At 40.8% G+C, this 71401-nt stretch overlaps 3 protein-coding genes across 13 annotated transcripts in view; 1 reads left to right on the top strand and 2 right to left on the bottom strand.

The window, feature by feature from the left end:
• PARN (poly(A)-specific ribonuclease) overlaps positions 1-19111 on the bottom strand; it is a 144442-nt gene extending 125331 nt beyond the window's left edge. For all 6 annotated transcript variants that reach the window (XR_004002260.1, XM_030577215.1, XM_030577216.1 and 3 more), the window contains exons 1-12: positions 19007-19111; positions 18240-18317; positions 17314-17393; positions 13648-13715; positions 13481-13562; positions 11940-12000; positions 10766-10931; positions 10037-10102; positions 8562-8600; positions 7104-7146; positions 6265-6345; positions 1327-1383 (exon numbers count right to left, since the gene is read on the bottom strand). Coding sequence is in view for 5 of the 6 variants with exons in the window: in XM_030577215.1 (XP_030433075.1) it covers positions 1327-1383; positions 6265-6345; positions 7104-7146; positions 8562-8600; positions 10037-10102; positions 10766-10931; positions 11940-12000; positions 13481-13562; positions 13648-13715; positions 17314-17393; positions 18240-18317; positions 19007-19025 (840 nt within the window). In the remaining variant the exon portion in view is untranslated. The remainder of the gene's footprint in view (positions 1-1326; positions 1384-6264; positions 6346-7103; positions 7147-8561; positions 8601-10036; positions 10103-10765; positions 10932-11939; positions 12001-13480; positions 13563-13647; positions 13716-17313; positions 17394-18239; positions 18318-19006) is intronic.
• A 9051-nt stretch (positions 19112-28162) lies between these two features.
• On the top strand, positions 28163-41210 carry BFAR (bifunctional apoptosis regulator). 6 transcript variants are annotated; one of them, XM_030577794.1, is made up of 9 exons: positions 28163-28229; positions 29544-29879; positions 30724-30925; positions 31284-31447; positions 33647-33791; positions 34250-34420; positions 35988-36023; positions 38654-38856; positions 39940-41210. In XM_030577794.1, the coding sequence occupies exons 2-9, from the start codon at positions 29599-29601 to the stop codon at positions 40130-40132; spliced, it is 1395 nt and encodes a 464-aa protein (XP_030433654.1). In that variant the 5' UTR covers positions 28163-28229; positions 29544-29598; the 3' UTR covers positions 40133-41210. The 6 variants fall into 6 exon arrangements, with proteins under 6 accessions (XP_030433654.1, XP_030433657.1, XP_030433659.1 ...); XM_030577795.1 differs by lacking the exon at positions 28163-28229 and adding an exon at positions 28240-28484; XM_030577796.1 differs by lacking the exon at positions 28163-28229 and adding an exon at positions 28515-28715.
• On the bottom strand, positions 40884-70691 carry LOC115658601 (phospholipase A2-like). Its single transcript, XM_030577800.1, has 4 exons — positions 70375-70691; positions 64287-64452; positions 46855-46961; positions 40884-42722 (listed from the first exon to the last, which is right to left on the bottom strand). The coding sequence occupies exons 1-4, from the start codon at positions 70577-70579 to the stop codon at positions 42577-42579; spliced, it is 624 nt and encodes a 207-aa protein (XP_030433660.1). The 5' UTR covers positions 70580-70691; the 3' UTR covers positions 40884-42576.
• Positions 70692-71401: the final 710 nt, after the last annotated feature.

Here is a 71401-nt window from a genome sequence, read left to right as displayed (position 1 = left end):
CTTGTGGTTACAGCCAAAACAAGAGCTATATCCTTTTGGAAAAAAGGAAATGGCTCAGAATCTTGTTAACTCCTATAAGAAATTGGTATTATTCACTTTTAAAAAGATCTAATGAATAGGTGTAGTGAAATCTCATATTACTAAAGACTTTTTAAAAAGGATACACTACATCTATTTTATATCAAAGCATTGCCATAACCAAAAATCTTAATTAAAGTCAGAGTCCTGCACAGATACAAAATTTATATCCACGGATGTGGATATCCATAGAGCTGCAGGGCTCTACCAGGAACTGCAGCAGCGAAAGCAACAGCATGTAGGGCCACCGCTCACAGCAGCCAGCACCCCACCCAGAGAGCGCCTCTGGCATGGAGGTACCATCCCCAGCCCTGGCCAGGGGACTGGCACCAGGCTCACTGGCAGCTGCCCTGGTCACACTAGTGTGTGTGAGCAGCTTGCATACTCCCATAAAGCAGCCCCACGTGCTGTGCTATCACTGTTGTGGTTCCCGATACTGCACAGCAGGTCTGCATATATGCACTTCAGATCCAAGGATATAAATTTTGTATCCGTGCAGGGCTCTGAAGTTACATACATTTGAGTCATACTTCATTAGTATTGCTTATTTGTACAATTTAGTAGTAATGGACCTCATACTCTATGTGAATTATCAACTTTTTACTGTTAAGTACGCTGGGACTCCCTGAGACCTTTTCCATTCGGCTTATCCAGAACACTTCATTCAGTTCTCTGGGTCTAAAAAACTCCGTTCGACTCCAGATTTCATCACGAAGGTTCCTTTATTTTCCATATAGCAAAACTACACTGAGCTTATCAAACAAAAACAGGGAGGTGGATGCAGGGCATATCACACCGCCAAATGTACACAGAAACCCTCTCCCTTCATATACATTTACACATCTCATTGCATTTACTACACATGACTTCACATTTTTGTATTGGCTTGATTACTTTGCAAAAAACAATCCCTGTGCAGCATGCTGTGTCTATAAATTGTTGATGCTTGACCTCTTCTCTGCATTCCTAATTAATCTTGTCCATTGCTAGTAAATGGTTCCCTGCATGTTCTCCCTCTTACCTTAGCTGGCTCAGACATTGTTTTTTTAGGCTACTGACCTATTTACTTATTTTATTTATCACAAAAGTTCTGCTTTCAGCCTGATGATCTGCTTACCTCTCTAATCCTATCCTCCAAGTAATGAGGCCTCCCTCCAGGTGTTACTTACTCATGTCAGGCCTCAGCTGAAAACTAAAGGTATATATGGGGGGAAAAAACAAAAACAAAAAACGTGTTGGTTAACTTACAGAATTAGCAATGGCATGAATGACTCGGGAAAATCCCACTGCATCACTGAGTTCTTCCTGCAAAATTTCAAGTATCATTAAGTGAAGTATAAATGCAAATAACTGACAGCAATGTCTGTATATTGTGACAATAAGACAATATCCCTGCAACTCCATCTCAAATTAAGGTCCCCCCATTCTGTATACTTCATAAAATGATAATCAATATTTGCCTAGGGAACGCAAATATTGTGGAAGTATTATTGTGGTCAGAATTGGGCACTGTTATCAGCCATCTCTCTAATGGTGTAAATAAAGACAACTCAACTTGTGCCACAGATCCCCCATCTATAAAATAGGCATAAGCTGGCCTGAAAACTATTGGGAATGTCTAAGTCAGATACTATAAACGTTTACATAGTATTGCAAACAATGGGGCTAAATGTAAAACTGCTCAATAGTATCAAATGTTTTTATTCATTTCCATTTCACAAACTTTGCTTTTGCTATTAGAGCACGAGTGAAAAAAACTTCTGCCACCTAATTTTAATGCCTACATTGTCAAGGAAAAACACAAGCAGTGAGGTTTTTTTTTGGTTTGTTTTGTTTTTTTTAAATAATTCACTATTGCTTTTAATTCTACTCTCACTGAAGTCAATGAGACTTATAATTGACTTCAGTGCTGGCAGAGTTAAGCCTCCATCAAATGCTTTTCAAAATCTTCCTTTAGCAATAAAAGTTGCAAGACAGCAAGCAGAGTTGGCAGGGGGTTAAAGAAGTCACACTGAAAGTGTGTTTGGCTGAGTCGGAAAGGGGTCTTCAATATCAAGCCAAAGAGGACTTCCACTTATGAGCAAATAATGCATGCTCAAAACAGGTTGAATTTTTATCCTGAAACATGCATTTAATAAAGCGTGCCTGGCATTTTTCTGCTCAGGACTCAGGACTTTTGTCAGGCTCTAGAGACAGAGACATTTCACGACTCAACCATTTGATATTTTAGAGATTTGTCTTGATTTCAGACCTCAATCTGTAAGGTATTTGGAAGTACTGCTAACCTATACACCATTAGTTCAAAATACTGATCTGTGAGTTGCATGCTGTATACAACAAACTACTACATTATTCTATAATGTAATCAGCAAAACTGAATGAGGTGTGTTTTTGGGCTGGAGGAAAGGAGGATAGGACTCCATTAGGTGTCCCTGCTGCATCTGGATTACAAGGGAGGGGAAAAAGGGGGACAGACTTACCTGAGCAGAGCCAAGGTGGGAAAAGTGGCCAGACCAGATGGAGGCTGACTGACCACGTGCACCAGAGAAGGGAGGTATTTATACCCCATGCATACCAGAAGGAATGTGAACTCTCAGTCACTGATCAGCAGCACCCATCTTCCCACCCATGGGATCAAAGTAAGACAGGATTTTATGATCTGCTGTGGGCTTGTGCTGCTGGTTGCTTTTTTCATTTGGAGCTGGAAAGCAATTTTTCACCATCACCTTCCCATGGCAGGTGACAGACCAACAGATATTGCAAGAGATTAGGTCAAGTTGTTGCAACTTAGGTAACACGCAAGAGGTGTCCAGTGCAGGTGCTCATTGCAGGGGATACAGTTCGCTGATAAACAGGAGTTGAAAATAGATTTAGGGGAAGGAATCCCCTAAGAACGCCGGAAGAGAGGGGCTGGGGCTCCAAACATCAGGTACAGCTCTCTTTTTTCCAAGCCCACTTTAGTCCCCATACAAGGAAATGGTGATAGGGTCCCAACAATGGGCTGGGACCAACTTGAAAAGGGGGAGGGCTGATGACAGCCCTCAGAAATGAGAACGATTAAGGAAAGAATGAATCTGCACTGTGTGACTCATCACCAGATATGGTAAGTGAATGAAGCTGCAGTCTAAATGAGTCACATTAATTGCATTTTGTCTTTCTTCCTTTTCCTTCTTCCTTTCTGCGGACAGAACCAAGGTAGTAGCCCTCTGATTGCTCTTAGAACAATGCATTTTTATTGGGATAGTTTACAGTAAGGAATATTTTTACTTCAACATGCTACAGTACAAGTGGGGTGCACAACTTCATCTTAGAAGCATCACACAACTTCCATTTAAGTATAAGTACTCAGTCATTGTAAGTAACGCATTTAAGGCTTAAATGTTTCATACATGTAGAACCTGCAGATCTGGTAGAATAGATTCACATAAGGATATAGAGCAAGTGCAAGGGAAGATGTTTGAGCACTGGAAGCCCACTCTTTATGCTCATTCTAACTGTAAGAGGACAATACTAAAAATGCTCTGATCTTCCTACTTTATCCCTTATTAATCCACCTTATGAGCTACTAAGAACACTTTTTTAACATTTATGGGGAATCTTAGTCTCTGCGGTTATGGCTGGATAAGTTCTACTGCGACTAGTCAATTAATTCTTAGCACAGAAGCATTTGATGTCCCAAAGAAAAGAATCACAAGCACTAAAAATCCATTAAAGCAGGCAATTCAGTACCGCAAGCCATACATCTGGAATTGTATATGCCCAGTTTCAGGACTATCCTGGAAAGACTTGAAATGGACAGCTATTAAAGTTTTCTCTAATTTTAATTAAAAAGAATAACTGAGGTACTTAATGTTATGAGGGGTACAGTAAAAAAATACTCAGGCATTCCTTTTGACACCAAGTCAAAGAAAGAAAATAAGAATCATAGAATTATAGAATATCAGGGTTGGAAGGGACATCAGGAGGTCATCTAGTCTAACTCCCTGCTCAAAGCAGGACCAATACTCAACTAAATCATCCCAGCCAGGGCTGTGTTAAGCTTGACCTTAAAAACCTCTAATGAAGGAGATTCCACCACCTCCCTAGCTAACCCATTCCAGTGCTTCACCACCCTTTAAAGAAATTTTTTTTTCCCCACAATATCCAACCTAAACCTCCCCCACTGCAACTTGAGATCATCACTCCTTGTTTTGTCATCTGCTAACACCTAGAACAGTCTAGGTCCATCCTCTTTGGAACCCCCTTTCAGGTAGTTGAAAGCAGCTATCAAATCTTCCCTCATTCTTCTCTTCTGCAGACCAAATAATCTGTTCCCTCAGCCTCTCCTCATAAGTCATGTGCTCCAGTCCCCTAATCATTTTTGTTACCCTCCGCTGGATTCTTTCCAACTTTTCCACATCCTTCTTGTAGCGTGGGGCCCAAAACTGGACACAATACTCCAGATGAGGCCTCCCTAATGCCGAATAGAGGGGAATGATCACATCCCTCGATCTGCTGGCAATGTTCATACTTATACAGCCCAAAATGCCATTAGCCTTCTTGGCAACACTGTTGACTCATATCCAGCTTCTTGTCAACTGTAACCCCTAGGTCCTTTTCTGGAGAACTACTGCCTAGCCATTCGGTCCCTAGTCTGTAAGGTGCCACAGCATTCTTTGCCGCTTTTACAGATCCAGACTAACACGGCTACCCATCTGATACTAGTCTGTAACAGTTTATGGGATTCTTCCTTCCTAAGTGCAGGACTCTGCACTTGTCCTTGTTGAACCGCATCAGATTTCTTTTGGCTCAATCCTCTAATTTATCTAGGTCCCTCTGTATCCTATCTCTACCCTCCAGCACATCTACCACTCCTCCCAGCTTACTGTCAACTGCAAACTTGCCAAGGATGCATCCATGCCATCCTCCAGATCATTAATGAAGATATTGAACAAAATTGGCCAGAGCCAACCCTTGGGGCACTCCACCTGATACCAGCTGCCAACAGGACATGGACCCATTGACTGCTACCTGTTGAGACCAATGATCTAGCTAGCTTTCTATCCACTTTACCGTCCATTCATCCAGGCCACACTACTTTAACTTGCTGGCAAGAATACTGTGGAAGACCATATCAAAAGCTTTGCTAAAGTCAAGGAATAACACATCCACTGCTTTTCCCTCATCCACAGAGCCAGTTACCTCATCACAGAAGGCAATTAGGCTAGTCATGCATGACTGGCCCTTGGTGAATCCATGCTGACTTTCCTCTCCTCTAAGTACTTCAGAATTGATTCCTTGGGGACCTGCTCCATGATTTTTCCAGGGACTGAAGTGAGAATGACTGGCCTGTAGTTCCCCAGATGGGCACTACATTAGCCTTTTTCCCGTCATCTGGGACCTCTCCAATCACCATGAGTTTCCAAAGATAATGGCCAATGGCTCTGCAATCACATTCACCAACTCCTTTAGCACCCTCGGATACAGTGCATCCAGCCCCATGGACTTGTGCTTGTCCAGCTTATCTAAATAGTCCTGAAAGACTTCTTTCTCCACAGAGGGCCCAGTGCAGTAGTCTGGGAGCTGACCTTGTTCATGAAGACGGGGGGCGGAGGGGGAGCATTGAGTACATCAGCTTTTTCCACATCCTCTGTCACTACGGTTGCCTCACCCATGCAGTAAGGGGACCACACTTTCCTTGACCACCTTCTTGTTGTAACATACCAGTAGAAATTCTTGTTACTCTTAACATCCCCTGCTAGCTCCAAGGTGTTACTTTAGTTTGAAAATAGCACAGGAAACACTTTTCAGAATGCAGTTAGTTATTACTGAACGTTTTCAAATACTGTAGCAAGATTTTAAGAGACGAGTCATGATAAACATCTTCTAGCTATTCTGGCTAAGATAAGGTAACTGAATATGCTCCATGACATCAGCAGAGAGCCACAGTGAGCAGGTACAAATATTATCCCTCCTCCACTTCCATCATGCACAGCATTGCTTACTTAGTCAAGCATATCCCTGATTTTTCCTTCCTCTGAAGGATCAGATATCACCAGTGCAAGAGGCAGGATACTGGAGTTGAGAGGTGGGGAAATTTCAGAGTCATAAGCATGTGGAATTCAAGTCAGTCAGGTCTTTTCCAGTTCCAACATTTCAATTAAAACAAATAGCATTAAGAAAGAACAAGGACACTAAAAATTTTACCTGTTCTTTTGCTTGTTTCTGCTGTTCTCTTCTTTTGCGCTCTTCTTCATCTACCTTGCTAATAACAATGTATCTTTCCTTCTGAAAGCAGTAATGACATAAGTAAATTATTCCAGAAATAGCTTGACAAAAAAAAGGGAGAAACTAAAACAGAATCCCAGTGATAATACATGAACCAATCACAATTTGTGATCTAAATTTCTACTGCAAACCAAGCTAAATTGCATCTGTTATACTCGGAGTTTAGCTGCAACAGTTTACCTATTACAGTGTTTCTTTTATAAACTACTTTTTTCTAGGGACTTATAATTTTAACAACGCTATCTGAGTTGAACCTACTCACATAATGAAGCCTAAGGGAAATATGCTTTTTGGTTGGAATGAAAACATCAATCATACTAAATTTCCCTATAACTTTAGGTTTTAGTGTGGTTTTCTAATCCAGTATTTTCAGGTGATTTGGGGTTCATATTGTTGACCTAGCTCGTTGGGAAACAGTTAATGCTTAATATCTGCTGCAATTATTGTTCTGTTTTCAAACCACTCAGCTGACCAAGCTTTCTCAATGTACTGAATGTTAAATAGCCATTATAGTTTCCACTCACACACTTTTAATATAAATATACAAGTCATATATTTGTATTTATACCTCAGGATTTTAAAGTCAGTCCAAAAGGTTATTCAAAAGTATTTTATCATAGTTTAATGAAAGTTTAAAAGTTTGCATAACAAAGCTTCAGCAGACATATTCAGAGGTCAAGTAGCATGAAATTTCATTAGGACTAACATTTCGCTTACACAGAACAAGCATCTAAGACAGTATGTTGTTAGTCAATTACCTTCTCGGTCTCCAGAGTTTCAACGTGGATACCTTTTGGATACCTACAGTAAACAGTGAAAAGTAAACTATAGTTTTTGACTAATTTGGCAGGTAGTATACTGAAGATCCATCTTCAGCTAGGCTAATTTTTATAGCTACACAACTTGTAGTAAGGTTACAGACAGGCTTAATATTAAATGCAAAAACTAGTAAGGCAGCTTTTAACCAAAATGAAGTCAGCAAATTCAAAGTACCAAAGTATTCAATAATTTGGCCTTCTTGTGTATCTCAAGAATTTCAACAATTAGTGTTAGTTTCTTAATATACTATGCAGATAGATGAACTGTTGCTGAGAGAACTCTAAGTCAATTTCTTGACTTGAGTGCAATTAAACCAATCTGTGTAATTTGATGTGCATTTTGTCAGAAACAGAAAAACTTATTCAAAAAAGCAGTTACTAAGTTACCCATTCAGGAATGCACATACACTCAAATTCCACAGGTTTCAGAGTGGTAGCTGTGTTAGTCTGTATCAGCAAAAAGAATGAAGAGTATTTGTGGCACCTTAGAGACTAGCAAACTTATTTGGGCATAAGCTTTCATGGGCTAAAACCTACTTCATCAAAAAGCTTATGCCCAAACAAATTTGTTAGTCTCTAAGGTACCCTAAGTATTTCAAATTCCACAGTTAGCCGTCATCTTGCAGGGAGAGTGTAGGCAAAGCTGTTAAAAAATACATAAATCTGCCACAATGATAAAAAAAATGCAAAACATCATTATGTCAATGTGCAGATATCCAAACAAGTATTTTAGAGTAACTTCCTCATGTTCAACAAAAATGGTAAGGAAAACATGGAAATATATTTGTTAAGTAGCTTAAAGACCTCATCACATCTCCATTACTCAAACGGCTTCTTCAACAGCTTTTTTAATACAATTTACTTCTAAGATGAGAATCAGCACAAAACAATTTTTGCTAAGAACAACCTCTAAAGACAGGATTTTAAGAACTACTGCCAACTTGAAACAATCTCCCACAATATCACCCATAAATATAACATAACACCTTATAGAATTAGTTATCGTTCAAATTAATCCCACTATCTATACAGTAATACATTCCCGCTCTACAGTTGTTTACAATAACTGCACACTGTACATTAAGAGTCACATGTTATTACATAATCACTCTAATCTGCTACATTGTACCGTTCAATTTACAACTATTTTAATAATTATAAGTGGTAGACTAGAAATATGCTCAATTAAAAAAGGATTCTAATGAACCCCTAAGAACTCCACGCTTGTAAGCATTAGTTCAGTTTAGCCCTATTACAAGACTGCTTAAGAAGAGAAACAATTTAAATATAATGGATATGAGATTAAGCATAGATCAGCTTTTTATCCCGATTTATTTCATGTTAAAAACAGCACAGATATACAGTAGGTAAGGTAAGAGGTTAACACTAGTAACTTACTTCCAGCTCAAGGTCTGATAAATTAGTTTCCTCTGAAATCTTTAAAAGCAGAAAAGAGTAATGGTATTAATGGTTCTCGTATATAAATATTTCAAAGTCAAATAAAGACAAATTTATGTTAAAAATTCATGCAGTGAACATAAAACAGCTCATGGTGTTATCACATAGTATTTTAAAGGGCACTTAAAAGGCGAAACACTAGTCTAATTTTCCAATGAGAAATTGATTTACATCTTATTGCACACATATCTGCCTTTCTGATGAGAATGACTAGACAAAAATTAATAGTTCACAGAACAAAAACAAACATTTTTCTAAGTATTATTCACTCAAGTCTATTTAGATGGAATAACTACACCGCTATCCTGATATAACACGGTCGTGGAGAGCCAAAAATCCCTACCGCATTATAAGTGAAACGCCGTTATATCTGGGTAGTGGTGGCAGGGCTGCAGAGGTGATTTAAAGAGCCTAGGGCTCTGGCTGCTGCGGGAAGCCCGGTCCCTTTAAATTGCCAGCCCAGCCCCACTGCCGCATTCCTGGGATAGCAGCAGCAGCAGGACTCTGGCGGTGACTTAAAGGCCCGGGTCTCCTCGCAGCAGCCAGAGCCCCAGACCCTTTAAAGCGCGGCCTGAGCCCCGCTGCCAGAGCCTGGGGGTAGCGGTGGTAGGGCTCCAGCGGTGATTTAAAGGGCCCTGGGCTCCCTGCAGCAGCCAGAGCCCTGGACCCTTTAAAGTGCTGCTGGAGCCTCGCTTCTACTGCGCTATATGCGAACCCATGCTATATCAGGTCGCGTTATAGCAGGGTAGCAGTGTACTTCCTTTTTCATTATGGTTAGTTAAGAAATAACTATACATCCAATGATAGTGGGCCTCGTAATACAATATCCCAATTTGTATAATATTTCACATGCACAAGAGCCACCTCGTATTACCAGGAGCAGATTCAAAAAATATGCAGACTCATGAAGTATATTGACTAAAAAGGAAAAAGGAGTTTTAAAAAGTCATCTTGATAATCAATAGAAAAGGCACTAGAGGAAATTTGATACTTCACCTAAATTCCAATTAAAGTATTATTTATGAAGAGCACCTCTTCGACTTATAACAGTGTTTCAGGATAGACGACTGTAAAATGTATGTATATTCAAATAATGCCATGTGCATACTATATATCACCCTTAGTATGTTGCCACCACTGCATTACTTTAGGATGAACATCTGCAAATTTAGACCTTTTAAGCAATGAAAAATACCAAAGCTCCATGACGGCAAGTCTTTACCTTCAGTGCTAAGTCAAACAGTTTTTGCTAGGACTAAGAAGGGATAAATTTGTTGACATCTGCAGACCTGCCGTAAGACGCTTCCAGTTGCCCCCCACATAGCTGGCTAGTAGGTCAGACCTGATTTCTTATACAGAGACAGTTCGGAGTTCTCTGTTTACCAGAGAATTAGTGTTTATTTTCAGAAACTGACCCTGTGCATGGCTCCAACTGCAAACTCTTGTTTTCTTCATTCTGTAACAAATCTTCTATTTGCTCCCTGGAGGAAAACAGAAAGAACAGATTATTTTTTGCTTTTACTATACTAATACAACACTATTGGCAAAAAAGCATTTAGTGATATATGCCAAAAGGCAAGGCAAATCTTTATAAGAAAGAGTAATGAAATATATTTAAGACATTTTATAAATATTATATCATTTATATGTGTGTGTGTATATTTTCATTTTTAGAGACATTAGTATAGTGATAAATATGAAATCTTGCATGATTAAGAAATCTAAAACAGAAATCAAGTGTAGACTTAAATGCCTTCATATTTGAGGGCCAGAACATACATGGCCATTATTTTCCATCCAAGATCACAAACTAAGAATTGGATTAAACTTTAGCAGAGGTTTTGGAAAACTAATAATACCATCAAGAGTCAAAAATATAACTAACAACTCAAGTAGCCTTGATGTAGCTGAAGACAGATTACTGAAAGTTGCAGATAAGCAGCAAAAAAGCCCGATTAAAAGAAATAGAAGTTTCCCAGGCAAACCCTCTCATTCAAAGGAATATTTTGTTAAGACTGACAAATTTAGAATCAGAACACTGGCAATTTCAAGTTTTTAGGCAACTTCGGAATGGGAGACTACCACATAAAGAACAGTATGCACACATTAGGATAACATGATTTCATTTTTATATTTCCACTTACACCACTCTCTCAATGAATTTTTTCTGATCCTCAGGAATAGTCACAGGACACTTTGTGGCATTAGGGGAAATGTACGATAGGGTCCCTGCACCATTTGCCTGAGAACGTTTTTCATCATACTGCTCCCGTAATTGTCTTTCCTCTTCCTGATTTAAATATGGGATTCCTAAGGAAAACATTGTACAGGTTTTATCATTAAAAGCAAGCAAATACTGCACAGCTCAGAGAGGCTTAGTCACTACCCTGGTCATGTTACACCCTATAAATTCGGAGGTGTGGGGGAGAGAAATCTGTATCCCTCAAATCTTTCTTTTAAGTTTTCCTTTCTGTATCTCTAGTTGCAATGGATTTCTTTTGAGAGAGCCAAAGCAGCTGGCACCTTCAAGTCTAAATGAGTCACAAGCACTTTAGGCCCTGCTCCTGCAATCTGATCCTCACAGGCAGACCCCTATTTCTGTACAGAACCTCACTGAATTTGATGGGCCTTCAAATTGTTGATACATGACCGGGGCTTCTAAGTGCTACCACAAAGCAAATAAATAAGGAATAGGGATCTACCCACATGGATACAGTTTAGCATCAGGGCCACAGATTGCTATAGATGTCAAGGAGCTTTGAAGTACTTGCTATGTATCTCACAGAAAAGATTTGCAAAATATCAGAGCCCTGCAGGTACTAATTACCTTAAGAAACCTGCTGAAATAGGGAAGTGTTAAGCAGAAGAGCGGCATTATATAGGTTCCTAAATTGAGGAACAAGTCAAATGACTCTGGCACTGTCATATTAAGTATCACAATTATCTAGTCCTTAATTTTACAGTGACAAGCTAGAAAATGCCATTGTTCCAGCAGTAAAACCTACAGGAAAGTTCTTTTGGAAAGATTACAATTTTGGTTTATGTTTGACCACTGAAAAACAATCATCACTAAACTATGCTTAAACAAGTAGGCATTCAGCTGTTTCTAAGAAAATGTAGATGGACCTAGTCACTTTCCCTTCTCGCCCAACAAACACTGTATAGAACTTCATTTGCATTATTAAAACACCAAATAAGCTATAACCTTAGCAACTTTACCAAAAGGTCAAAATGTACATGTTTTGCCTTTTCTTTTAAACAGGAAATGGAGGAAAAGAAAGTCTATAAAAACAGGCTGTAAAATGAAAGAAAGCTTACCATTGCGAAAAACTTTATTAAAATCAAAACCTTGGTTTGCTAAAAAGTCTATACTTGAACTCTGCAAAAAAAAAGAACAAAAAAACAGCTTTGTGACTGGTTGTACACCACTGAAATTTCCAAGGTCAATTAAAGAACAACCCAGGTACTTTCCTCAAATATATTTGTTTTAAAAAAACCTATACTAACTTTTTTCTTTGTCAAAGTATTAGGTTAGTGAACTCAAGAAAGTTAGGCTGTGCAATGAAATAGTTTATTAAAAGATGAAGTTTAATAGAGTAGAACAAGTCATTCATAATTAAATCTCTCCATCAGTATTTTGTCGCGTACTTGTTCCTAACTTGCGCACTATGAACAAGAATACATCCCAAAACCTTAACATCAAACCCACCATAATACCAATTAATATGTAGTACACTGTTTAAATTATACTAAAAAAGCCACTTTGAAGCGATGTACCATTTTGATTTTAGTTAGAAGCTACAGAGTCATGATTTTAGTTTGCCCAGAGAGCCAAGTGAAGCTCAGGATTGTTTAAAGTGTACCCTTCCAACCAAAAACCTTATAAATGCATCTATAGGAGCCATTTTGGCAATGAGACTCATGATATCCAGGACAACATGGAAACCAGCAAGGCAGTAGTTTCTGCCATAGGCAAAGCACAATATAATGGTAATAAGGATGGAAAGAAGCGTAAAGCTTTCTACGTATCTATCTATTACTATGTAGATTTTTTTTTAAAATACATAATCAACTTTCTGTCATAAGAAGAGAAGTGCATTCTGGGCTCTACCAAGCTACACATGACTTGTATCACTCTTTGTTCTGGCACAAAGGTTCAACAACTGTTAGAAAAAAGAGTCAGGTGGATAAAACATGAGGCTATACACTGATGATGTCTGCTGCCTTTCCTTTAGAGCTTAGCACTGGCTATGAATCCCAATATTTGGTATACTGATTATATTTTTAATGAGGTATGGATGAGAGACAGGAGAAAAATAAAGACATAGGAGAGAAAGAATTGTGAGGGAGGGACCAGAGGTGGAGGGGGAATAGGAATCAAGTGAAGGAACTGGTGTGGCAAAATCCCATGAATCCAGAAATTCTCACAACAGCTTTGGGAAGCAATGAGAGAGAGAGGGAGAATAAGAATGGATAAGAAGATAAATCAATAAAAAAGCTGGATAAGAAAATACTTTATAAATGTCATAAATCTGATTGTCAGCTTCAGACAGTCACCTGTCACCAGAAAAAACTAAGACCTGTATTAAGCAGCAGGAGTTTAAAAAGGGGCATAACCTTTACTTCATTTTTCACCCTAGTTTTCTTCATTTATAGAATATGGTCCCACTAAGACTTTTTTTAGCGAAACTTGCTTCCTTCTCTATGCACTGGGGAAAAAAATTCATGAAGAGGGAATTACACATAGGCAAAAATGCTTGAGGGACTAACCAAAACTGACACCACTACAGAAGTTCCCCAAAAACCATTTTGAAAAGTTTTCCAATAGCAATACATATAAACCTGTTTTTTCCACTAACCTGACAGACAAACTTGACATCTGGTGAACTTCTATTGAAGGGTTTTGGAAAAATATAGAAGTTAAATGATTTCATTATATATCTGTGAAAGGTAAGAGTTACAAGTCAAAATAGAGCTTATCAATATTACCTAGTATAAAAAAAAGTTAGTCAAGAAAACAACATACTTAGCTTCTGTGTGGTCAGATTTAAAAGTACAAAGGCCAAACTGAAAAAGCAAGAAATCCATGGAATGCTGAAAAGGAAAAATAAGTGAGAATAATGGTTACAATACATTTTGAAATGCAACTAAGAGGCACTCTGGGAAAAAATTGTCTGAACCTCAGATATCTGTACCTTACTGATAAATATCGGCACTACTAGGTTACCTCAAGTGAAAATGCCTTGGCATAATACCTTAGTTTAAAAATGACCTTTGGCTACGTAAGTCTCATATTTAAAAAGAAAATTATTCTTACCAATAACATTCTAGTTTTCTTCTGAAGTTTAGCATTTCATTTTTACCTTTTCTTCATTATTGCAATTTTTTTCTGCACTTCACTCAGCTTCGACAGTGAATGGACTAAATTTTCACTTTGTTTCTCATGCAGTAGGGCAATATTGTTTCAGCTTCCATTATTGCAAAGGTATGAACTAAAACCAACATTTTAGAAACAAGTTATTTTCTATTTATATTAAAGGGACACCACCAACTTGATCTGTTCAACTTCAAACTAGGTTCTCAGGATGTACATGCCTCAACTACCTCCTGACAGCTTTTCCAATGTTACAGCTACCTTTCCAAAAGTTGTGTGTATAGCAATGGAGAAGGGAAATAACCCACAAGAGGTGAGCCTGATAGACTATTCAGGCGGAGACAGCAGAACTGTACACAAAGAGCTAAAAAATCCAGAAAGTAAACAAAATGCAAAATAGAACTATTCTTCTAATATCTTGAATTCTAATCATCCTAACTGTAACCTCTAACAATAGCAGATAAAATATACAGATATACGATTTAAGTTTGGTAAATTCTTGCTTTAAAAATGTAGTGTTGGGGCCAACAGTCTCTTTAAAGGGATAAATGTAGTAGCTTTTATAGCTAACAGCAAATATGCATGCTGATAAGCTTAACAAGTATTTTACAAGAAAAGGGCTCCTTCCTTTATGAGATATAATCTTAATTTTAAATAGTACTGAAAGCTTCTGGCATTTTCCTTCTCATGACTGACAGTCAACTTAACCCCAAGATCTGAGAAGTAATTTAAGCACTTCCAGTAGAAGATAGTAGTATTTTGGGAGGGGGCGGGGGGAAAGATACCTATTAACAACTTTGACTACTGAAGCTGTAAGTGCAAGGTGTTGCCACAACACCCTTTCTAAAGTCACGTCTATATGGTAGGTTAGTGCACAGCAAGTGGGGGTATAAATCTACAGCACTTCAGCATGCCAAGCAGTGACAGTCTGCGTGGACCCTGCTGCTGCACACTAAAAGTTCTCTGGTGCACTTGGTGTTATTGTGCAGCAGTAAGTACACATGGACAGTAAGTGCGTCGCATGCTGGAGCACTGTAGATTTATACCCCAGCTTGCTGAATCTTAACTGTTCATCTAAACAAGCCCTAGCACCAAGTTGCAATTCTCTCTTTTCCCCATTTCATCTGGCAGCTGCTCAAAGGGTTCTTGTTTGGTGGTGTGTGGTTTCTTCCTCTCTCCCTTTGTAGAACTGATAAATGAAATTGTTTTTAATTGTTCACTTTATTAATATAACTTCTGTTCACCATTCACTACACTTGCCTACACTGTAACTTCTGTTCCATATTGTAATTCAAACCCCATTTTAAAACACTCACTCCATTTTGTAAAAGCTTCCTCCAACCTTCATTTTTGCAACCCTGCTGTAATCTTATTAGTTTAGTTTAGATGTGTGAATGAGGTATGTATGAATGATGGAATCAACCTCCAGCCCCAGCCTGTCCTAATGACATAAAGTTCAAATACCAACGGCTGAAGACCTAGACAACAGCCCTAAACAAAGTAAGAAGCATCCACCTTAAAAAGAAAATGACAACAGAAGGAAGATCAAAGCCAGGTTCAAGGCTGAAAGTCACGCTTGCAATTGATGAGTGATCAATCTAAACCCAGAGGCAGCGTGACACAGCAAGACCTATAGACTTTGAATCCAAACTAAAAGCCTATAAAAAAGAAGGGTGAGATGAGAGACTCTGGGTAACATTCTGCTGCCAACATGGAAGGACATCAGTGCCTGCCCAACAGAGAGCCAGCTTGTCCTTGTGCCTGGCTCTCCTGGCCAGTTAGCCGCCACAAGCTACGAACCCAAGCTACAAAATCAAGTTATGAACTTAAGCTATCTTCAGGACTGGTAACTATGCAGCAGCTGCAGAACATCTGATGGATGTGTGTGTGTGTATGAATGTGTGTATGTGTGTGTATGTATAGGTATTAGGTATAATGTGTGTGTATAAGAATTAAGATATTAGTTATTAGTCATAAATCAAATTGTTATCATAATAAATGTGGCATCTTTGTCTTGTCCCCTTTAATAAGATCCTGCTGGTTTTTACTGGTCTAATATAATTGGTATAACACCTTTTTACACACACAGGCAATCTGGCCTTGTGTACAATGTCAGATATCAGATTCCCACCTTCCACTATTTGTCTAGCATGAGAGTTCTCAAGCTTATTTGATTGAGTCCTCCTTCTTTGTGTCTGTAGTAATTTACATAAACACAAACACACACACCCACACAGCTCTGAAGGCAGAGTGGAGAACACTGGCTGCTGGCTGGGCGCCCAGCTCTAAAGGCAGCAGTATGCCAGCAGCAGCACAGAAGTAAGGATGACAATGTGAAAAGTGATATTCATCACTATCACTTCACAGCAGATTTAGCACCCCATTGCCACCCTTACTAAAGCTGATGCCATCTCACGACTGTCAACCAGAGCCCTGCCACCTCCAGATGAGGGATTAGGGGGCAAGGGAAGGAAAGCCAGAGTTGCCTCCTGGTGAGAGGTAGGAGAGCCTCCTGTCATGGCCCTTCTGCACAAGCCCCAGCCACCCAGGGCTGACAGCCAGAACTCTCAAAAAAAGGCACTCAGCTCATGCTTCTCCTTAACGTATTCGTACACCGCTGTTGGGAGGACCACCTCATAGTTTGAGAATCGCTGGCCTAGCGTCAATGACACTTACATTGGCAAAAGAACTAGTGTAGACTGAACACAGGCGCTTGACCCCGTGACATCTGGCACCTGCCCACTATTAGACCAGTGTTAGACCAATGCTGGAGGCTCTCAAGACAGTTAGCACAGACATTGCCAGACTCCTGCTTAACATGATAAGCATGGCCTTACTGAAACACTCACCAATTGCTGTAGACCAGTGGTTCTCAACCTATTGACCACTGTGAGCCAGGTATATGGCCCACAATACATTATGTGGCCTCTGGAACACAGGTTGAGAACCACTGCTGTAGACTAAATAGATCAAAAGTATTGTTTTTAATCAATAACTATTTTAACCTAATGTAAATTTAAAATCCTACTTGTCTCCACTGTTTCCCTGCCAACATCCTGTCAGCAGCCAAATATTAGACTACAGGCAAAGTTAAACATTTAGCCTATTTTTACTGCTGGAATTCAAGTTTTTAATCTATGAGTACTATTTAGAATGAAGCAGAAGTCAATTTGTCTCAGAATAATGCCTATCGTGACATACTGATATACTACTAACAAATCTAACAGTTTGTTCTAGTCTCAGATACATTGCATCTCCTACCAAGGATGGCAAAATACTTAAAATAGTTTCATTTTAACTCTTAAGTTTTACATTTACCTTTTTAAGTTTTTGATACCTTTCTTCTGGTGTGTCAAAGCCATTGGTTAACGTGCTAACAGATGGCCCATCACTGATTCCTAAAAAATAGGAATAAATAGGAAAAATATAGGAAATATTACATAAAAATAAAGCTATTTGAAGACAGTGGGTGAGGAGAAGCAACAAAGGACAATTATTAAGAAGTCTGCCACTATATAACTAACATAATATTACATTACATGTGTATAAGTTACCATTCAACTGAAAATAAACCTCTTCCATTACAGGTGAGCATCCTCTTTAAACAAACGCTAAATAAATGATATCATTCTACATAAACAATCTGGTGAGTTCAGAAAAGACAACACGCTAGCAGCGAAGCCATGTTCTAGGGAAAACTATGAAAGCCTTACTTGTGTCATTCACTAGATAGAATGGTATGTGGTACCAATGACCCGATGGTGATGGGTCTCAAGCCACATTACTGAAGCCAGAAACAGAGTCAATAAAGTGACAAACCAACAGGAGTGTGAAAAAATATCGTTAAGTGACTGTTGGCCTCTCTTATTCAATACATAACCCATATGTACAGTGTTTAACGTAACATTTTGACCTAGTTTTTGTTTTTAAGTATTTCTGTTTCCTATTCAGGCATCGTAGAACAACAGAAAAGTCTAAAGACAACTATTACATCTAACAACAATAGGAAGTTCATAAGCCAAGTGGCTGCAGACTCATTACAGCAGATCTCTGTTAGCCCATTTGCTAATACTCCCCCTTCACAAGGGGTGCTGGAACAATTTTTATAGGGGGGATGCTGAGAGGCCATGAACCAAACTGTAAATCCCATATATAAGAAAACCACTTCAAGTCAGGGGTAATGGCACCACCCCAGCACCCCTAATTCCAAATCTATGATGTTCATAAAATAATCTTAACAGTACCTGAAAATTCACCATCAATAGCCAAAAAGTCTGCTTCCTCGATGGCTTCATACACTTTATTTAGGTTATCCTTAAAATCTATAAAAAAATCATTACAAACATCCCTGAGAACAAGGCTGTTATCAACTCGGGAACATCCATCCCACCCCACCGGAGCTAGACAGCAGGGCCCTGAGTCTGTCTCGCAGCCTTTTTAAGAGACTCGGTGTCCAGTTGCAAGGAGAACCATCGTTTTACAGATAAACCGACAATCCCGGGCCTGCAGAGGTGAGGGCCAAATGCAGAGCACCCAACGACTCGGCTCACGTTCCGCGGTTTCCCCGAGCGCATACAGGCCACGGCCCGCGTCAGCGCAGGGCCTCAGGCACCAACACAAGGGCCGGGCTTTGGGGTGCAGACAGCGGGCCGGAGGTCACAGCTCGGCCACGTACCGCGGCACAGCCCGCGCGTGGAGCCCCGGACCCTGGGAGGCAGCGGCACGCAGCCCACCTACCGCTCCACGGCCCCTCCCTCGGGGGCGGCTGGGCGGAGCCTGCCCTGCCTGGCGCCCTCTCGCGGGGATTCCCCCCTCCTCGGAACCAGGAGCCTCCTGGCGGGGGCACGTTCAGCCCCCGAGCACAGCGCAGCCCCGGCTCCTACGCGAACGGGCCGGCCACGGCGCCGAGGACGCTCTCGGGGCCCGCCCGGGGACCGGCCCAGCCGGAAAGCGGTGAGGTCAGGCCCTGGGAACCCAGCCCCCGCCCGGCGCGCGCCCCGCCGTCACTCACTGCTCCTGATGATCTCCATCCCCGCAGCCCGCACCAGCCCGGCCGGAGCCCCGCTCCGCAGCGTCCTAAACCCGGCTCCGCCCGCGCCGAGCACTTCCGGAAGCAACCCTCCTCCCCCGCCGGGCACGTGACCGCTCACGTGAGCGGCCCGACTCTGGAGGCGGGCGGGGACAGCTGCCATATTGTCCCCCGGGGCGGCAGTGCGGGGGGCGGTTTTAGGGGTTTGTGTTTAGTGGCTTTTCACGCGCAGCCGCGCTCGAAGTTCAGCGGCGCGAGCGAAGTGGCGGTGGTACCGCGGACTGCTCAGCGAGCCGCAGCGCACGCAGCCCTTCTGCTGGCGGCATCGATATTGATAGTTGCATTTTAATTTTAAATGAAGCTTCTTAAACATTTTAAAACCCTTATTTATTTTACATACAACAATAGTTTAGTTATATATTATAGACTTATAGACAGAGATCTAAAAACATTAAAATGTATTACTGGCACTTGAAACCTTAAATTAGAGTGAATAAATGAAGACTGGGCACATCACTTCTGAAAGGTTGCCAACCCCTGGTGTAGTAAGTGTCTACAGGCTACACCAGTGCAAGTGCAGCTTTCTTTTAATAAAAGATTTTAGGGCTTGTCTGTCCACACTAAAAAATAGTACCACTTTATATTGGTGTAGTTAGAACAGCAAAAACCCCTAGTGTGGTTGCAGTTATACCAATATAAAAGTTCTTATCAATAGAGTTTATTCTAGATTATGAATAAAAATAAAATATATCAGTATAAATGCATCCAGACTACGGTTATTACCAATAACTGGGGGGGAGGAGGATCACATCCCGGACAGACCTTGTTATACCAGTAAAACTTTTTAATTCACCAGTCCCATACTGATCCCACTGAAATTAATAGCCACACTCCAGTTGACTTCCTGGTAGCCTAATACTTCATTTAGGAATGGTAATTCATAGATAATATCTGCAGTTACATACTGCACTTGTTTAAAAGCATATGGATTTCACCAAGCAACTTTGAACTATATGACAGTACAAGAACTAAAAGAGACCCATATAATGAAAAAAACTGCATCAGTTAACTTTTTTTGTCACACAAAAAAAAGAGGAGAGGACAAGTAGTTTAGCTACTCATTGTTTGTTTAATACAAAGCTCACATTGCAGATGATAAAAAAAATCTGCATAATCTTTGCTCTTGTATTCTCTACTTTAGATTCAGGAGTTAGTTTAAGTGAAGAAAAATATTAAGGGACATTTACCTACAGCATTTTTTTAAAATTTAAAAATCAAAAGAGTTTTAAGATTATAAATATAGCAATGCTGAAAATGCTTAGGGATCTAAACAGTCTTCTGCATAGTTATATTCTGATTAATAATCTAGGTAGGATTACTGAAATATTAGAATCTAGAGTTTGGTTTCCTTCAGACTAGAGTGACTCAAGCTTTGTCCTTGTTCTGTGACTTTCATACAAGATCTGTTCAGAAAAATTCTCCAACTTCTAAGTAGCTAGTATTGCACACCACCTGGACATAGGGGAGAAAGCTCACTTTTCAGTTAATATTCTTAATTATTGCTTGTATAAATGTTTAAGTTTGTAATTTCTTTTATGTTCAAATCCAGTCTTGCTCAAGCACTTTTCTGAGTAGGGATGTTTAAGCTGTTCAGTCACTCAGGTTCCCTTTCTCCCTTCCCTCCTCCATAAAAGCAAAAATGTTTCTTTTTTAGGTAATGCTCCCACCTGTCTGGAGTTTCAGTAAACTCTAATAATGGTACCTCCTCAAACACTAGGGCTGAAAGTGAAGGGAAACTGGGCTTTGTGCCAACAGTTAAAGAAATACTTCATTGTAATATGAGATTTAGAGTTTCTAATTTTACTGATAACACCAATGTAAAAATATTAAGACATTTTTTCATTATGATTACTGAGGGTATGGCTACACTTGAAACTTCAAAGCGCTGCCACGGGAGCGCTTTGAAGTGTGAGTGTAGTCGCAGCGCCACTAGCTCTCTCCCAGCGCTGCATGTATTCCACATCCTCATGGGGTTTAGCTTGCAGCACTGGGAGTCGCGCTCCCAGTGCTGCGGCACTGTTTACACTGACGCTTTACAGTACTGTATCTTGCAGCGTTCAGGGGTGTGTTTTTTCACACCCCTGAGTGAGAAAGTTGCAGCGAGCCAGTGTAGCCATGGCCTAAGTTTTGAGTTGTTTTACTGCAAGTTCTACATATTTTCAACATTCAGACCAGCAGCTAATGCCAGCCATTTCTTATTACTATAATATTTTAGCAACCTTCTTCCTCTGGTCTCACCATCCCACAGGCCAATACCATCAGGACCGGCACCAGGGTTTCTCGCGCCCTAGGCGCATGGCCATTTTGCCGCCCCCGCGCTGATCCCGCGGCTCTGGTGGAGCTGCCGCAGGCATTCCTGCAGAGGGTCCGTTGGAGCCGCGGACCAATGGACCCTCCGCAGGCATGCCTGCGGCAGGTCAACCGGAGCCACTTGCCGCCCCTCCGGCAAAATGCCACCCCCTCACTAATCCTGGCGCCCTAGGCGATTGCCTAGGCTGCCTAAATGATACTACCGGCCCTGAATACCATTCACTAGACTCTAAAACAGCAAGATATTTAGGAATACTTTAGAAGTTTTCCATCACTGGAATTTTAAACTTTTTGGCAAAATAGTATACACTTAAAACAAAAAACATTTAAAAGACATAAGTTAATTAGAGAATGTTACTTAGAAAGCTTGACTTTTTAAAGCAAAGTATTTTGAAAATTGTATGTAGACTAGAATGACAAATTTCTCTAAATGAATTCTAATTAGATAATATTATTCAATAGTTAAGTATTCTAAAGCACACCATTTAAGACGATTAGATTACTATGATATAGTACTCTTAGGCTTGTCTACACTGTCTGTCGGATCGGCGGGTAGCAATCAATCCAGCGGGGGGCGATTTATCACGTCTAGTCATGATAAATCAACTGTGAATGCTCTCCCATCAACTCTGGTACTCCACCAGAACGAGGAGTGCAAGCAGAGTCGACGGGAGAGCGTCAGCTGTCGACTTACTGCAGTGAAGACACCGCGGTAAATAGATCTAAGTACATCGACTTCGGCTACGCTATTCACGTAGCTGAAGTTGTGCATCTTAGATCGACCCCACGTAATAGTGTAGACAAGTTTGTGAGAATCTTAAGTAACAAAGTTTTTACTATATACTGTAGCATTTTTAAAAGCAAAAATAGCTAAAGTACATAAGTGAAAACATCATGATCCATATTTATCAAAACCCTTTTCTATTTAAGATATTTTATAGCTATATAATTTAAATATTTCTAAAATACTAATCAATACACCTCCTCACACTACAGAATCAAGATTATTTCAAAGCAAGACCCTTAGCACAGTTTTTATATTTTATTGTAAATTACACAGCTAATTTGACACTTCTTATAGCCAATTAGCAGCCAATGATACAATTTTCACCTTTCCTTCCCTTAATAGATATATCATATTGGGCAGAGGAGGAGTCAGTGTAAAATAGCTAAAAGAAAAGGTATATGATAAATTACTTCTTAGAATGATTAGTAAACTATCTATTTATTTATTATAAATGATAATACAATAGAATAAAATCAATTTTGATAATATTTTCCCTGAATTTGGGGGATTAGTGGATTCTTTTTCCATTTGAAGGATCAAACCAACTGAAAGGTCTGCACACTCTTTAAGGGTTTTTTGTTTGGTTTTTTTTTTTTTCTGTTACCATGACAGCATTTATCAGCAAACTTTATAATATAAATATCATGCTCAGGGAACAAACAAGTTAGCTGAGTTGTGTTAACATAATAATATTAAGGCTCCTAACTAACAAGTTTTGATATTTCTTTACAAAATGAGACATTTAATACATGTCCTATTATATCATAATGTATCAGTCTATATTTCCTGAATGCAAGGCTAGTGTCTGTCTAACAAAAGGTCACAATATCAACTGAAAGCAATGGTTATCTTAATTAGAATATTTACACTTCCTTCATCAACACAGAAGTATAATCAATTAAAACATTGTCTTCTAACACCTTCACAATCAATTAATTGACCCTTGTAAAGACAGTATAACTGCAAGATAATTAAATGAAATAAGCAACAAGTTTCCACTTCTTCAGACCTAAAGAACAGACTGAGGAATTGGTTGAAAAATATACCATGCTCTTAAGGATTTTTTTCTGCCAACTTGTTTCAGGAGCTCTGATATTTGCTGTTTTTTCCTCTAGTGCCTTTAATTTATTTGTTTTGATTGAACTAAAAAGGAATCAAACAGTCAACTATGGTTAAAATCAAATAAAATTTAACTTTGAGTAATATTATGTACTTGATTGGTGGTGTTTGAACTCTTTCTTTCTTTTAAGTATTAAAGTAGTTTCTTAAGGCCAGATTTTTAAAGGAATTTAGTTGCCTAAAGATGTAGAAAAGTGGCTAGTGGGATTTTCAAAAGCACCTGGAGCATAAATCCTATTCTTTCCAAAATCTGCACCTTAGGCCCTAATGCTGAAGTGTGACGCATACATGTGGACCCTAGCACTCATATGGAGCCCCGTTGACTTAATTGCATTGCTAGATTTGGGATTTTGTTTTTTACTAGGTGAAGGCTAAAAGGGTCCTTGAATCCAAATTTATTGCTGTGATATCTGAACAGTGATCATTTGGATTCTGATAGTAAGAGTTGGAAAAATACATGTGTTCCTGGGCCTAAATGACTCTTGATTCAATCTATGCTGATGGATTGATGTGACTGATTTTCTATAATTCTTGGCACATGATCTTCAATTTTTTTTTAATATGTAGAATCTTTTTGAGTAAATTATGTATTTTCAATGTGATCTTTTTTTGGTCTTGTTTGATTTTTTACGCCAAAATTATGTTTATGGATACATATTTTATACAGGATTATTAGTGCCTAGTTTTTAAGAAACTTTGGTCTCTGAAATAATCATTTAACTTTGCAATTTATTGATAGACTTCTTTTCTTTACAAATTACAGCCCTGAATCTGTAAAGACTTAAGTGTGAATTTAATTTTTTGCATTATGAGTAGTTTTATTTAAGTCAATTAAGTTTAATTTTGTAATATGATTCCAGATGGAGCCCCATTGACTTCTAATGTTTCCGTCCTGCAGATTGACTAGTGGATATCTGCATAGACATAACGGTTTCAGGATCAAGGCCCTAGTCTTTTCATATATGTAAAAGTATATGGTGCGTTTTGTTGTTTTTTATGTATATTTTTCCATATCGGTTTTGCTTTCTCATAGAAACAAGTTACAGAAAGGTGTTTGAAACACCTATGATTTTTATTATATCCTCTTAATTTTTATGAATTTAAAAAGCATTATTTTAAACTGGGACACAAAGTTTGATTTAGCCCTTCTGAGGGCTACCTTGAGTAAAGATTTGGGATAAATGATTTAAAACAATCAGAATTAGATCTTTCATTCTCTCAAACCCAAGTTTATTCGACACAATTAAGAACCTGATCTTCCACTCATATTTACTCACATGAGTAAATAATAATATTCATGAGTAAGTATTTACAGGATTAAGCTATGCATTTGCAATACACAATAGAGTGAACATTTAAATCCCATCAGAATTGCAAAGGCCTTTAATTTCTTTTTAAGATATTATTCCTTCTTCACTAGAATTGAGTGGATAGATCTCATAATATAGTGCTTAGCTGAGTTAGCTCACAATCCTGCAAACACTCTTATGCTTGACTTTACTACTGTGAGGATCCCCTGTAAATCAGTGGGACCACTCACAGTAATAAAGTTACACATGCATGTTAAGTGTTTGCAGGAGAGGGCCTTAACTGTAAGCGCTTTGGGGGCAGGGACTGATTTTTTTTAATCATCTGTTGTTCAGTTCCTGGCACAATCAGATCCTGGCCCATGAGTGGGGATCATGGGTGCTTCTACAATACAAATAAATAACAAAGATAACTTTAACCAATTAGGAAAGCCTCACAGATGGGCCGCACACTGGGGTGGAACTCATTAGAGAAGGGAAGGTATAAGGATGAAAAGGACAGAGGTGATTTTTTTCTTTCCACTTTTGGATGCCTTGACCTTTTAGGATACAGAGGTCGAAATAAGATTGCACAGAAAATTAATACTACGTTTTTGAAGTATATTTTCTTGTTATCTTCTAAAGCTTTTTAACATTGTCAGTTCATAATTGTTTTTTTTTTACTTCCATGTTATTTCAGTATACATTTTCTTTTTTGCATGTTTCCCTTATAGTTTGCTATGTATAAAATAAAGGTTGAACATATTTCTTTTCTGTGTATATTATAAAACATAAAAACGGCCATACTGGGTCAGACCAAAGGTCCTTCTAACCCAGTATCCTGTCTATCGACAGTGACCAGTGCCAGGTGCCTCAGAAGGAGTAAGCCTAACAGGTAATGATTAAGTGATCTCTCTCCTGCCATCCATCTCCACCCTCTGACAAACAGAGGCTAGGGACACCATTCCTTACCCATCCTGGCTAATAGCCATTAATGGACTTAACCTCCACGAATTTATCCAGTTCTCTTTTAAATGCTGTTATAGTCCTAGCCTTCACAACTTCCTCAGGCAAGGAGTTCCACAAGTTGACTGTGTGCTGTGTGAAGAACTTCCTTTTATTTGTTTTAAACCTGCTGTCCATTAATTTCATTTGGTGACCCATAGTTCTTGTATTATGGGAATAAGTAAATAACTTTTCCTTATCTACTTTCTCCACATCACTCATGATTTTTATATACCTCTATCATATCCTCCCTTAGTCTCCTCTTTTCCAAGCTGAAAAGTCCTTGCCTCTTTAATCTCTCCTCTTATGGAACCCATTCCAAACCCTTAATCATTTTAGTTGCCCTTCTCTGAATCTTTTCTAGTGCCAGTATATCTTTTTTGAGATGAGGAGACCACATTTGTAAACAATATTCAAGATGTGGGCGTACCATCTATTTGCCTATCTGTTTGCCCACCTATTAGAGAAGGACTGAGATAGATAAAGTTTGTTTAGTGTAGGAATTCTAGCTCTTATGGGATTTCATTTTTCATTTGTATAAGGTGGTGAGAGAGAAGGAAGTACTGTTACTGTGATTCTATTATGTTGAATAGATAACTTTTACACTACTAATTTAACAGTCATTGGATAGCACTTTGTCATGGCTAGGTCTAGATTTTATCCCATGATTTAAAGTAATAGCTCCAAATCCTGTTGCCCTTTTTTTCCCTGAGGATGTTTTTAAATTCTTCTACTACTGCTAATAGATATGCACAGGCGCTGGCAACTGTGGGAGTGCTAGTGCAGCATTTTTACCACAACTTTGTAAATGTTCTAAACTTTCATCAACTTAGAAAAGAGATGACTAACGCATGGTCCACCTCCTCTCCCTTTCTGTGGGCTACATCTCTATGGCAATTGGTACCCTTGGAAAGTAATATTAAAGAGATTTTAACTCTCTTTAATGCATTGATCTTCTTTGGGGGGGGGAGGGAATCCTATTTCATTTTACTCTTCATTGTCTCACCCTCTTCCCTCTATATCATTCTTTTTTCTCTCACTGACTCATCCATATGATTCTCTGCCATGTGGTGCTTTTTTTCCTCTGTTCTTGATATGCTTTACTGCAAGTTGGTCTCTTCTTCTGGTCTCAGGTAAAAATGCTTTCCAGATGACTTACACTGGACCAGTTTGACAAAGATAAGGCATTTTTTAAGAGACTCAAAAGGCCAGACTTCAGTCTCTCTCAACACTGGAAAAAAACAGAACTATGGTGGGATTGAAGGGGTATGTTCAGTGTTGTGGAAAGGAAAAGCCAGTAAGAAGTGTAAGGATCTCTTTAGACATATTCTGTAGAATTAAAAGCAAAATTTTTTTTCCAATTATAGTTCACTTTCATACAGCAAACTTTAATCTATGTTTAAATTAACATTATACCTCAGCAATAGATGTAAACTTCCTGATTAATTTAATCTTGCTGGAAACTTGAAAAATTAATTTGCTGTCAGTGTGGACAATTAAGATTTCAGTGCATGTGTTGAGCAGGTGGATGTTTCCTCTGAGGTGCTAGACCACGTTTCTGTTTCCCACTCTTGTGCAAATGTATCATATAGCAGATAACTGCCACCTTATATATTGAAGATGGCTATTACCTACAAGGCAGACATGTATTTTTCTAGTACTGTGTATGTTTATGAAATACTTCTGTCATTTGGAAAGTGGGAAATCCCTCTTCATCCTTACTACAGGGACAGTAAGTATATGCTTTATTTCCTCCAGCTTCCTCTTCTCCATTGAGCCAAATCCATAACAATTCATAGCTGTCAAAATCTTTCCCTCCCATTTTTTAGTTTTTCCTTTGTTCTCTTCTTTTCTCCCTACAGCACAGTGTGTTAAACCTTTTCATTCTCACTGTGAAGGTATAGCTACAGTACAGGGGCTGATAAACTGGGGGGAGGGGTCATTAGGTGGTTATGTGGGGGTAAGGGACTGATAGCCCCAAGCGCAGCCATGCACAGTGAGCTGTCAGCCCCAAGCAGCTGTTAAATTAAATTACATTAAAAACCTGAATTTAATTTATGGGGAGGGGCGTGTGTCACACTTAGAGGCTTGCTGTGTGAAAGGGGTCACCAATACAAAAAGTTTGAGAACCACTGCTACAGTAGAAAAACTACAGCTGCACTTGCACTGATTTAGCCTGTAGGTACTTACTACACCAGGGGTTGGCAACCTTTCAGAAGGTTTTTAGAAGATCTCTACCTATAAGTCTATAATATATAACTAAACTGTTGTGGTATGTAAAGTAAATAAGGGTTTTAAAATGTTTAAGAAGCTTCATTTAAAATTACATTAAAGTGCATAGCCCCCTGGAAGACTGGCCAAGGCCTGGGCAGTGGGAGTGCCACTGAAAATCAGCTCGTGTGCCCCCTTCGACACACATTCCCTAGGTTGCCTACCCCTGTACTACACTATGGAAGGGGTTTGTCTGGTAAATCCATTTCTCTGGCGCCTCGGGGGACAATATGGCAGCTGTCCCCGCCGGCCTCCGGACTCGGGCGCTCATGTGAGCGCTCACGTGCCCGGCGGGGGAGGAGGGTTGTTTCCGGAAGTGCTCGGGGCTCCGGCCGGCCTGGGGCGGGGATGGAGATCATCAGGAGCAGTGAGTGACGGCGGGCGCGCGTCGGGCGGGGGCTGGTTTCCCAGGATCTGGCCTCACCGCTCTCCTCCTGGGCCGCTTCCCAGGCGGGCCCCGAGAGCGTCCTCAGTGCCGTGGCCAGCCCGTTAGTGTAGGAGTCGGGGCTGCACGTGTCCCCGCCAGGAGGCTCCTGGTTCCGAGGAGGGGGGAATCCCCGCGAGAGGGCGCCAGGCAGGGCAGGCTCAGCCCAGCCGCCCCCGAGGGAGGGGCCGTGGAGCGGTAGGTGGGCTGCGTGCCGCTGCCTCACAGGGGCCGGGGCTCCACGCGCGGGGTGTGCCGCGGTACGTGGCTGAGCTGTGACCTCCGGCCCGCTGTCTGCACCCCAAAGCCCGGCCCTTGTGCTGCTGCCTGAGGCCCTGCGCTGACGCCCATGTCTGTTTGCCGCTATCGATGCAGCAAATGAAGAAAATTTGAAGAGCACCTGAAAAAATAAAATGTGAAAGATGACTGGTAATCTGAACAATGTGTTTGATCTGACTCCAAACGCCCTAAATAGATTTGAGTGCCCGATCTTCCCACTAAACTTTACCTCAATAGAATAGGTCTTCTGAAATGATGAGACTGTAGAAAATTAAAATCGCTGTTTTTGCTGGGGAGATATGTGCCCCTTTGCACTGTGACCATCTAATGTTAGGGAAGGTAATTGGGCCCCTATTCTGCAGTGAAGTCTATGCTCGCCAGCCCTTGCACAGAGCTACATTTATTTTATGGAGTCTGCCTCTGTAGGAGGCTGGGGACTCTACATGGGAATGTGCAGGGCAAGAATGGGCAGAGGAAATCTGATCATAGTATACCATATGTGATAATAGTATACCACATTTTTAGGTTAAACTTTTTAAGTGTTGCTTAGTGTGGTGATTTGATTAAATACATAGTTTGCTAAAATAAAACAAACTCACCTTTGATCTTGTCTTGGGAAGTGCTTACAGATATTTGTTGTGGTGTTGGTTATTTTGTATCTGATTATAAATGAAGGGCAAGAAAATGACAAGGACTTAGGGTTTCAGCTATTTTAGTTGGGTACATCCAGAGTCTGCTTTTAATTGTAGTCTGTACTGGATGTATTATAACTGAGAGAAGGTAGAACGTGATGCTACATCTGCTAGAATTGGTACTCTAGCAAAATGATGATAAAAAATTTGGTGAATTTGAGCTAAAACATTGAGGATATAACATTACATGTCACACGGAAAATTTGGTCATTGTATTAATGCTGTTTCTAATACTTCCTTAGGTTTTGTTAAAGAGAAAATAATTGCCTTTTTCATTGTTTTGCAGAATTAATAATGCTTCGCATGATCTAAAGACTTGGAGTGTGCTTTCTGGCGATCTGATGCACAAAGGGAAAATGGAGGAAGATGTGAAGTTACAGAGAGAGAATGAGAAGTTGAAAGTTAAAGCAGATGCTTCTCCTGAGATCAGCCATCTGATTTCAGTTAGTGAGTTCTCTTGCCACTGCTGTTATGATATTCTGGTGAATCCCACCACCTTGAACTGTGGTCATAGTTTCTGTCGACATTGCCTAGCCTTGTGGTGGGTATCCTCTAAGAACAATGAGTGTCCAGAATGCAGAGAAAAGTGGGAAGGATTCCCCAAGGTCAACATCCTCCTCAGGTGATTGTAATGCATCTATTTGGTCTTTCTAAAAGCAAAGACACATACATACTTTGTTGCTTGTTTTTTGCTATATACTTTTAAAACCACTCCGTAATCAGAGCTTGTTTGCAGTCTCTCACAATATGTAATTGTTCTGAACTGTTCAAGTAATCACTTCTGTCTTTTGGAGTGGATCTCTGAATTTTTTTTTTCAGATTTTTTTTTTAAATGCCTTAAGTTTTCCCCCCTCACTTTTCATAGTTCTTAACAACATATCACAACTAGAAATAATTATAGTTTTGAATGATCAGTGGTATTTAATGCGAGTACTGTTTTAGTTCCTTGGAATACATTCTAATCTCATTACAGCACAGTGCTAGAAGTATTGATTGATTAAGTACTTGCAGGTGTTTTGAGTTGCATACAATCGCTTTTATTGCATTTTTTAAGAAAGCAATTTTCTGAGCTGTGTACACAATATTCAGTTAAATAGTCTACACTGTTGATTTTAGCCTTTACTGTTGGACTTGGCCACTGTTATTGAATAACAACCTATTAGCTGTCTTTCAGAAGTACTAAGGTATATCCTGACTATATAAATTTAGAATAGTGGTTATTGTATAAACTTCAGTTTTTCTTGTCACATATTTCTTTATAGTGAACCTTAAATTTAATGTCTGTGTACAAAAACCTTTTATTCAACTTTTAACTAATGTTGATTGCCTAAACCTCCTTTCACTCAAAACTTAATATGTAACTAATAAGCTGTAAAATACACTTTGCAGCTGAGTCCTAGTTCTCGGTGCTGTAGACTTTCATAGACTCAGTGAAATATTGTAGTGACTGATATGTGTTTCTCCAGGGATGCTATTGAAAAGCTATTTCCTGATGACATTGAACAGAGAAAAGAAGACATTCAGCAAAACAGTGATGTAGCTCACAGCCTTGAAGCCTTCCAAAAACATGGAAATGATCAGACTTATGCACCTCCAAATGTGAGAAGAATTAATCCTCGAGGAGGGGGTTTTTTCTCTGGAGTTCTGACAGCTTTAACTTGTGTGGCAGTAAGTTTCGTACCCATGCATTTTCCAGATAAACATGGAAAACCATCTTGATGGTTTTAAATCATTGACAAACACCATCAGCATTTAATTTAAGCGCTCCAGACGAGTAAAGACAAATATATATATTTTGGGGGGGGAGTGGTGGAGTTGGTGTTAACTATAGATTTCAGTGCCAACTGTGGATGGAAAATAAATGGGGGTGGGCGATGTTGACAATTTGGAGATTTTACTCAAATTTGTATTTGTAGTGGTATTTGAGTGTACCCCATCAAACCTGCAAGACTTTCAAACATTTGATCCAGACTTAGTCAATGATGTTTATACTACATTCCAAAAAGATCTGTTGGCTGTTTTGTAGGTGGTTTTGCTTGGGTATCATTGGAGCAGCAGAGAATATGAAGATGATCTTCTTGTCCACAAACCTGTTGCTAAATGGACTCCTGAAGAGGTGATTCTTTGGCTAAAACAGCTGGGTCCTTGGGCTTCCCTGTACAGAGAGAGATTTTTATTAGTGAATGGAAGGTGAGAAAAATACAATCTCAAACTGACAAGAACAGCCATAATAGAACCATTTAATTGGATAGGCTTCCTTTTGCATACTATATATTTAATGAAATGTCAAGATCGTGTTTCCCAGGTGATCAAACATTCTGGTACCAAAGGATGTTTCAACCCTCAATTTAATTGACATAATTCTAATAATGGGTGTTAATACTAATGTGATTTTTTCTTTGTTTTACAGTTTTGATAGCTTATAAATCTTTTCTGAGTAAAATGTTACTAGGTCTCTATAACAGGGATTTGGACAGTTACCGAATGACCCAGATCCTGGAGTTAAAGGCTTAGCAACATCCAGATCATGGGGTTGCATCCCTTACCATTTTGGCTAATAGTCATTGATGGACCTATTTTCCATGAATTTATCTCATTCACTTTTGAACCCAGTTATAATTTCAGTCTTCACAACATCCCCTGGCAACAGGTTCCACAGTTAACTGTGCATCGTGTGAAGAACTTCCTATTGTTTTAAACTTGCTGTTTATTAATTTATCATATTCTTATTATGTGAAAGGGTACATAAAACTACTTATTCACATTCTTCAAACCATTCATGATTTTATAGACCTCAATCATATCCCCCCTTTTCCAAGCTGAACAGTTCCAATCTTTTTAACTTCTCCTATGGTAGCTGTTCCATACCCTTAATCATTTTTGTTGCCCTTCTCTGTACCTCTTTTTTGAGACAGGATGACCAGAACTGCACACAGTATTCAAGGTGTGTGCTTACCATGGATTTACATAGTGGCATTATATTTTCTGTCTTATTCTATCCCTTTCCTAACAGCTTCTAACATCATTAGCTTTTTTGACTGCTGCTGCACACTGACTTGCTCCTCCCCTATGTACCTTCTAGTTTTCCTGTCTGGAAGTATTTTCTCTGGACTCCTCTCCCCTCCCCCACTCTTCCTCCTAACTTGATGCTCCAGTAGATGATAACTCTTCCATCCTAAATTGATACACAACCAGTTAAAATTACAGAACAGATTTCTTTTCATGAAACCCAGATTTAAAACATGAGATCCTATCTAGTGTAGTGGCTTATTCATAGATTCATAGACTCTAGGACTGGAAGGGACCTCGAGAGGTCATCGAGTCCAGTCCCCTGCCCTCATGGCAGGACCAAATACTGTCTAGACCATCCCTGATAGACATTTATCTAACCTACTCTTAAATATCTCCAGAGATGGAGATTTCACAACCTCCCTAGGCAATTTATTCCAGTGTTTAACTACCCTGACAGTTAGGAACTTTTTCCTAAAGTCCAACCTAAATCTCCCTTGCTGCAGTTTAAGCCTGTTGCTTCTTGTTCTATCATTAGAGGCTAAGGTGAACAAGTTTTCTCCCTCCTCCTGATGACACCCTTTTAGATACCTGAAAACTGCTACCATGTCCCCTCTCAGTCTTCTCTTTTCCAAACTAAATAAACTCAGTTCTTTCAGCCTTTCTTCATAGGTCATGTTCTCAAGACCTTTAATCATTCTTGTTGCTCTTCTCTGGAGAAGGTATAGCAGGGGTAGGCAACCTCTGGCACAGGTGCCAAAGGTGGCACACGAGCTGATTTTCAGTGGCACTCACAGTGCCCACATCCTGGCCACTGGTCTGCTGGGGCTCTGCATTTTAATATAATTGTAAATGAAGTTTCTTAAACATTTTAAAAACCTTATTTACTTTACATACAACAACAGTTTAGTTATAGACTTACAGAAAGAGGCCATCTAAAAACGTTAAAATGTATGACTGGCACACGAAACCTTAAATTAGAGTGAATAAGTGAAGACTCAGCACACCACTTCTGAAAGGTTGCCGACCCCTGTCTTATAGCATGGTGTTAGTTATAGTTATTGTGTGAGCATAGCTCTAGGAATAAAAAGCAAGCTATGTTGGCTTGCCTGGCTTAAAACTTGTTTGTTTCCCAAATGTGGGGATAAAACGAGTAAGGGAAGATTTTAATTCCAGCTTGTCAATGATAAGACCATAGAAGGTATTTTATAGGATCTGGGGGCTTTTAGTGTGTTTAAAAGTGTATGGTATGGGACATAATTTCTAAAGGTGATATCTTGGTGATTCAGTATCTAGTTACTATGTTAGAATTAAAATAGTGTCTGTTACGGAAAAGGTGAGCTGTCAGTATTTACCCTTCTGAAATATTTTATTTTGTAGGCTTCTACTAACAATAACAGACGAAGATTTCACAAAAACTCCTTATCATATAGAGAACAGTAGCCATAGAAAAGCCATCATAATGGAATTGGAACGTGTGAAAACATTGGGAGTTAAACCACCACAGAACCTTTGGGAATACAAGGTAAATTTTATAAAGTAATGAAGCATGTCACTTAGAATAGATATTTTCAAAGACTATTTAGGCGACTACAAAGAAACGTCTAATTCTTTAGAATGGGATCAATAAGTGTCTGTCTGAATACAGTGCAAGGAATAACATGCAAATAAAATCTCTAAAAGGTGAATGAAAAACAGGATTCATGTGACTGGTATGGCAATGGATGCAACTGTAAAAGGTACTGTTGCATATTGCACAACAAAAGCCCAGAAAATCATAAAGTTCAGAAGAAAGCAAGGCAGGGAAGTAGTCTGTGTGCAAACTGTTAAGTTTAAAAACTAATGACTTGATTTCTGTCACATGTCAATGCTAAATGCTTTTCAGCGATGACTGCGTAAAGCAAAATAAACATACTTCAGAAAAGTCTAAAGCTGATTTCTCATAATAGTATGTCTCACTGTTAACCTTCTGATTCATTTCAGGCAGTAAATCCAGGAAAGTCACTGTTCCTACTATATGCACTAAAGAGCTCTCCAAGACTCAGTATGTTATATCTATACTTGTTTGATTACACAGAAATATTTCTACCGTTCATCTACACAGTATGCCCTGTGCAAGAAGATGAATATGAAGATACTATCACAAAACTATTAGTAAGTGTTTTAAAACATTTATCATTGTGCCAATCGCTTTAAATTAAGCATTTGTATTTAAAATTTACTTTTCAAATATGCATAGCACGTTGCTTATCATTCTTATAATAGCTTTAAAAAAAAACAAAAACTTCCCTGCTAAGTAAGCTTCATCCTCAAGCTTACTGTATAGGGTTTTGATAGTGTAACAGCTATTAAAGTTGCCCAGCACTTCCAGTTTATAACTCCCTGTTCTTTATTGGTTACTGTTTGGCAGTTTTAGACATGCAGGTTTAAAAAAAAAAAATCATGCTTCATCTTGGCCTCAGGTTGACTTAAAAAATATATTAGCACGGCATGAAATAGCAGTATCATGGGGAAAAATAGCATTTCACCATGTAATTAAATATTGTTCCATAAAATATTTGAGGGGGCAGAACTGAAACTGCATGGGCAACTCCAGCACAGGCACGTCCTAACTTTTGAATGCCTGACTCTGCAAACTGAACACTTGTGGTTTTTTTTTAACATTTGTTTCCATGTATAGACTGTGTATTAATCAATGGTAGATGAGACTAGACATACCAAGCAATTCCTTGCCCAGAAATGGAAAGGCATTCCATTCCATCTGTTCATATGGACTTCCATATTTAAGGGCAAATCTTGTGAAAGCAAATAGTGACAATGTCTAGTTAAATTATGTATATTACTAATTAGATTTCTGAAGTCTTGCACTTTTAAAATATCTCTTCACTTGGCTTTTCTTTTTTCATTTGCATTTGACATCTTAGACAACTTAAAACAATTGTTTCATATTTAGGCTTTACTGCTTAAATGTTTGGGAGTCCGTTTTAAAAACTGACATTCCTTTGAAAAACTTTCCATTAGAGCTTAAAGAAAAATATTCTACTGGTCTTGGAATATGTGTAAACTTGTTCTTACAAAATATAAATATTAGTCTGAATTGGAGTAATCCATTGTAATTTATGAGGGCACTCCAGTAACATGCATGTATTTTAAAGATCAGTTTTGTGTTAACTACAGTCTCTTCTTTTAACACATGGCTTGCACTTTAAAAGAAATTTCATCTGAAGATTCCTGTGTATTTTTCTAAATAACTAATTACTTTAAAAACATATATTTACCTAGCATACTGGATAAAATCTATTTAATAACTCTAAGGAATGAGGTGGTAGCTTTCACGTTTTTTGTCCAAAACCATTTTATTTATAATAAAGCTTGTAGTGGCAAGAACCACTCCTTAGTTAATGTTGTCTTCTGGCTGGAAGCACAATTCCACTTTACTTCTGTGTCCCTTCCCCCCTCCCTTAAATCCTCAAATGTCGTCCGCTTCAAATTTGGCCTGTGAGCACCTTTTTCTGCTACCAAATTTTGAAACCGTTCAGACAAGCTGTTAAGATAAATCCCTATTCACACCTGAAAATACTTACTACTTCCCCACTCTCTGATACAGCCTGCTGCTGCCAGCTAATGTAGTTTAATTCTGTAGCAACTTTGAAGGTTCAAGACTTGGTTACTGATCTATTTCTTCCCATAACCCCTATTCAACCCTCTGTATTCAAGCCAGACTCTTCCTCCTCTGTGCTGCCTGGGCCCCACAAGGGTGAGTACTGAGGGCACAAGAAAGACACTGGGTCTGTCTTGTCTTCTTTTTTTTTTTTTTTTTTTTTTTTTTCCTGGAGATGGAAGATATAACTGCCAGCTTCAGGAGACATACCAGAGCTAGTGCACTAAAAATAGAAGTGTAGCCTGAGCTGCACATGTGGCAAAAGGACTAGTTGCCCCTTGTTCATGTTTAGGGTCTCAGAGGGGATTGTAGTGGGGGAGCCAGCCTCTCATGTTGCTGTACCTACATTTCTATTGTTAGGGGATCAACTCAACCAGAAATTAAACATAGCAGTATAGGCATACACTAAGTCTGTGCTCAGTTAAGAGCAGAAGCTGCAGGCAAGTCATTCCTAGTCCTTGCAGCCCAGGGATGGAGCATGCTCCAATACAGAAGGAATATTTGGAGAACTTGGTCCCCAAACCACAAGAAGCCTTTTCTGCGTGTGTAAATAGCAATTGTTCAGAGGCTTGTAGCTTAGCCAAACAGATTTTCTTGGGGATGATAAACAGCACTTCTGTGATGCCAGGGTGTCCGTGATGTCAGATTTCAGGTTCTTGCTCCAAAATATGAAGATGAGAGAGCTTTTCACTGAAAGGACTTATAGGTTTTGAGTTGTGGTGTGTGTGTGTGTGTTTAAACATTGGTAAAAAAAACTTAATTTGTTCCTAATCTTATTCTTGAAAATGGCTGAACATTTTCAGTCTTAAGCAGTGACCTAAATAGAAAATAGCCCAACTTAAACCATTAGGATTGGTAATTTTGAAAGAAGACGGTTTTCAGTTCCTTCCTATCTTTAACCATAGATTTCACTGTCCCCACCTATAATATTGATAACCTAAATATGTGGCCCAAGCTGAAGAAATGCTGACCACCTGCAGCTCCCATTGACTTGGGCAGCAGTTGTGGGTGCCCATCTTTGAAAATCACTTATTTTATTAACCTAAATATTAATTTAGGTGCCTAACTATAGGCTCCCATATTTGAGACTGTTGACCTGTAATCCCATGTGGATGGGAAAAGATGGATTTCACAGGGAAGGAGTCACCTAAACTCTGCTGAGGCAGGTGTCACTGTGCAATTCTTAACTGTCTTCAGTTTCTGAGAAACTTTTAAGACTGAGAATATAATATCAGTCCTTAATTCTAAATCAATACATCCAATAAAATAGGCATAAAGAGAAGAAAGGAGGTTTGAATCATTACAGGGGCAAAAGTTGAGGCTTGTATTAGGATTCAATATTGATATGGAAAATGAGAATAAACCCTCATGATTTCAGGACATGAACCGATTTCTGGCACTAGTTATGAAAAAAGTTTCCTTAAGGGCAAGTTTATTTTTGTAACTGCCTATCAAAGGCTTTCTTACTCCTTCCTTTGAAACATTTGTTGCTGGCTACTACTAGAAACTAGACTGTGGAATAGATGGATCATTTGTAGACATGCCAAACCTATGGGGGAAAAATGCAGTAATTGGGCTTGTTTTTTGGTTAATTGGCTTGTGATTGCTTGTTGGCAAGTTTTTTGGCTTGTTGGGCTTGCAGCTTGTTGCTTTGATCAGATCCTGGCAAGCGGGGGGTGGAGGAGGGAGGCAGTGGCAAGCGGGGAGAGAGTCAGGAGTGCACAGCATGCCCAGCGCAGTACCAGGCCTGGTCCACACTACACAGTTAAATCGATTTAAACAGCGTTAAATCGATTTAACTCTGTACCCGTCCACACTACAAGGCACTTTAAATCGATTTTAAGGGCTCTTAAAATCAATTTCTGTACTCCTCCCCAATGAGAGGAGTAACCCTAAAATCGATATTACTATATCGATTTAGGGTTAGTGTGGACGGAAATCAAAGTTATTGGTCTCATTCCTTTAATGTAGCTACCCAGAGTGCACCGCTCCGGAAATCGATGGTAGCCTAGGACCATGGACGCACACCACTGAATTAATGTGCCCTAGTGTGGACGCATAAAATTGATTTTATAATATCGGTTTTATAAAACCGGTTTTAGTAATTTCGATTTTATGCTGTAGTGTAGACGTAGCCCCAGACTGCATGCCGGGGGGAATCTAGTCACATAGAGTGGTGAGGTTCTTGTTTTGGGATTGGCTTGTTTGGCCTTGTTTTGAAATGGGATTAACCTGATTTTTGGTTTATTGTGAAAGTTAGGGTGCTTATTTACCACGTGACAGTTGGCAACTGTGATCATTTGTCTAATCTGATATGGCAGTTCCTGTGAACAGCTGTATATTTTTAAGATTGACTTCCCTGGATTTAAAATGTCAGTGTCTTCTCTATAATCTTGTGTTTTTAAACTCTTAAATTGCTACTCAATCATTAATTCCAGTATAATGAAGACTTTATTTATTTTTTTAAACACTTCAGTGATTAGTACTCATTGAAAGGAATCTCACCCATATCTGCCTCTGGTGCTTGTTTGTAGAGTATACTTAACTTATTTGCATCCTCACTTAAAAATTTGTCTGATGGAAATTTTAAATTTCCATTTTAACTAGCTAGCAAAACTTTAGTGAAGCAAAGGTACTTTACCTTTCATTGCTTTATGGTTTTTCCTTCAGGAAACTGAACTAGTATGTAATTAATTTGACCATTGATTTTAATTTTTTCGTCTTAGGACCTTAAGGATCCTACTTGGAAACAGTGGAGAGAATTCATTGTTAAGTACTCATTTTTGCCATATCAGTTAATAGCTGAATTTGCTTGGGATTGGTTGGAGATACACTATTGGACATCACGATTTATAATTGTTAATGCCATGTTGCTCTCTGTTCTGGAGTTATTCTCCTTGTGGAGGCTCTGGTCAAGAAGGGAACTGAAGTAAGTCTTGCTCAGATTGTTTGTTTCCATTTTTTATGGTTGCTATTGAAGATTAGGGGAGGGGGGGCAGGGATAAATGGTGACAACTGGTTATTTTCATAATTTGATCATTAAAATGACCATGTTGAAACAGCACCATCAAGATGAGTAAGTATTAGATGAATCTGCCCACAGAATCGATGTATACCACAGTTGGTGAATAATGTAATTGATAATTTACTTATGGACATTTGAGTGACTTTTAATCAGTACTTCTGTTGATTCTGAATACTAGTACTATACAGTGTTTTCACCTCTCTTAGCCAAAAGGCCGAGAAGCGATGCTTCCCATAAATTAGCTAATGTTAATTCTCCAGGAAAAAGCTTCAAGTTTCTGTTATGGCAATCTTAATGTAAGGAGTGTATGCTAAAGATCCAATGCAAATTAAGACAGTCTAATTGGCTTGGAAATTCAGTATAGTACAATAGTTCTTGGAAGATGTTTACTTACAAAGAATTGCTATTTTTTCTCAAATTTAGATTACTGGTATTTATTAAGGCTTTACTTAAGACATTCATCACCTGTTACAGAATAATTACTGTTTACCAAGCATATTCTAGTTTGTCTTCCAAAATGAATGGAATCAATATTGCTTTATTAGAATAGAAATGAGCAGTTGTTAGTGTCTACTTTCATGCTGTGCTTGGAGGGGATGGGAAAAAAGAGGGTTAATGTTTTGACAGGATGTTTTTTGTTCTCTTTCTACTAATGGAGGGCAGAGTAGGCTTTGTGGAGAACAATCTGCATAATTTTTTTTTCTCCATTTAAGCAATTATCTTAACTTGCTATAAACTACTGAATTCTTGTGGCTCAGTAGAAGTATTTTATCTGAGTAGGTCAGGACAGGAGCTGCCCCTGCAAGGCATCTGTTGGAACCGTAGGATGCAATTGGTGAGAATGCAGTAGACTAGGTGGCATCTCACTGATTGAATTAATGTTGTAATGATTACTCACAGGTATTTTTCTTCATTCATTCGTTTTAATAGCGATGTCTAGAATACCTTTTCTATAGAGAGATGATTCTCTTGCTCTTTTTTTTCCAGGACTATTCCTCAAAGAATGTGGAGCCATTTCTGGAAAGTGTCAACCCAGGGTCTTTTTGTTGCTGTCTTTTGGCCCATTATTCCTCAGTTTGTCTGCAACTGTCTGTTTTACTGGGCCTTGTACTTTAACCCAATTATAAATATTGATCTTGTGGTAAAAGAAGTACGACGTCTAGAAACACAAGTGCTGTGATTTGACATGGAATCTTTTTCTTAGGAATTGAATACCTAAGCTGTCCAAATGTCTGAAGTCAGACATCTGAAAGGAAAACACATTGCTTTCTTTGCTTGCTTCCTTTGTGGTGAATGGGAAAAAATGCTCATTTTGTTAATTTAAAAAAAAAATTGCCTTGAGAAGTGCATTTTGAAGCAGTAGGTACCATAACCCTAAAGGTAGGCTTTGTTTTATGTACCATAAAATAAGAAGGATATTGTACATTTGTTGTAGTCATTCTATTCGATTTTTGGCTAACTATAAAAATCAGACTGTAATACTAATCTTGTGAAATCTGGCTAATGCCAAGCTATTAGGGCCTGTCCACTCAATACCTTCTTAACAGTTAAAACTGAGTGCTGTGCTATTTTGTAACTTAACATTTCCTGACTGTTGTATATTATCCAAAAATTGCCAGAAGGGAGCTTTTGGACAATCTCTTTAATTGGTTTAATATTGAAAATAATTGAGGCTTTTTGATTCATCTTGACATGCTAGGATGCTATAGTTAAACCCATACATTTATAAACATTTGCCAATAGTGCTCATTTTAAAATTCCCTCTATTCCAACTGTATAACATTTAGTTTTCTTTGTATCCCACACCTTTTATAAGTGGCAAACATGATTGGCATGACTTAAAGCTGTTTTATTTAGGCCAGTTAATTTTTATCTGTCAGAGCTGACTTAGTGCTTCCTCTCCTAAATCAATTTTTATTTGCTAATTTCTTAAATGAATTCAGATACCTCTCACAGTATTAATCTGGTAAAGCTGCCATGATACTGTAATTGATTATTGTAGTCTGATGTATGTAGCAAGACCTGTATCTGTAAATACTGAATGAGAAGTGATTTATTTTGTATAAAAACCCAACCAGGTTGCCATTTTGTTTCTGTGGTGTTTGAGAGAAACAGAGGTTAACTTTTGTTCTTAAAATCCTTTGTACTTATGAATCTCGCTGAGTTTGCATTTGTATCATACTATTAATGAATTCCAGATTTGCATATGAACACTGTTAAAAGTTGGACAAAATTAAAGGTTTTTTTCTAAAACTTTCTTCCTGTAAACTAAAGAATCGAATTTACCTTTAAATTTTTTCTTGTCAAAGCTGTTGACATTTACCTTGTACTGTAATTGATCAATAACTTTTAGCAAATCTCCTGGCTTAAAGTTAGCCTGATCACAATGGAAACAAGATTTGTTTTTCAGAAAACGTGGATGTTCACAAATAGTTATGAAGAAAATTCATTGTACAGTACTAGTTAATTTGAAGCTTTTCTGAGGAGAAGCCTCAAAACTGTAAAGTTTGCTTACCTAACCGTGCAACCCAGCTTTACATTCCTGTAAAGCAAAACCGTTCTCTTCTGAGTATTGTTGTATATAGATCCTGACTTGTGGGGATAGGTCTGTGCCCTGCATGTTGCGTAACCCTCTTTGCATAAAAGGGGGGACAGAATACAGGAATCCATATCATGGAGCTGTGGTCTTTGGAGACGTCCTCTGGTTCAATATACTCTAGATCCTAGTGGCTTAACCACTCATCACATCTACCTTTGTGGAATGAAGCTGCAGCAGGCAACCATGGAGCTGCTGCAGCCCAGAGGCCACATTAGTGGCCACTGGTATCTCTGTTGCTGCTCTGTATGTGGGAGGCAGGCAAATTTTTTTTCCCCTTGTGTCTATGGGATTCCCACTCTGGTTGTACAAGGGGACCAGGATTGGACCCATACTTATCAGTCAGTGACTTAATGTCTTTTTTTTTTTTTTTTAATTTAAATACTCAAGTGACTGTGAACAAGACAGTGAAGCTAAACAGTCTAATTGTGTTGCCTAGGCCAAGTGAAATTCAAAACTTTTATGATATAGTGAATAGTAAACTATTGTTGGTTATCAAAAGTGTTGCTAATAACAAAGGTTAAAAGCCCTTCCTTAAACTGACAGTGTCACTTTGAGTGTGCCTTTCCCTTGGCTACGTCTAATAATAAAATTGTAGCTTCAGAATTCAAATGAAGTTTAAAAGTAGAGGTTTTCACTCCATTCCTATGTGCTGTTTTGCATATGTGGGTGATAGAACAACATTGACGAAAAAAATGAGTAGCTTGCAGTGAATAACATGGTGAAAGCTGGTGTTTTAGAGGCTTTTCCCCATAGTTAACATTCCATTGCTGCTTGTGGTGATAAAGGTTCACAGACTATTAGACATCTCTGACAAAATCGTTCTTGATATTCAGTCCACGAAAGCTGCTACAGTTTCCCACCTGTTAGGAACCACTAAATTTTCTTTTAGCTTATACATTATGAAAACTAGGCATGCACAAACATTGCTGGAAAAAATAAATAATCATTTTTTATAGAAATTTTATTTTAAATTCAAAAGCATGTACAGATTTTTGTAAATATTAGAGTAGTGTCCTCCTGTCTCACTAAAACTTACATTTTGGGTGATAGTCACCACATACAAAATCTGGCCAGAAAATGTACCTTGGGTAATAAGGGGCTTTAGCCAAACACTTGGCAGCTTTGCGGTCACATTCACACATTATTTTTTGGCATTTGTCTTCTAGTGAATCTGGAAAAGAAAATGAAAACAAAGTACAAATGATTCTTAAAGTAATTAAAGGACATCAAATGGTAACAGTAAGCAGTAAACATAGTATTCAGAAAATTGTCCTAAATGTTATTTCCTGTATAAATTATAACATCTTAATTTTTTATAACAAGCCTTTTACTTTAACCGACTTTCCTCCTCTACTATTCTTTACATATTTTGAAATTTTTGCTATACTTGGTTAATGGTAAATCAGAGTTCTCCCAAATTACTGTGCTAGACTGAACCTAGATGATGATACCACCTCCCAGCAGATGGAGATAGTGGAAGGGGAGGGGATTTGTGAGTAATCGCATCTGCAGAGCTCATTTTAGCTGAGAAATTTATTTTGCTAACTGTGTTGGGAGGAACAAACCCTCAGTGAAGAGTTATCTTTAATCCTCTTATGCTTACAAAATGGAGGAATTTTATAGTTTAGCTCCTCTTCAGAAAGGAGTAATGGTAATTGTTTTGTATCCTCCTCTGCTCTAGTCAGAGCTATGTGAGAGAAGTGGCTCTTCATTCTCTCTATATATATTTAATGCCCTTTTAAAAGATGCAAGGTCAAAAGTTAGACTTATGTACTATAAAATTGAGTTGCAAAGGTGTTAAGACTTCTACAGTAAACTTAACTTGCTCGTTTATACAATATGACTTGTTACACACTATATTCAACAGCCTATTTAAGGTGTAATTTAACCTTACAAAATTATTTTCTGTGTCTTTCACAAAGGTTTTGTTTGTAACTGTCATGTTGCAGTAACGTGGTCTTTATTTTCTCCAACTCTGGTATTTGATCAGGTATTTGTAGTATACAGTGACCTGTAGAGAGCAAGTACAACAGTCTTGCAGGACCCACTTATATCAGGTGGCTTCTGACACGGTTAATCAAAGTTGAAGTGTAGAGTGGATCTTTAACTCTGCCCCTGAATCACTCCAAGGTGTTGGCACAGTAACAGCCCACTCTTGGGGAGCATGGTTAAGATGTAGTTCATGCTATGATATTGAACTGTGCTTGAAACATAACCGTGTTATGTCTCAGGGCAAGCTACATCTGTAGAATAGACAAGATCTTAAATGAGAAGAATGCAGAACAGCACTCTCCCTTTCCTTCCCCCACCCCAAACTTTGTCTCCTTTCTGGCATGTCAGGCACCCTAAATTTAATATTTTGCATCTCATGAGCATGCAGTTAACTTATTTTGGCTGTTACTAGCAGGCTACCTTTAGACTAGAATAGGAAAATCACGTTTTTAAAAAAATGGTTAAAATGTGTTGGTTTATCATTTTTTTTAAAAAAGGTGATAGGTCCACAAAAGGTGATCACAAGCACTAGTTGGCTAATGCACTATTTTAAAGTTATCTTAAACATGACCGGTTTGTCGTCATCTAGACATGTCCCCCAATGCAGCATTGCATGCATTTAAATATGCTAGACTAAAATTAATTCTCAAATGCACCTGAGCAAAACAAATTTAAGTTCAAAATGTGCCTTTTCTATTGGCTAAATGTCATATTTATAAGAAGGAGTAAGCACCAGTAAGGAATCTACTGGTGAGAGATCTTCATGTTTCATCTCAGTGTATATATTTTTGTGTGGTGCCAACATAATTGCTTTCTAGATGGCTTCAGAGGTTTTTGCTCCCAGGGTTTACCTCTGCAGTGGCAGTACAGTTGGAACTACAGTTACAGGTGAGTAACTTTTTTGTCTTAAAATTTGTCAAATACTACAGCATTTTGTGTTGCCCAGTTTTATGTAATCTTGTAATGAAAAACTTAGTATAGTGGTCTCAGCAAGTTTAATTCTATCTGCTTAAACCAAGTTTACAACTTTTTGTGGTCTTAATTCTTCCTTCTTTTTTCTAAACAATCACAGAATAATCTTTTCAGCTTCTGTTTTGCTTTACTGTTATGTGCACAGTTATAATAATAGGGGGTCAGGTGACCAAATGAAAGGTCAAAAGCTAAAAGTTAGGTACACGTTACTGACTCTGGACAGGGATATTAAACAAAAATTACTATCTGTTAACTTCCAGTCTCTGTAGTGTGTATACTTGGTATTAGAAAGGTCTCCTCCCTTTCCCAGTCTTCACCTCTTGAAGCCAGAAACCAATTTTGTGTCAAAATTTTTCTACATGAATAGAAAAACATAATTTTCTCTAATCTACAGTGGGGTCAGGTGTATGATAGCAAAGCATGCTTCCCTCTAGGTGTATCAAATTAAGTCGATGGTAATAATAATCAACACACATGCTCTTTTCATTGATTAGAATCGCCATTAGCAGATATAAAAACTTTTGTGAGAGACTTCAGGAAGGATTAATGACCTCCGAGATTGACTTCTTTATATTAAGTTGTTTTCAAAGTAACTGAAGTTAAGATATTCGGCAATAAACTGGGTAGAGATGGGGAGAGAGGACAACAAAGATTTAACAAATTATACATAAAATAATTGTGGCTGTAGGAGTTATAAAATACACACTGCAGAATTACTGAAACAATTTGTCGGAATGTTTAGCTACTGTTGTAAAATTGAGAGAAGTTCTACAGAAAACCTCCCTCCCCACTCCAAACATTTAAGTCCTAATTACAGCAATATCTTTCCACTCTGAATCTTATTGTGTGCTGTCAATCCGAGTGAAGTCTTTCATTTCTAATTTCATTACTTTTGATTTAATTTGAGCAAAATTCTGTCTATCATAACCTGAGTTCTCATATTTCAATCTTTCTTTCTGACTTTCCACTAAAGATATTTCTTGCGGCTGAAGGGAAATAACTTGACTTCTTTCCAAAACAAGGAAACTTCAACAGTACTCATTGTAATTCTATTCTGCCTCTTGAAGATATGTTAAAGCTTATTGCTGAAACTCTGGTGCATTGAAAAAAAATTGTTTAAGCAGCATTTTTGTTGAACATGCATATAAATCCCATGTTGTTCCTCTTTCACATTAGTTTACCTTATCCGAATTTTAGGGCTCAGTGAATTCCTATCCTGACTTTCATGGGAGATATTTCTGTAGGGGGCCTGATGCATTAATTTAGAAAATGAGTACTTGATCAATTTGACATACTGTAGCTATTGTATAATCAGACTGCTTTTCTTAATTTTACATGGTTTTTCCAGCTGGTCATGTCATTACTTAGCAATCCTCTTCTGCCGTCCCATAGTTTGGCAAATGTATTGAAGTTTAAATCTTATGGAAGAAAAACACATTATCAAGGTGCTGTGAGCAAGAAAATAATGACCCAAGGAATTCTGAAGTATGGATTTCTACGTCTTTTCAAAAAGAGAGTGGGTTTTTTGTGGCCTGTGAGCATATTGCTCCCATATGTAAACCTAGTAACATAGCGCACTATTACATGTACTAAAGCAATGGTTCATAAATTCTAGCCACGACTAAGTGGAGCCTTTCCCATTAGGCTGCAGCGTGAAACATTTTGAGAACCCAGTGGCGAAGAATTGGGTAGCTGGGAGGAAAGGTAGTTTATGAAGGATTTTCTTTCTTGTTTTTTTTTTTTCTTTTTTCTTTTTTCTTTTTTTTTGGGGGGGGGGGTGGATGGCGGGGAAGTAGGCAAAGAATGGAAAAAGTTTAAGAATCACTGTATTACAGTGCATAGAAATGACAATCATCCCAGATGTACTTATGTCCATTTTGAATATTCAGATGTGGAGAAGCATTTCCTGCTCTGTGTAAATTGTAAGATGCCTTTGAAAGTACTTCAGTTTCTGAGTCTACTATTGGCAGTGGCTATCTTGATGAAGATGCCACTTGTGACCATAGCAGTGTAGCATACTGTGGTTCTAGCAGCATGACAGAATGCAAATTGTACGTGATTGGTGATTAACTTTTTTAAGTTGCCTTGTATTTCTGTATATAGAAAACTCATCAGTATGTGATCCCTCAGTTTAAAGCTGTGGTTATTTTGAATCTCACTGAAGCTAAAATTTAGAGATGAACAAATTTAGGAACATTAGGAGTGTTAATAGAAATGGTGCAAAGAAAGAAGGGCCAAAAACAAAGGAGGAAAGACAAAATAAGGAAGTTACAAGTGGCATTGTGGTGTTCTTCCAGGGACATGTGCCTGAAAGAGAATAGAGTTTATTAGTTACTCACCACACACAGCAGCATTGTCTTCACATTCCCAGTTATAGCTCTCTACCTTGGGCTTACAGCCTGCTTGCTCTGCCTTACTGTAGCAGCAGTCATGCTTAAAGCAGCACCTGACAGCAATAAAAAGATGGATTTATTTTTATCTCACTATAATATTGTGTGGTCATCTAATGTGTTTAATGCTTTTGTTGGCGCACTTTCCTATTAACACAGTACACTCTCACTATAATAGACCTGTTGGGATTCATGCCTTTTTGTTATAGCCAGGGGTTTGTTATAGAGAAGGGACAATCAAAAGGAATGAAACTGCTGGAGTAAGTTAATGAAGTTGCCTTAGATAAAGGAGTTAGGTATCATCATCATTATTTTACTTATTAAACTAAGGCTAGGAGTTGGTCACAGAAGGTGATTTTAGGTGACCTCTCCACCTTCAGCCATCGTAGAGAGGATCAGGCTGTCAGCCCCGGCAGCTGCTGGGCTCCAGGCTGTCAGCCCCCACCTCAGCAGGGCTTCGGCTTTAGCCCTGGGAGGCTGGATGTGGGCCCACTCCTTAGTTTCTGCCCTGGGGCTTACGTATGATGCTGAACAAAAATTGTGCATGCATATGTAACATCTTTTTTTACAGTACTGTCCTGTAGTTGGGATCCAGGGACCAGGTCCATTATAGCTGAAAGTTTGTAATAATGAAAGGCACTATAGCAAGGGTGTACTGTGTGTAGACTATGCAACTACAAAACACTAAATGTCTCCATGAACAAATTCTTCTAGATCCAGTCAAGAGTCTTATGAGAAAATAGATACTTGGCTTTTAATGTAGTATAGCACTTAAAAAACATTGTTTTGCCATGTTTATTCATATATCCTAACCAGTATTGAAGAAAACAAGTAGAGTATCTAAGATCCACAATAGCTAATCTAGCTGCATGTGTACTTTTTTGCTCTCAAATGATCCTATCAGGATATTTTGGCAGTATTCTCTAATCACAGCGAGCTTTGTGTCTCCCAAGAAACTGCCCAGTGACAGGGCCCAATCATGCTACAGCTATGCCCACACTACACACCTCTTTTGGTAGCATGTAGTGCATATATGTAGCTCCCCTGTCCAGCATCAAGGAGCTGGCAGAGCTTTGCCTCACTGCCAGAGCTTTTTCCTGCAGTGCAGGGAAGGGCTTCAGCAGAGGGCAGGCAGCTGGGAGGCTACATTGCTATATCTGGTCAGGCATGGTTTAGGCAAGTAGAGTAAAGACAGGTCTGAAGGGTGCAGGTATGTAGTGGAGTACATATCCTACATGGCTTGCAGCCCCACACACTCAGCTACATACTCCCTTCAGGTGTGTCTTTACTTGCCTAAGCTGTGTCTCACTGTCTCCAGTGCTGTTTATACCTGGAGGGAGTTACGTGGGTATGTACACTACACACCATGAAAATAAGTGTGCAGTATAATAGTACACTGGCACAATTGTCTGCCACAGTTAAGGGCATCCATGCTTGGTTTATATTACTAATGAAGATAAGAACTGCAGTAAGATCTATTATGAAATAGTATTGTTTAAATAAAGACATTACTTAAGCTGTAACACTGTCCCTTAATTGTGGTAGAGAACCAAGCAATACCTGTAGAGTGAACGGCCTTACGGTGAACAGACATGACTACTGTATAATCCAGGGGTGGGCAAACTATGGGCCAGATTCAGCCCCTCAGGGCTTTGGATCTGGCCCATGGGATTGGCCCCCGTGGTGCTGTGGGCCCCACGCCACTCTCGGAAGTGGCCGACACCATGTCCCAAGGGCGGCAGAGGGCTCTGTGCGTTGCCCTTGCTTCCAAGCACTGCCCCCCCGCAGCTCCCATTGGCCGGGAATGGGGAACCGCGGCCAATGGGAGCTTCAGGGGAGGTACCTGGAGGCGCATCAAGAGCGGTGCATGTGGAGCCCTCCATCCCCAAAGGGCACAGCGCTTCCTGGAGCGGTGCGGGGCAAGGAACAGGACAGGCATGCAGGGAGCCTGCCCTGGCCCTGGTGTGTGCCGCTGCCACCCTGGAGCCTGAACCCCTCTTGCACCCTGCCTACCAACTCCCTGCCCTAAGCCTCCTGCCTGCACCTCACACCCATCCTGCACCCCAATCCCCTGCCTTCAGCCCACTCGTATACCCTACACCCCTCCTGACCTCGATCCCCTGCCCTGAGCCCCCTCATACATCCCTCCTCTGCCTCAATCCCTTGCCCTGAGCCCCTTCCTGCACATAGCACCCCAACCCCCTGCCCCAGCCCTGCATACAATTTCCCCACCCAGATGTGGCCCTTGGCCCAAAAAATTTGCCCACCCCTGGTGTAATCAGAATACAAGCAGACTTATTGCTTAATTGGGATTTATTTGGAGAGCACTGATGAATTAAGTGTCATTTAATGAGTGAAACTGAGTTGCTAATGTAGAAAAAATTTGGAGATAACTCAAAAATGACTCACCCTTCCTGTTTGTTGTTTTTTAAAAGCCTTCATAATTAACACAGCTAATACAGAAAAGCTATATAGGAAAGGGTATTTTGTTGTAAAATTGCTAGCATTTCATAAACCTTGATTCTTGAGCCAGAGTCACTACTCTTGCAACTACCTTTGACAGCTGGGGACATTTTAGGGGGGATCTGGAATTAGAGGGCTGTAGGCTCTGCTACAAACTCTGGAGTCTGAACTATGCAATAGTTACCGGTACACTCTTTTTGTTCAGATGGAGAGTAGGACATGCCAGTGAGCCCTTTTTGTTCAGTGATGACATCTGGTCTCTTCTGGTGACAGACAAATATAGTATTGCAGTGTGTATATGAGTTTTTTAGATAGCTCCCAGACTGGCATGTTTCGCTTTTTAGGATCTGAACCTACAAAGATTAAAAAGTAGTGCTTTGACTCTCAGCACTATCAAGTATTTATTTTTGTCTTGATTTTACAAATTGCTGCCAACAGTGAATAAACAAGTGATTTTTTAATTTTTTTTTTGGGCTATAATTTGTTAAACTAATACTTGGCAGCTTGACATGACCCTTCATCTAAAGATTGCAAAATGCTTCACAAATAAGTTTCACAATGTTCCTGTGATGTAGGTAAATATACATATTTGACAGATAAAGAAACAAAGCACGGAAAAAATTTGTGACTTGTCCAAACTCCCTCAGCAGGACTGAGGTAATCAGAATATAGCCCAGAAAGTCATGCTTCCCAGCAACATGTTCTAATTACTAGATTATGCTGCCTCATGGACTTAAAATTTACTATGTTTATGGAAACACAAACAGCCTTTGTCTATCTGAAGTTTAGGAATTAATTTTAATCCATTTGTGTTTCAAATGGTTAAATACAGAAGTGTGTTTAAGAATTGCTATGTCTTGCTTTTGATTTTATGTAAGTAACATAGCTGCAGTGATGTGATCAGAACTTCAAGAAATAACAGGGAGAATAAGAACTCAACTGCCCTTTGTGAAGCCCAAGTATGCATAAATGTCTTGTACTTTCTAATTGCTGTCCAAATTGAGATGCTCTGTAAAGCTATTTTAAAAACCAAGACAAAAGAAGGCAAGTTGTGTACCCACTGAACCCATACCACAAATAGCTAGCCATATTTTGTAAGCAGGAAGTTGGCTTGCCACCAGGGTCTCTCTATATTTTTTTCAGATGCCATACCCCAGAATGAAGGATTTGAGCTTACAGTGACCACAAGCAAAGATAATACTCTTCCACGCATCTGTAGTCTTAATTTAGTTATTAAAGTAGCAATTACCTTCCACAGAATTGTCTACAAAATAAATGTCAGATGTTGCATTCAGAAGCTTCAAATAACCAGCCAGAGGATCATAGAACGTATTTCACGTAGTCCAGATTTCAGTACAACAAAGGAGTTTAAAATGTGATCTGTTTGTATATTCTAGCCCTAACGAAATATTCAGGAAAAAGATCTGCTTTCCTGTTAGTTACAATACCATTTACTGTTTGGGTACCAACATCCCCAATTTGGGGTGCAACAGATAATGCAGAGGAGGGGAGTGTCTTAGTAGGTTCATATTCCCAATGATGATCTTTAGAGGAGGCATTTTGTAGCTGTTTATTTGGTGGTATGGTTACTACCAAGTGTAGTTTAAGATGTTGATGTCAGTATGGATCCCACTGTAACCACTCATGTGCACGTAACCAGATCTTATTTTTCATAGTGTCTTTGGGGCTATGCTTGCTTGTGCTTGTGTGCTTCATTAAAATTCCTTGCTCTTGGATTTGTATGGAATCTGTAAACTCACTGTGACAGGAAAATTGCTAATACATTTGCCATTTTTAAGAAAGAGGTGGCGGGGAGGAGAGAGGTTAATCCAGGCAACTACAGGCCTGTTAACTTGACCTCAATTATACGCAAGGTCTTGGAACAAATTTGGAAAGAGAGAGTAGTTAAGGATCTAGAGGTGAATGGTAATTGGGGTAAAATACAATATGGCTTTTCAAAAGGTAGATTGTGCCAGACCCACTAAACATTTGCAGATGACACAAAATTGGGAGGTATTGCCAATATGGAGATGGACCAGAATATCATACAAGAAAATCTGGATGATCTTGAAAACCGGAGTAATAGAAATGGAATGAAATTTAATACTGCAAATTGCAAGGTCATGCACTTAAAGACTAACAAACATTTTTGCTGTAAGATAGGGATGGCAGTGGGAAGTGATGGAGGAGAAAGACTTCGATGTGTTGATTGATCACAGGATGACTGAGTTGCCAAGGTGATGTGGCCATGAAAAAAGGCTAATGTAGTCCTAAGATGAGTCAGGTGAGATATTTCTAGTAGACAGGGAAGTATTAGTACCATTATACAAGGCACTGATGAGACTTCATCTGGAATAGTGTGTGCAATTCTGGTCTCCTCTTTTAAGAAAGATGAATTCAAACCGGAACAGGTGCAGAGAGCAGCTACTAGGATTATCTGAGGAACGGAAAACCTACCTTATGAGAGGAGACTCAATGAGCTTAGCTTGTTTCATCATCCTCATCATGTTCCCATTATGCCTCTGGTGTTCAGAGCAGCAACAAAGCTGCTCCAGTGACGAGCACTGTCATTGCCAAGAGGTGCTGGAGATGGATTGGCCATGTGCTTCGGATGGAAACTGATTCCATCACTAGAGTAGCAATAAGATGGACGCTTGAAGGCAAGCGAAAATGAGGCTTTCCAAAAACAACATGGTGAAGAGCTGTAGAAGCCAAGCTGAAAATCCTGGGGCACAGCTGGGGAACCATTGAAAGACTTACCAGAAACAGACAGGACTGGCTTGTTTAGCCTAACCAAAAGAAGGCTACAATATACAGGAGGTCAAGCTAGATCAGGGGAGGGTGAACTACGGCCTGCAGGCCAGATCGGGCCCATCAAGACTTTCAGTCTGGCCCATGGGATTGCCAGCCTCATGGCGCAGCGGAGCTAAGGCAGGCTCCCTGGCCCTGCGCAGCTCCCGGAAGCAGCCAGCACCATGTCCTGTGGCCCCTGGGGGGCAGGGAGGGGGAAGGGGGATCTGTGCCTTCCCTCACCTGCAGGCACCGCTGCCCATAGCTCCCATTGGCCAGGAACAGGGAACCACAGCCAATGGGAGCCTCGGGGGTGGTATCCATGGGTGATAGCAGCACATGGCAGAGCCACCTCCCCACCCCCAGGAGCCACTGCCAGACATGCTGGCCACTTTCAGGAGTGGCATGGGGCCAGGGCAGGCAGGGAGTCTGTCTTCGCCCTGCTGCACACAGCTGCCATCCTGGAGCTGTTCATAGACTCATAGACTCTAGGACTGGAAGGAACCTCGAGAGGTCGCCAAGTCCAGTCCCCTGCCCTCATGGCAGGACCATGTCTAGACCATCCCTAATAGACATTTATCTAACCTACTCTTAAATATCTCCAGAGATGGAGATTCCACAACTTCCCTAGGCAATCTATTCCAGTGTTTAACTACCCTGACAGTTAGGAACGTTTTCCTAATGTACAACCTAAATCTCCCTTGCTGCAGTTTAAGACCATTGCTTCTTGTTCTATCATTAGAGGCTAAGGTAAACAAGTTTTCTCCCTCCTCCTGATGACACCCTTTTAGATACTTGAAAACTGCTATCATGTCCCCTCTCAGTCTTCTCTTTTCCAAACTAAATAAACCCAATTCTTTCAGCCTTTCTTCATAGGTCATGTTCTCAAGACCTTTAATCATTCTTGTTGCTCTTCTCTGGACCCTCTCCAATTTCTCCACATCTTTCTTGAAATGCGATGCCCAGAACTGGACACACTACTCCAGTTGAGGCCTAACCAGCGCAGAGTAGAGCGGAAAAATGACTTCTCGTGTCTTGTTTAGAACACATCTGTTAATGCATCCCAGAATCACGTTTGCTTTTTTTGCAACAGTATCACACTGTTGACTCATATTTAGGTTGTGGTCCACTATGATCCCTAGATCTCTTTCTGCCATACTCCTTCCTAGACAGTCTCTTCCCATTCTGTATGTGTGAAACTGATTGTTCCTTCCTAATGGAGCACTTTGCATTTGTCTTTTTTGAACTTCATCCGGTTTACCTCAGACCATTTCTCCAATTTGTCCAGATCATTTTGAATTTTGACCCTGTCCTCCAAAGCAGTTGCAATCCCTCCCAGTTTGGTATCATCCGCAAACTTAATAAGCGTACTTTCTATGCCAACATCTAAGTAGTTGATGAAGATATTGAACAGAGCCAGTCCCAAAACAGACCCCTGCGGAACCCCACTTGTTATACCTTTCCAGCAGGATTGGGAGCCATTAATAACTACTCTCTGAGTACGGTTATCCAGCCAGTTATGCACCCACCTTATAGTAGCCCCGTCTAAATTGTATTTGCCTAGTTTATCGATAAGGATATCATGCGAGACCGTATCAAATGCCTTACTAAAGTCTAGGTATACCACATCCACCACTTATCCCTTATCCACAAGGCTCGTTATCCTATCAAAGAATGCTATCAGATTGGTTTGACACGATTTGTTCATTACAAATCCATGCTGGCTATTCCCTATCACCTTACCACCTTCCAAGTGTTTGCAGATCATTTCCTTAATTACTTGCTCCATTATCTTCCCTGGCACAGAAGTTAAATTAACTGGTCTTTAGTTTCCTGGGTTGTTTCTATTTCCCTTTTTATAGATGGGCACTATATTTGTCCTTTTCCAGTCTTCTGGAATCTCTCCCGTCTCCCATGACTTTCCAAAGATACTAGCTAGAGGCTCAGATATGTCCCCTATTAACTCCTTGAGTATTCTAGGATGCATTTCATCAGGCCCTGGTGACTTGCAGGCATCTAACTTTTCTAAGTGATTTTTAACTTGCTCTTTTTTTATTTTATCTTCTAAACCTACCCCCTTCCCATAAGCATTCACTATGTTAGACATTCCTTCAGACTTCTCAGTGAAGACCGAAACACAGAAGTCATTAACCATCTCTGCCATTTCCAAGTTTCCTGTTACTGTTTCTCCCTCCTCACTGAGCAGTGGGCCTACCCTGTCCTTGGTCTTCCTCTTGCTTCTAATGTATTGATAAAAAGTCTTCTTGTTTCCCTTTATTCCCATAGCTAGTTTGAGCTCATTTTGTGCCTTTGCCTTTCTAATCTTGCCCCTGCATTCCTGTGTTGTTTGCCTATATTCATCCTTTGTAATCTGACCTAGTTTCCATTTTTTATGTGACTCCTTTTTATTTTGTAGGTCATGCAAGATCTCGTGGTTAAGCCAAGGTGGTCTTTTGCCACATTTTCTATCTTTCCTACTCAGCAGAATAGCTTGCTTTTGGGCCCTTAATAGAGTCCCTTTGAAAAACTGCCAACTCTCCTCAGTTGTTTTTCCCCTCAGTCTTGATTCCCATGGGACCTTACCTATCAGCTGTCTGAGCTTACTAAAATCCGCCTTCCTGAAATCCATTGTCTCTATTTTGCTGTACTCCCTTCTACCCTTCCTTAGAATTGCAAACTCTCTGATTTCATGATCACTTTCACCCAAGCTTCCTTCTATTTTCAAATTCTCATAGACTCACAGACTCATAGACTCTAGGACTGGAAGGGACCTCGAGAGGTCATCGAGTCCAGTCCCCTGCCCTCATGGCAGGACCAAATACTGTCTAGACCATCCCTAATAGACATCTATCTAACCTACTCTTAAATATCTCCAGAGATGGAGATTCCACAACTTCCCTAGGCAATCTATTCCAGTGTTTGACTACCCTGACAGTTAGGAACTTTTTCCTAATGTCCAACCTAAATCTCCCTTGCTGCAGTTTAAGCCCATTGCTTCTTGTTCTATCATTGGAGGCTAAGGTGAACAAGTTTTCTCCCTCCTCCTGATGACACCCTTTTAGATACCTGAAAACTGATATCAGGTCCCCTCTCAGTCTTCTCTTTTCCAAACTAAACAAACCCAATTCCTTCAGCCTTCCTTCATAGGTCATGTTCTCAAGACCTTTAATCATTCTTGTTGCTCTTCTCTGGACCCTCTCCAATTTCTCCACATCTTTCTTGAAATGCGGTGCCCAGAACTGGACACAATACTCCAGTTGAGGCCTAACCAGTGCAGAGTAAAGCGGAAGAATGACTTCTCGTGTCTTGTTTACAACACACCTGTTAATGCATCCCAGAATCATGTTTGCTTTTTTTGCAACAGTATCACACTGTTCACTCATATTAAGCTTGTGGTCCACTATGACCCCTAGATCTCTTTCTGCCATACTCCTTCCCTGACAGTCTCTTCCCATTCTGTATGTGTGAAACTGATTGTTCCTTCCTAAGTGGAGCACTTTGCATTTATCTTTATTGAACTTCATCCTGTTTACCTCAGACCATTTCTCCAATTTGTCCAGATCATTTTGAATTTTGACCCTGTCCTCCAGAGCAGTTGCAATCCCTCCCAGTTTGGTATCATCCGCAAACTTAATAAGCGTACTTTCTATGCCAACATCTAAATCGTTGATGAAGATATTGAACAGAACCGGTCCCAAAACAGACCCCTGCGGAACCCCACTTGTTATACCTTTCCAGCAGGATTGGGAGCCATTAACAACTACTCTCTGAGTACGGTTATCCAGCCAGTTATGCACCCACCTTATAGTAGCCCCATCTAAATTGTACTTTCCTAGCTTATCTATAAGAATATCATGCGAAACTGTATCAAATGCCTTACTAAAGTCTAGGTATATCACATCCACCGCTTCTCCCTTATCCACAAGGCTCGTTATCCTATCAAAGAACGTTATCAGATTAGTTTGACTCGATTTGTTCTTTACAAATCCATGCTGGCTATTCCCTATCACCTTACCACCTTCCAAGTGTTTGCAGATGATTTCTTTGATTACCTGCTCCATTATCTTCCCTGGCACAGAAGTTAAAGTCTCAACGAGTTCCTCCCTATTTATTAAAATCAAGTCTAGAACAGCTTCCCCCCTAGTAGCTTTTTCAACCTTCTGAAATAAAAAGTTGTCTGCAATGCAGTCCAAGAACTTATTGGGTAGTTTGTGCCCCGCGGTGTTATTTTCCCAACATATATCTGGATAGTTGAAGTCCTCCATCACCACCAAATCTTGGGCTTTCGATGATTTTGTTAGTTTTTTTAAAAAAAGCCTCATCCACCTCTTCCACCTGGTTAGGTGGCCTGTTGTAGACTCCTAGCATGACATCACCCTTGTTTTTTACCCCTTTTATCCTAACCCAGAGACTTTCAACACTTCCATCTCCTATGTCCATCTCCACCTCAGTCCAAGTGTGTACATTTGTAATATCTAAGGCAACATCTCCTCCCTTTTCCCCCTGTCTAGCCTTCCTGAGCAAACTAAACCCATCCACACCAACATTCCAATCGTGTATTATCTTACCAAGTTTCAGTGACGCCAACAATGTCATAGTTGTATTTATTTATTAGCACTTCCAGTTCTTCCTGCTTATCACCCATACTTCTCGCATTTGTATATAGGCATCTAAGATACTAGTTTGATCTTGTCTCCCAGTTTTGCCCTGACCCTCCTTTCTCTCTGCCATTATAGCCTACGCTCCCTCTTGTTTCCGACCCATCTCCCACGTCTTCATGTTCCCCACTTACCTGTGGGCTTTGCTCACCTGTCCCCATTGAACCTAGTTTAAAGTCCTCCTCACTAAGTTAGCCAGTCTGTGTGCAAATAGGGTCTTTCCCCTCCTCGAAAGGTGAACGCCATCTCTGCCTAGCAGTCCTTCCTCGAATAGCATCCCATGGTCGAGGAAGCCAAAGCCCTCCTGGCAACACCATCTTCGCAGCCAGGCATTCACCTCAATGATGCATCTGTCTCTGCCCGAGCCCCTACCTTTTGACAGGAAGAATCGAAGCGAATACCACCTGCACTCCAAACTCCTTCACCTGTACTCTCAGAGCCCTGTGGTCACTCTTGATCTGCTCAGCATCACACCTTGCAGTATCATTTGTGCCCACAGGGATGAGTAGCATGGGGTAGTAGTCAGAAGGCCAGATAATCCTCAACAGTGCCTCTGTAATATTTTGCATACGGGCCCCCGGCAGGCAGCATACCTCCCGAGATGAAATGTCAGGGCGACAGATGAGCGACTCCGTCCCCCTCAGCAAAGAGTCTCCCACCACCACTACCCTACGTTTCCTATTTTCAGTGGTGGCAGCAGACCTCTCAGCCTTAGGGGTACGAGGCTGCTCCTCCTTTACTGTAGGGGGTGATTCCTTCTCTCCTGTATCAAGAAGAGCATAACGGTTACCTATTACCACGGCGGGAGGGTTTGCAGCAGAGGTGGAGCACTGCCCACTGCCAGAAGTAACCAGCTGCCAGTGTCCACCCTGAGCCATCTCCTCCTCCACCAGTGGTGTGTCAGTAGTCCTGTGAACGGACAGCTATCTCAGCTGTCCACATGGACACTGTCCAGGAATTGCTCATGGATACGGATGCTCCTCAACCTAGCAACCTCCTCCTGTATCTCTTCCACCTGCTGCCTGAGAGATTCCACCAGTAGGCACTTTTCACATTGGATGCCCCCTGCCCCCAGCCTGGATATAAGGTTGGAGGTAAGTGGTGCTGGGCTGGAGCCTGCACTCCAAACTCCTGCACCCAAACCCCTTGCCCTGAGCCCCTTCCTGCACACTGCATCCCCTCCCCACTCCTGCACCTCAAACCCATACCCCAGCCCTACATTCATGGTTCTGCATACTATTTCCCCACCCAGATGTGGCCCTTGCACCAAAAAGTTTGCTGCCCACCTCTGGGCTAGATGATGTTCCCTTCTGACCTTTAAAGTTTGTCATGAAGAGTGGGTCAGCCACAAAACTTCCTTAGCTCTCTTGCAATTCCTTGGCTACATTGGCCCTGACTTAAAAAGGCAGGGATGGTGTGTGGGTTAGAGAATCCACACTGACTACAGCATCTCTAAGAATCACAACTACTGTAGGGTAAGTAACCATACTTTCTTTTTCAAGTATGTGTGTGACACATGGCCAGAAAGTGTTAAACATCCTGCAAAATAAATAACCCTCAAAAGACATGTAGGGAGATGTTTGTGGTTTTTGTGTATTTACATATGTATAAGTAGAGTCGACAATGTAATCAACAGTCCCTGTCTATGCTGTATTCCGATTTGTTCTTTTGATCTCTGAACATCTAGCATTTACTGAATTGTAAACATCGGATATCTCGGTATTCATCTCTCTTTGAAACATACTGTGAATCGGGTGGGCAAATGTTTTGGCCTGAGGGCCACATTGGGGTTCTGAAACTGTATGGAGGGCTGGGTAGGGGAGACTGTGATTCCCAAAACAGCCTGCCCCCATCTGCCCCCTCCCACTTCCCACCCCCTGTCTGTCCCCCTCAGAATCTCTGACCCATTCAACCTCCCCTGCTCCTTGTCCCCTGACTGCCCCCTCCGGGGACCCCCACCCCTAATGGACCCCTTGGACCCCACCCCCTATTCAGGCCCCCCTACTCCCTGTCTTCTGACTGCCCCAATCCCTGTCCACACCCCCACCCCCTGACAGCCCCCCAGGGACTCCTATGCCCCTGCTCCTTCTCCCCTGACTGCCCCCCAGGGCCTCCTACCTCTTATCCAGCCCCCCTGCTACCCGCCCGCTTACCATGCCACTCAGAGCACCAGGACTGGCAGCTGCGCCGCCTGGCCAGAGCCAGCAATGCTGCTGCACAGTCTAGAGCACCAGGGCAGGCGGGCGGCTCTTGCAGAGAGCAGGGGAGGGGCTGGGGGCTAGCCTCTGTGGCTGGGAGCTCAAGGGCTGGGCAGGAGGGTCCCATGGGCCAGATGTGGCCCATGAGCTGTAGTTTGCCCACCTCTGCTGTGAATGGTGAAGGAAGAAGCAAATGGCTTTAATTCTATAGCGAAGTACCAGTGATGGATCTCCTTCAAAGTTATCCTAATTACCTTTTGTTCCTGGAGGAACTCACAACTTGTCCAAGAGCACATGAAATTGTATAAAAGATCCTTGGGTCCTCATTCTGTCATCTCAGATCTGCTTAAGCTTCATCAGGAGACGTTTGAGTTGCAAGACAGAGGTCCCAGTTATGCCCTGAATATGATATTTGGACATTGGACTATAACCTATGAACTATTTCTCAAAGAACTCTTTACAACTACAAAGCTCACCATCTCTGCTTTGAATCTTAACCTCAATGAATTGAACTCATGTCTGTATATATATTGATCTTTTAACCATACTCTTGTTTTAATAAATTTTAGTTAATAAAAATTGGCTGTAACGTGTATCTGGAATATTCAGTAACCTGGGAGGTAATGTGTCCGATCCTTTGGGATTGGTAGACCCTTTTCTTTTATATGATGAATTAAGATTTTCAGATATCATATTTGACTTAGGTACTTGGATGGAGGCTTGCGGCTTGAACACCTCGAGGGAACTGTGTTTGGAATTCTGCATAACCAGTAAGATAATAAAGAAGCTGTTTTATGCTGGCTTGGTAAATCTAAATATTGGCATATCCACCAGCTTTTGGGGGTTTGGCTGCCCCGTTCTTTGCAGTTTACCCTAACTGAGTGACCACAGCTGGCCCTACTGGGACCCTGGTCGCAATGTGTCTGTGGATCTTGCTGTAGATGACTGACAAGCAGTACCCTCACCAGATGGTGAGAGTGAGGAATCTTGGCTGTATCCGTCAAACAGGGATTGAGATACTGCTTTTTGAACTTTGTATTTGTTCTGGCTGCCATGTCAAGCGCACAGTGTTTCACAGAGGTCAGTGACTTGTGTATATGGCTGCCTTACAGATCTCAGAGATCTGTATATTTCTAACGCAGGCTGAAGAAGTCACCTGGGCCCTGGAATAGCATTCCTTGACATTTTGGGGAGAGGCTTTCCAGTCAACTGATAGCAGATTTCACAGTGCATTTCCACTGCTTTGAGATACTCTGAGGCTAGATGACTTGGCATTTCTGCACACCAGGTATATGCGCACAAAGAGAGCAAGGTAGAAGTCCTGAAAGATTTGGTCCTTGTAATAAAGTAGGGCCCTGGACACGTATGAAGCTTTTTTACTGACGAGTGCAGTGGAGGGAAGACTACCCATAGAGTAATAGACTGCTTCACAGGGAGTTCTGAGAACACTTCAGGAATGAATCTAGGGTGCAGTTTAATCACCACTTTGTCATCGTGGAAGGATATATGTTGCTGTCCTGCCAGGAGAGCTTGCAGTTCTCACTCTCCATGTTGGCGTGATGGCTATGAGAAACACTTGTAATGGTGAGGTGATATAACAAACATTACATTAAATATTTGAACTGAGGCTCCATAAGTTGTAGAACATCATCAAGCTTCTGTGTGGGAGCAGGGTCTCTAACCATAGGACAGGTATGGAGAAAGCACTTGAAAAATCTCAATACCATGGAATGTGAAAAGATTGAATATGACTGTATTGGGGTGTGGCACACTGATATTGCTGTCAGATGGACTTTAGCTCCCTCTAAAAGGCTAGGCCTGCTTGCTTCAGCAGCAGTGTGTGTAGACCAGAATCTTTGGTATTGGGGCTGTACGGGCTTCAGATTGAGTTCACACTGACTTGTCTGCATGGGAGGTCTTTTTCCACTTCAAGAAGTAAGGCTTCCTAGTGGAGGGTTTGACTGTAAAACAATCTCTTGGACTTGTAGGGAGTAATTTCTAGCAGTCCTGCTCAGCCAGCTGACATCTAGGCCATGGGTCAGCAACCTATGGCACGCGAGCTGATTTTCATTGGCACTCTGCTGCCAGCTTGGGATTCCGTCTGTAAATGGCTTTCCGTTTTTTGCAGTGCACTGTGCAATCTTGTAACTTCCTTCTGTACCTTTGGCTGTAACACCCGATCTAATTTCAGTTGATGATGACATATGTCATGCAGGAGACAGGCTAAATAAGCTGGTGGTCCCGTCTGGCCCTGGGCTCTTGCTTATCTGGCCCCCATCACTGCAGTAGCTGAGCAATTCACTATTGTTAAGACACTTACCCTCCCGGCAGCCATGTGGGGCAGGGCAGTTCCCATTGTACAGAGGGAAAACTGAGGCACAAAGGAGACATACACACTGTGATGAAACTTGCCGCACCAGGTCTCAGCCTGGGTTAGCTGAGTCAGGCTTGCAGGGCTAAAATTAGCAATGTAGATGCTGTGAGACCCTTTCTGGGATCTCTGAGCCTGAGCATCTACATCACTCTTTTCAGCCCTGCGAGCCAGAGCCAGCTGCTGCCCATTTATTGCAGTGCAGACATATCCAAACAGGCTGAGTGACTGGCCCAAGGTCTCACAGGAAGCCTGTAGCAGAGGGAAGGCAGAGGCGGTGAGTTGTATGGGCCCATGGTGCCTCGGCTCCAGGAATATTCAGGGCCCAGGGGCTCAGCTGCTCCAATGTTTGGATAGGTTAACAACCAATCACTCAGAAGCTGGTGTGCAGCTTAAAGTATCCAAATATGTGCCAGACCTTGGGAAAACTCAGCAAGGAAAAACACGGGCAAAGATCACACTAAATTGGTAAGATCTGCATTTTAATTTAATTTTAAATGAAGCTGCTTAAACATTTTAAAAAACTTATTTACTTTACATACAATAATAGTTTAGTTACATAATATAGACTTATAAAAAGAGACCTTCTAAAAACATTAAAATGTATTACTGGCATGCAAAAGCTTTAAAGTAGAGTGAATAAATGAAGACTTGGCACACCACTGCTGAAAGGCCGCCGACCCCTGTTCTAGGCCATCAGAAGCAATAATTGGGTCTGGGAGTGATGTTTGACCATAGTTTTATGAAAACATCTGACCATGTGGGAAGGCATATGGGGGAAATGGCTGAGCATAAGGCAGTGGTCTGGTAGTCAAAATTGCCTCTGCCAGTAGTGGCCTATTATGATGACCATAGCTTGGATATCATCCTGGTGGTGGGTGGGAAGATTTACTTTGGTGGTGTGAAGGACTACTGTACAAGGCACCTAGAAGGGAGCCAGAGCTCCTATCTCTTTTAGAGCAGAAATTCCTGCACTTGGCATTGTCTGCCATGGCAAACAGTCTATCGTGGGAGTTGTGTACCAATGGAATATCAGTTCCAGGATGGATTTCTGCAATGACTGCTGATGGCTGGTTGCCACATTCCTGATCAGAAAGTCCACCAGGTTGTTGCTGACCTCTAGTAAGTTCAGAGCTATCTTAATCACTCCATGCTGACTGCACCATTCCCAGAACTCTAGCTTCCCCTGTAGAAGGGGGGAAGGATGATCAAGTGCATCCTTGCCCACAGTGAATCAAGTACTTCTTGTGGACCAAGTGGATGGTGATATGCAAATTGGAGCAGTGACCTAGTCTTGAGTTTGGAGTGATGGGATGATGGAGGCAAGCATTACCATCCCAAACCTGTGGTGCTGTATGTATTTGAGTCTGCTGAGGTCTAGTATAGGATGGTGCCCCCTTTATTTCCTCTAGATAAAGGACTTACCCTAGGTACAACAAAGGATTTCCTGGTCTGGTACTCTGTGGTAAAACTGAGTATGCAATCTCTGGTGTGTGGTGGTTGGGGATATGCTTTTCAATAGGGTGAAAGAGCATAGATTCCCAAAGAGCATAGGGTCACTGTGGAATCTTTCAGTGACTATAAGTAGGGGATCTCATAAAATTGCAGAGAAATCGCACAATTTTTGCAGGTTGGTTGTGGCATAAATGGCATATTTCAAGGATGTTATACCATTAGTTCTGTGTTGCAGTGGCATGCCTTCAGAGCTGCATGCCCAGCCAGCATCTGCCACTATCTGCTCGGCTTTCAGAGCTGGGTGGCCCTAGACCACATTTCACAGGGGAGACCAGATTTCCCAGCTGTGAATTTTGTAATGCCTTAAATTTAAGGGTCTCAGTCCATTTGCTGAACAGCTACCAACACTTGAGGGGTCCACTCCTAAATTGTGGCTTGTATCTTGCAAGGGAATATCCCAAGATTTGGCATCTAAGTGCTCTCTGTATGATCACCATGGTAGTCATAGACTTGGCTGCCATCATAAAAACTGGCTTCTTATGATGTCTTGGCTCCTCTGCTTTTGTGAGGAAGCCTGGGCAGAAGAGTGAGTCTGTCTATCTGTCTGTCTCTGTCTGTCTGTCTCTGTCTGTCTCTCTCTCTCTCTCTCTCTCTGCCTATTTGGCCCACTGACTAGAGGCCACCCTCAGTTAGAGTGAAGCTACTTGAATATACCTTCCTTCCAAACAGATCGCAGGCACAGGGCTCATGTGTGCCCCAGATGCACACTACTGAAATAAAATCCAGTGTTGCATGCATAAGGTGTATGCAGACTTAGAGTGGAATCCACACTGGCACGCACACATGTATAATTTATAAAAAAAAAGATTTTGATAATTTCTGTTTGCACAACAGTTTTCCTTCATAGATTCCTTTTTTTCAGACACTAATAATCTAAAATGCTCACTTTGGGGGTTGAAGCTTTCCATGCTTGGTCCCATACGTGTTTTTTTTTTCTGGAAAGAGTAAGAAATATCCTTCCAACTCTTTATTACAAGAGGCAAGAAGGCTGCATTTTATCCTTGAAAACATTGCCATTGTTTCTGATATACAGAACTCAAAGGGATGAGCTTTAAAACCTCCTCTGAGAAGATGGATTATAAAATGAAGCCTGGGAAACTCAGTCAAACAATAACAGTAGCAAAGTGGTGAACTCATCCTATAAAGTTAGTACAACTCATTGAGGTGAGTTAAATGCCAAGACTGATGTAAAAATTTCATTGCTATGGAATTTTAGCACACTGCAGTTACACCTTGCCCACTGGGCCAGATACTGCCCCCATTTATACACCCCACTAGTGTTAAATAGGCTGTAAATCAGATAAGAACTTAGCCTATTTTATTCTCTCCCCTACCCTTCTCCTGGCAAACCCAGTATTTTGGTTAAATATAAATGTATGATCTTACCAGTCTACTTTATCCCTAGGCCAGCCTTGCCCTCCCAGACCACAATAGCATCCATAACGTAGATAGGCAAAAGGAGTGCGTCCTGTGCTGCATGTAATGGCTCCAGCTAATTCAAGGATTCCTCTTCGATTCCTGGAATGAGTTTTTCCCAAAGCACCTTTAAAATCTAAAGAAAAGCCAAGACATTTCACTCAGTATCTGAATAATCTTTCTGAGAACATTCACTGTGCACTTATTTAAAGCTTCAGTTATCCGAAACTGTTAATGTCATCTTTACTCTGAGTGTTAAGAGATTTTTAATGTTTAAATGCTTGTTTTTACGATACTGAGAGCACAGTAAAGTGGTAACCTCATGCTTCCTATAGAGGCCTTGTGTTAAGGTTTAGTGCTAAGACTCTGGTCATCTAGGTTTAATTGCCAGCTCTGCCACAGACTTTCTGTATGATGTTGGGCACTTAAGGCTTTCCTATACGACTGGCAGGCTAGCAAGAAGTAGATTTACACCCCCACCTGGCACAAAATAAGTGTTCTCATAGATGAGCCCATACTGTCTTTGCCTTAGTTCCCTCGTGTTGTGCGAATATTTGTGAGGTACTCAGATATAGGGTAAGAGGTCCAATATAAGAAATTAGATGGCAAGTGGCCAGTATCCGGACTATTTAGGCCTGGTCTATGCTTAAAAATTAGGAAGGGTTTGGAGGGAACAGCAGGCTCCTGCTGGCAGGGAGCCTGGCCAGCACCTGAGTGCCACTCTGCCTGCCAGACCCTCCTGCCAGAAGCCATGGCTGCTGCTCCTGGGGCTGTGGACCAACAGGAAGTCTTGATCCAGCAGGCTTTTGGGGGAGGAGGTGCAAGCTAGGCTGTTTCTGTCTGGCCTAGCAGGGAGCTGCAGTATGGGGGACCCCTGGCAGGGGAGAAGTAGGGCTGGATGTGGGGCAGGGAGGGTTTCTTTCCTGGGTTTCTAACTGTTCTAATTATTACACTGAGCTAAGGACACAATTATAACTTGTAGTGTTACTGCAATGGTATAAATGCCCTGTACAAGACTCTTGCATAATCAGTCTCTTGTATAGTGTGCATACAGTTGTGGAAACACAGTGGTGAGTTAGTTCAGTGTAAGAAGGCTTAATTATGGATTTTTTTTGTTTTTTTCTACCTCATGGGAGACGGGGGAGATTCCGGAAGACTGGAAGGGGGCAAATATAGTGCCCATCTATAAAAAGGTAAAAAAAAACAACCCAGGAAACTGCAGACCAGTTAGTTTAACTTCTGTGCCAGAGAAGATAATGGAGCAGGTAATTAAAGAAATCATCTGCAAACACTTGGAAGGTGGTAAGGTGATAGGGAATAGTCAGCATGGATTTGTAAAGAACAAATCGTGTCAAACTAATCTGATAGCGTTCTTTGATAGGATAACGAGCCTTCTGGATAAGGGAGAAGCGGTGGATGTGATATATCTAGACTTTAGTAAGGCATTTGATACAGTCTCGCATGATATTCTTATAGATAAACTAGGAAAGTACAATTTAGATGGGGCTACTATAAGGTGGGTGCATAACTGGCTGGATAACCGTACTTAGAGAGTAGTTGTTAATGGCTCCCAATCCTGCTGGAAAGGTATAACAAGTGGGGTTCCGCAGGGGTCTGTTTTGGGACCGGCTCTGTTCAATATCTTCATCAACGATTTAGATGTTGGCATAGAAAGTACGCTTATTAAGTTTGCGGACGATACCAAACTGGGAGGGATTGCAACTGCTTTGGAGGACAGGGTCAAAATTCAAAATGATCTGGACAAATTGGAGAAATGGTCTGTGGTAAACAGGATGAAGTTCAATAAAGATAAATGCAAAGTGCTCCACCTAGGAAGGAACAATCAGTTTCACACATACAGAATGGGAAGAGACTGTCTAGGAAGGAGTATGGCAGAAAGAGGTCTAGGGGTCATAGTAGACCACAAGCTTAATATGAGTCAACAGTGTGATACTGTTGCAAAAAAAGCAAACGTGATTCTGGGATGCATTAACAGGTGTGTTGTAAACAAGACACGAGAAGTCATTCTTCCGCTTTACTCTGCGCTGGTTAGGCCTCAACTGGAGTATTGTGTCCAGTTCTGGGCACCGCATTTCAAGAAAGATGTGGAGAAATTGGAGAGGGTCCAGAGAAGAGCAACAAGAATGATTAAAGGTCTTGAGAACATGACCTATGAAGGAAGGCTGAAGGAATTGGGTTTGTTTAGTTTGGAAAAGAGAAGACTGAGAGGGGACATGATAGCAGTTTTCAGGTATCTAAAAGGGTGTCATCAGGAGGAGGGAGAAAACTTGTTCACCTTAGCCTCCAATGATAGAACAAGAAGCAATGGTCTTAAACTGCAGCAAGGGAGATTTAGGTTGGACATTAGGAAAAAGTTCCTATCTGTCAGGGTAGTTAAACACTGGAATAGATTGCCTAGGGAAGTTGTGGAATCTCCATCTCTGGAGATATTTAAGAGTAGGTTAGATAAATGTCTATTAGGGATGGTCTAGACAGTATTTGGTCCTGCCATGAGGGCAGGGGACTGGACTTGATGACCTCTCGAGGTCCCTTCCTGTCCTAGAGTCTGAGTCTATGACTACACAATTAAGATTTCATAGCTGCTTTGTGTCCATTAACTAAAGTGAAATGGATGGTGAGAATTCCTTGGGATACCAGCTTGCCCCCCCCCGCCCTTTGGGGAGGGCAGTAATCCCAAAGGGCTGGGGCCCCCCTTATTTTTTATTGCAAAAATAGACCTCCACTACAGTATGTCTAGATGTCGTCATTAGGAACTTTTTTACATACCACTCAATTATAAGTAACAGGAGCTGCATTGTTCATTGGAGTAGAGTCCTCTGCATTATTACATAAAATTGGGTCATATAGTGGGGAGGATATGTTGGCTTTAAATTGCATTGTATAATCTATGAGAGATTATCGGTCATTATGACAGAAGTAATAGTAGTCATACTTAGACTTCAAAGGAAGACTATAAATCACCCTTCGATGAGAGGATTGGAATCAAGTTTGACTGACAGTTATGACCTCAAGCAGTGGAATGTTGGAATATAGGCAGAACCCATTGTAACTGAAAAGAGAGAGCTAGAATGCTGGAACGCCAATTTACCAGGACTGTAATTATAAGATTTAACCTACCTAACTTGGCTTTTACCTATCCTGTATACAAGATAATACATTTATTTGATTTATTAATATGCTACAAAACTTCCAAATCTAAGTAGTGCTGCAATCCAGTGTGCCAGGCTGCAATACCCAGATCAGGGAGCCAGCATAAGGGCTGTGAATTACTGCTACAGAGTGAAGCTGGTCCCACCTCCTTACCCCACCTCCCCCCACACCATGCTGCGATTAGGGTTGTGCTGAAGCAGAGGGTGCTGCTGCAGATGGTCTGTGCCCTCAGGGTGAGGAGGAGGAAGTGGCAGTAGAGTTCACCCATTGAACCAGAAGGCTTCATCAGCTACAGGAAGTAACTTTTATCTACACTGAGGTCTAAGGTGCCTAACTTTATAAAATTGTGATGCATAACTAAAGAAATGTACAGGAATCAATAACACTGCCTATTCTTAAAACTGCTTGACAATTCCCATTATGAGACCCTGTCTTCAGTTGTTTACAGCTTTTGTGAAATTTTAACCCTTTGGGCTAAAATTTTCCATATAGGTGTGTCACTCATACAGTTTTGTTTTAAACATTTGAGCCACAACAGTTCAGCCACTTCAGAGATCAAGGCTACAGGAAAATGTTGTTTTTGCAATTTTTTTTTTAAATTGATTAACTTTTCTCTGAAAATCTCAGCCCCCCTCATTTTAGATCAGGGATTAGTAATTAGGTAAGGGGGGCCCTTTGTCAGGGATATGCCTTTTTACTTCCCTATGAAAATCTGTCCGAATTGGCCAAGTTATATACAAACAGAGTTTTCAGAAGTATATGCCTAGTAGAGACTTCATACACCATCAGTCCATTTTTTCCCCCAACATTCAATGCATGCTTAGCTTCACAGCTCCTAGTACTTACCAGATTGTGCATGTGCTGTCTCTATAGAGTGACTGAGCATGCTACTCCAGCCTGAGGCTTCTGGAGAAGCTGAACCTTCTCTGTAATTGTTGCTCATGAGTGGGCTTGGCTGGGTGAGGAGCATCAGAACTGAGAGGAGAGAGCCTGTGTCTCCTATGTTCTCAATGCCCCCTCTGCAGAAGCCCAGGCAGCATAAAGAAGGAAGCCATCTGACCTGAATGCACAGGGGACAAGAGCCAGACTTGAGACTGAGAGTGTGTGTGTGTTGGCGGGCCGGGGGGGGGGGGGAATATTGGGATAAGGAGCCTACTAGAACCTTCCATGAGTCCTATTGTGCATTTGTATTATGATAGTATGTGATCATGTACTTAGACTCTTTTCCACAGGACTCTTGCCTCATTCAGGGCACAGGCTGGAGTCTATAATGTAGAGTAAGGTTATAATGAAGGACACTATCTGTAAGATCCCTGATTCACTACACACCTTCCAATTTCTGCAACAAACCAATCAGGGGATTGCAGGAAGAGAAAGGACTATCTTCTGGGTTAAGGTAGTTAAATGTTTCCCCGGAGAATTGAATTCTATGCCTCCTTCTGCCGTAGAGTTCCTAGGGCAGGAAAGTCACTCAAACTAAGCTTCTCATAGGTGGTAATTAACTGTGTTCCATATTTTGTGGGTGCCTAACTTGGTCTGCTTTGCAGAAGTGCTGAGCACTCAGTTGTAACTGAAGTTAATGGGACCTGTGCTTTGAACAGCTGAAATGCTATATAATGCTAAGTATTTGGGAAAATTAGATCCTAGATGTCATAAGTGTGGCATACAAACCCATTGATACTTTGGACTCCTCTCTCTCTGCCTTAGTTCCCCATCTGTAAAACCGGGTAAAACACATACACACACACCCCAACCTCACGAAATGTTTGTGGAAAATAAAATAATGTTTAGTATAGCATGAGTGTTTGACAAAGAGTACCACAGAAAACCCCAGGATAAAAGTGAACATGGAATTAATAGAGTAGGGTTTGAATAATGTGCAATAAATTGAGCAATAACGAGAAAAATATTGACTAAGTGACTACTGCTCCTTCTGGACAAATAGTATGTGATTAAAGACTATATCCTAATGTGCCTACATAAGAGGGCTGCCTTAATGTCCCCCAAGCGGTCTTGATTCTGGCATTTCCTAATCTTTGAGTATTTTGACTTTGCAGTCTTAATATTTTTAATAGTTTTGTATACACTCCATATGAGCTATGCATAACTGTGTAGACTTGCAATATATATTTTGTTGGGATCTGCCATCTTTAGTTTAAAGTATTGTGTTATGTAAATCTTTTGCATATAGCACTGATGCTTTTTACAGTCTTTTGTATTTCTTTCACTAAAACAAAAAAACCACCCTACTTTATATTTGCAACATTACGGTTCCAATTAACCACCCAGAAGTCAAGAAACTGAAAAGCTGGGAGTGCCAACTGTAACGTGTCCGCATTACAAATCATCTCTCTGAAGTTGCAGATCGTTTTTCAATTAGGGCTTGGACTACCCATTTCTCATTTGGCTGACTTTTACGTTGCCCAAATACTTTCTACAACTCCTTGAACTAGTTATTTCTTTTTGAAATAACACATTACCGTGCTTTACCCTGGTCTCCTTCCTACCCCCAAACGGCAGCTCATCCTGGCTCAGAAGAATAATTGAAAGTGTCAAGCGATTAGAACAGCGCTACCCGCAGAGGACGCAGGAACGCGTCCAGCCCAGGCTTTGTGTTCAATCACAAAGACTACAGCCCCGCTCCCCGCTCTGGGGCGATGCCGAGAGGAGCCTCTAGAACTGTAATAAGACCGAAGTGATTTCTCTCTCCCTCTCCACGTGAACTCTTCCCCTCTCTCCGCTCCGGAGGGGTCCCTCCTTCCTTCCCAGCTTCTGGTGAACTCTGCCTTGTTTCAGACCAGTGGGCCCAAGGCCGCTCCCCCTGGTTTCGGGGCAGTTAAATGACAGCCCCGCAGCAGGGGTCCGCGGCCGCAGTTTCTCCACTCACCCGGCGGGAGCAGGAGCAGGAGCAGCAGAGGCAGCAAGAACATCAGGCGCCGGGGTCCCATGAGGAGCGCAGCGGACTGGAGGCGCGCGGGTGGCCGGCAGCCGGTGGTGGGTCGCTGCGCTTCTGTCTCCCTGGCGCTCAGCCTGTGTGCCTGGCTCGCGGTCCCTGCAGCGCACAGTGAGCGGTGGGTGGGTGAGAACAGCATCTGCTGCCTATAAAGGGTTGCTCCCAGTCTGCCCCCTGGTCTTCACGTCCCCAGGGTGCAGCGCGGGAGGCGATGCCTCGGTGCCCATCTCGCCCTTGGGGAGGGGCGCCTGCTGCTGCGAGATCCAAGGAAGAGACTTGTGCTGGCACCAGTCACTTGGGTAGCAAGAGAACTGAGCCTGAGCTCCATGGCCAGACCGCCGGCTCCTAGAGCCCTGCTCCTGAGGGACAGTCCGCTCTTGCAGCTGTAGTGTAGCTTGGTATTATTTCTGGAGCCTTACTATTCATCATCACTTAATGATTCCACAAATGCTCAAAGTACACCCCCCAGGACAAGAGCATAAAACCTTGTCAGTATCACAAAATGCAGGGGACAGATGTTTAAACCTCTATATGCACCAATTCTGTGTGCAGTCAGATACGCAGCTCTCTGCTGTAGGCTCCTACTCATCCTCACTCACTCTCCAGTCACCAAAAGGATTTGGGGCTGAGGGAGAACAGGGATTTTAAGGAACCGAGTCTATTCTTATTCTTTCTATTGTGACAGTGTCTAAAGCCCACAAACGGAGATTAGAACCGGTTTATACTCCACACTCTACAAGGCAAGAGTGCAATGAGAGTCCCTTCCCCAGAGAGCTAGCAATCTAGGGTTTAGACAATATGCAACAGGTGAACAACATGTTCCAAACAGAAGAAGCAGTTCCAGATTCATATTTTTTTAAGGCAGACGGGTCCATTACAACCATCTAATCTGATCACCTTCGTAATAGACTTGTCTTAGTGATGTCTGTTTGAGCTATATACATACCTTGCAGAAAAACTT

This window comes from Gopherus evgoodei, chromosome 10, assembly GCF_007399415.2.
Source record: "Gopherus evgoodei ecotype Sinaloan lineage chromosome 10, rGopEvg1_v1.p, whole genome shotgun sequence".
In the NCBI taxonomy this organism is placed as follows: Eukaryota; Metazoa; Chordata; order Testudines; family Testudinidae; genus Gopherus; species Gopherus evgoodei.
The sequence above is the reverse complement of the archived record's forward strand: the minus strand, read 5'-3'. Positions and strand labels throughout refer to the sequence as shown.

Bases quoted from the DNA above. Each gene is read 5' to 3' on its own strand.
- BFAR (XM_030577794.1), top strand. From the start codon at position 29,599: ATGCACAAAGGGAAAATGGAGGAAGATGTGAAGTTACAGAGAGAGAAT. The intron at 29,880-30,723 runs GTGATTGTAATG...GTGTTTCTCCAG, and splicing joins AAGGTCAACATCCTCCTCAG to GGATGCTATTGAAAAGCTAT. The intron at 34,421-35,987 runs GTAAGTGTTTTA...TATTCAAGCCAG, and splicing joins ATACTATCACAAAACTATTA to ACTCTTCCTCCTCTGTGCTG.
- LOC115658601 (XM_030577800.1), bottom strand. From the start codon at position 70,579: ATGCTGTTCTCACCCACCCACCGCTCACTGTGCGCTGCAGGGACCGCG. The intron at 46,962-64,286 runs GTAAGATCATAC...TATTGCTGTCAG, and splicing joins CCTAGGGATAAAGTAGACTG to GTGCTGCTTTAAGCATGACT. The intron at 42,723-46,854 runs GTGAGTAACTAA...TTTCTTTTCCAG, and splicing joins AGACAATGCTGCTGTGTGTG to ATTCACTAGAAGACAAATGC.